General features: G+C 31.1%; 2 protein-coding genes across 2 annotated transcripts; one reads left to right on the top strand and one right to left on the bottom strand.

Moving 5' to 3' along the window:
• Positions 1-1,123: 1,123 nt before the first annotated feature.
• On the top strand, positions 1,124-2,791 carry LOC143073773 (polypeptide N-acetylgalactosaminyltransferase 13-like). Its single transcript, XM_076249528.1, has one exon. The coding sequence runs from the start codon at positions 1,124-1,126 to the stop codon at positions 2,789-2,791; it is 1,668 nt and encodes a 555-aa protein (XP_076105643.1).
• A 34,498-nt stretch (positions 2,792-37,289) lies between these two features.
• Positions 37,290-57,181, bottom strand: LOC143073269 (uncharacterized). Its single transcript, XM_076248680.1, has 12 exons — positions 57,075-57,181; positions 56,860-56,950; positions 54,872-54,965; positions 54,204-54,263; positions 53,215-53,286; positions 51,825-51,905; positions 50,326-50,365; positions 49,549-49,616; positions 48,716-48,775; positions 46,657-46,711; positions 38,343-38,428; positions 37,290-37,639 (listed from the first exon to the last, which is right to left on the bottom strand). Exons 1-11 carry the CDS (start codon positions 57,112-57,114, stop codon positions 38,349-38,351), a joined length of 741 nt encoding a protein of 246 aa, XP_076104795.1. The 5' UTR covers positions 57,115-57,181; the 3' UTR covers positions 37,290-37,639; positions 38,343-38,348.
• Positions 57,182-72,089: the final 14,908 nt, after the last annotated feature.

The following is a 72,089-nucleotide window of genomic DNA, read 5'->3' as shown; positions in this document are numbered from 1 at the left end:
CATCCAACAATGAAGGAAAAGAAAAAAATCTGTATTTGACCAATTAATGAATTCAAATATAAAATGAAAGTTTTATTTAATTTATTTGTACTACTCATTGAGAACTGTTTGGTGTTTAGTAACAACTTTCAGTTCAATTTTTGCTTTAATGTATCCAACAAAGTTGCATTGTAACCTTTGCCAATTGAGCTGAGTTGAGCGCTCACAAACATGTTTAATCCTGCCACATTCTTTAGGTGACTGTCCATAGTCTGGAGCCTACAGTCTAGTAGTTGTCGATGGTTCAGATCTGTCAATTTTTTTAATTTTTTTTTCGAATCGTAAATTGCATTGTAATAAATTAGGCCGTTAGTTTTCTCAGTTGAATTGTTTCATATCTTTCATGTTTGGGCCTTTTATAGACGACTTAAACGATATAGGTTTTTTCAATGTTGCATGCCGTACGGTTGCCCATAATTGCTTACATCCACCTCATCTTAACTTTGGTGGATAGGTCTCTTTAGATTACCTTAGCTATATTTGGCAAAACTTTGGCAAAACTTTTAGGAATTCTTGGTCCTTAATACTCTTCGACTTCTTTTTGTGCATTTTTAACTTTTTTTTTTATTCGAGCGTCATTGATGACTAAACGCGCGTCTGGCTCAAATACACAATTTCAACCCTGGTATCTATGATGAATTTATTTGGTAATAATACCACATCTCCTTATTTTTTTATAAAGGTTGCCTTTTAGTCAGCGCAGTAGCTTATCCATCGAAATAAAATTTTCTGGTGTTATTTCTTTTTGTATAATCTTCTGTATGTATGATCAGACCATCTAAGAACTTAATGATAACATCACATTTCTTTTCAATTTGATTTCATTTTTAAGATATTTATAAAAGATATACTATCGTTGAAACAAATTTAGTGCAACAGATATAGAACAAGTTGTTACAAGGAAGAGACAGCTGCGTATAAATAATACTTCATTATTGATATTATACATTAAAACCTGTTTAATTATAACAAACATTTTTTGCAAGGAAAAATGAGAGTGAAATTTAGACATATTTTAATAGCGATTGGATGCGCTATCGTTATTTGTCTGATTAATTCAACATTTATTTTAAATCAATTCAATATGTTCAATGAATACCAAACCGGAGGATATCCGTCTGCTTCAGATCTTTCAAAATTTGAAATTCTGAAATCGATAGAATTGCGTTTGAAAAAATTACAGAAAAAGGGAAAGAACGAATATACGAGTAATCCACTTATTGAACAATACGGTCAAAATGATTTGACAAGACCCGGTGAAAACGGAACACCAGTCATATTTAGTGAAAAAGACAAAAATGCTGTTGCTAAAATTATGAATGAATACCGGGTCAATATATTAGCAAGTGACAAAACACCTCTGAACCGTATGGTACCAGATTCCCGAATGAAAAGTTGCCAAAATATAAAATACGAGGATGACTTGCCTACCGCAAGTATTATCATACCATTTCATGATGAATGGCCATCAATTCTTAAACGGACTATTTATAGTATAGTGAACAGGACACCAAGACATCTTCTTCGTGAGATAATCCTTGTGGATGATAAAAGTACTTTCAAGGCACTAAATGTACCACTTGGCAGATATGTAAAAGAAATGTTCCCAAAAGGGTTGGTTAAAATCATTCGCAATCCGACCCGTCAAGGGTTAATTATATCTCGTATGAATGGATGGAGGAATTCTACAGGTGAGGTGACAGTATTTTTTGATAGTCACATGGAAGTAAATATAGACTGGTTGCAGCCGCTATTGTCAGCGATTAAAAAAGACAGACAAACGATAGCAATGGGGAACTTGGACTATATCCAAGCCGATACATTTGAATACAAGTTCTATCGACGAGATCATATAGTCCGTTATGTATTTGACTGGAGACTATATTTCTGGGAGTCACGGTTTAGACCGGATCAGTATGGACCTACAGCAGAAGCTAAGCGTCCAGGGGCTGTAATGGTCGGTTCGGCCATGGCAGTTGACAGTAAGTATTTTAGTAAAATCGGAGCTTATGATGAAGGCATGAAAATATGGGGAGGAGAAAACTTAGAATTACCCTGGAGGGTATGGATGTGTGGAGGGAAAATGGTGCATATGCCTTGTTCCAAAGTAGGACACATAGCTAGACCGCAGCCATACTCTTTTCCGTCAGGCAGACGATTAACGGAAATGTATAACTACAAACGGGCTGTTGACGTTTGGATGGACCCAGAATATAAAAAGTTTGTATACGACTTCTTCCCTGAAATGAAAAACATGGATGTAGGTGATTTATCTGAACGCTTGACACTAAAAGAAAAATTGAAGTGTAAAAATTTTACATGGTATTTGAAAAATGTAAGACCAGAATTGTTGGTTTATGATAAAAATGTGTTTGCCTGGGGATCTGCTAAAAATATGAAATATAACACATGCCTTGATAATAATGGCTACCTATTAACATATGAAGAAAACTTTTATTCCAAGAACTGTACAGGACAACTGAGAAAGCAAGGGTTCTCATGGACAAGAGATAGGTTATTAAGAACCACACTTCATTGTGTAGCTTTAACAAAGTTAGCAGAAAACACTAGACCGAAATTAGTTTGCTGTATAATCGGCCCCAAACAAACATGGGAACATAAAAAGAATCACTATATTAAACATGAACAGAGTGGACTGTGTCTTGATCAGGACGCATATGGTCTTATTATGCGTAAATGTTCTACACAAATAGAATCACAGAACTGGACTTTCACGCATTATAACATATGATGATGATGGTTAATAATGCTAATTTTAAACAAATCAAAAAAAAAAAAAAAAAAAAAAAAACGTGTAACTTCGTGTGCATACGTGTTTAAAATCTATGACTTGAAGAGATGTATCAAAAATAGTTTTTCATTTACTAGGACTAGTATTTTGGAAATGAACATTAAGAAACTGTACCACGTGTTTTACTGAAAACGAAGTATTCACATTGACCTTAGACAGTATTTTTGTAAGGGGGAACCACTGACTGACCTCTTGAGGGGCCCGCTCCAGTCACGCTTCAGTGATTCCCTATATTATCAACCATTTTTTTATCCGCCTATATTAGATACAGACGACTATCACGTCATCTAGGTATCACATATACTGAGATCATTCAGCATTATTGACCTTAGGTGAACTTGTGTATAATTGTATGTCCTTTTTTATCATAAGCCATTTTTTTAATTGATTCAGTTCTTATACATACTTGGCCCTTTTTTAAAACTTTGTGAATGAATTGAGAGGAACAATATGACTATAAATTTTTGTTATGCATAAATAATTTGTCGAGTTGAAGGCCGTACTTTAACCTAATTTACTTTTTACTTATTGTGACTTGTATGGAGAGTTATCTCATTTGAGTTCATACCACATCTTTTTATATATATTATATGATAAACACTAAATATTCCAAAGTTTAACTTTACGACATAACACCGAATAATGTTTTTATATCAAAAATTCGTTATAATTGCAAAGAAAAATGAACAGAACCGTTTCCAGAAGGTGGACAACAAGGTAAACGTCATTTTGTAAGGAAACATTCGTGACTATTAAATAAACCCGAATCTGTTTGGATTATTGACGTACTGATGCAGAAACAAGAACAAAACTTAATAGCATTAGAAAAACACCCTGACAATTACTGTCCAAAAATGGATAGAACATAGTCATTGGTTCATGTCTGTCATGTTTGTTTTTCGTAAATTGTATTGTTTAAAGAGGGACGAAAGATACCAGAGGGACAGTCAAACTCATAAATCAAAAATAAACTGACAACGCCATGGCTAAAAATGAAAAAGACAAACAGACAAACAATATTACACATGACACAACATAGAAAACTAAAGAATAAGCAACACGAACCCCACCAAAAACTAGGGGTGATCTCAGATGCTCTGGAAGGGTAAGCAGATCCTGCTCCACATGTGGCACCCGTCGTGTTGCTTATGTGATAACAAATCCGGTAAATAGTCCAATTCGGTAGGTCACATTCATGAAAGGGAAGGGGATTGTAGTTACGACATAAGGAACATATCCGATATTATTTGTGAAACGGTTATTCCATAACGGTCAACCAACTCGTGATGGCGTCCGTAAAATTTACGAAGGGATGATTTCAACTTCACCATTAGGAACTCTTGCTTTAGTAGCTCTCGTGTGAGCAGCAACCCTCTATCAAGAAAATCATGATAGGAAATGCAAGCACGGGAATATCGTATCAATTGGGAGATATATACCCCGTATGCACGTGCTGCTGGCATGTTGCTACTTAGAAATGGAAAGTTCACAATTGGAAAGCTAAAATCATCTCTTTTGTCGTAATTTTTTGTTTTCAACCGACCCTCATTGTCAATTTCTAGAGTAAGTCAAGATATGAGGCCGACTTAACTGTATCTGTAGTATCCTTTATCTTTAGTTCGATGGGATAGATGCGTTCAACATAGTCAGAAAATTTTGAATTATTTAGTGAAAGAACATCATCTATATAGCAAAAAGTAGAGTTAGAGGATATTGCTAACTTTTATCATTCTTCCTAAGAAGTTTCTGTATGAAGTCAGCCTCATAATAATAAAGAAACAAGTCGGCAAGAAGAGGGCACAATTTGTTCCCATTGGAATGCATACAATCAGTTGAAAAACACGTCCCCCGAACGAAACAAATATGTTGTCAATCAACAATTCTAATGCAACAACGTTTGTGACGTTCATTTTGATTGGATAACGTCACTTTTTTACATGACATCAATTGACAATTGATGTTATGGGACGTACGCGCAAGCGCAGACGACATATTGCAGATTTTAATTACATGTTTTAACGTTGTTTTCTGTCAGTTTCATTAGAATGGAGATAACAATAATGTATTTTAAGCTCCGACGGCATCAATTGGGGATTTGATGGTCGCAAATACCCGTTTACTGTCTCCGCTAACTCGTCGCCAGTAAACTTAATTTGCGACCATCAAATCCCCAATTGATGCCGTCGGAGCTTAAAATACAATACAGTTATCTCCTAAATCAAGCATCTTGATAATGTCAGTTTCAGAGATTTTTTTTTTGTTTGAATCAGAGTGATCCTTTACAAAGTAATATTTATCCCTCCCAAAGACAAGATACTTGGTCATAAGTTTTGTCAATTGAGTTGTTTATTATTTTTCATGTCGGGGGACTCGGAGCCTTTTATAACCTACTCTCCGGTATAGAAGTTTTTTTCATGGCCGATGGCCGTATGGCTGCTTATATTTGCTTACATTCACATACATCTCTGGTGGATATTTGTCTCATTAGAAATCAAACCACAATTCCTTATTTGTATATAAATTCAATAGGAATTCAATATGAAATATATAATGCACTTGCAATGTCAAGGATTATGTAAAAGATGTAGGATGTTAAACAATTGAAAAATAACATGTACAAATAAAGGATTATTCTTTTTCTCTCTCTTGAAAACCGCCCTTTTATTGTTAAAATCTGTAAATCATTAATGAGATATTTAGTGATTTGAAACCATTAAGGTTTCTCTTAATTTGGAATAAAGATCATTCTTGGTATTTAATTAAATTGCTTCTCTAGCGTTTTAATTAAATCTTATAACATAAAGTTTACAAAGGCATAAGTGGTGTTGATATGAAGCTTTATTACACGAACCGCGATTTACAAATCGGCAGTTGAAGCAACCATAGCAAACTTAATTGATATCAATAGGACAATGACTTCATAAGATGTGCAAATCGTTCGGGTACTATTTTCTGAGATTTGTAACTCTCACAGTTAACAAGGAGTTTAATGGTTGGTGTCTGAAAGTTTGGTGATGATGAAAGTGTTTGACGAACCTGACTGGATTTAAATCCCTCGCACGGTCGGCTCGGTGCCCGAGGATGTTTGGTGAGCTTTAAATATTTTCTGCAGTTGGTGGTCAGAAAAGGTTGAAGGTGCCATTTTGATAAGCGGCCATTTTGGTTTTGTTGAGTAGTTTTTGGTTGTTTACTATTTTGATGTTTCTTTTGAGTCTGTACTTTACAACGTCTGTTTTCAGGGCCAGGTTGGTCTGCTTAACAGCCCGCTAACCACGATGATAGAGTACTGGTTCATAGGTATAACGATGACAGGAAGCATCATCAGGACCGCTGTCGTGGGACAGTAAAATGGAGATTCATTATAGATAAGTTTGGCGTTGGTTGCCGATTATTTTAAAGAGTTCTGTAAATATAGGTTCGAGGTGCATTTAACTATACTATAGAATACATGTAGAATCTTTTACGGGCTCATGTGTAAAGAAATTCAATCCTTTTTAGCCCACCCAAATTCGTACTTGTTCCAAAAACTAAACTCAAAACAATCCTGCATTTAATGGGTCACTTTTGGTTGACGAATAATTAGAATTTTAAATAGTTTTATATATTTAAAGAAGTTCAAATTCTTCACTAGAGCTGGTATGTAATTTCTTCCTAATGCAGACCCACTCATATTAAGAAACAATAAAAAAAATGTAATAAAATAATTGTATAATTTGTCTGAACTGGTACATAACCACTTCCAAATGATAATCAAGTTGTATTTTAAAGTTATCAACGGTCTTTACAGACACACCATTTTCGGGTAAACTGTTCCAATCGTGTATAATAAATAGTGCAAAATCTTTCATGCGGTATACCGGTATCTTCAAATCCTTCCTTATATAGCTATAGACAGTATGGTGAACTGTATATATTTTTGTGTGGTTGGGTTTAATTGGCGTTGACTGAATATATAATTTTAGACGATAATGTTAATCATTCATCATGGAGAAATAACTAACTGCTTCTCTGGCAAAACAAATATTTTCCACTCGGCAGCTTTTTGTTAACATTAAAACAACTCGGCAAGTCTCGCGTTTAATTTTTTTATTTAACAGAGCACACTTGTTGAAAGAAAATACAAAACCTCAAACATTTAAAGTAATGAATCAACACCAATGAAATAAGGGTAGTATAAGATCTAAAATTGTCCTAGACTTCATGTAGACTGGGCTGGGATAACACGTGATTGAACATCAGAGAATTTACTATATCAGCATTTAATTCTAAAAGTTAAACATATGTCATATGAATTATCTTCAAATTGGCTATTATTTCATAGTATTTATGTTTAGCTGTTTTTACTTACAGTACAGACATAATTTTCTGTTCATATCCGTAAATAGATAGTGCATATCGATTGTAACATCAGTATTGTCCATTTCGTGAAGACAAACCGGTAGCTATTAACCATCATTACAAAAATAGACAAAGCACCACGTTAATTTGATAGAAAATACTTTACTGAGAGACAATAAGTGGTATCTCTTATACATGTAGGAAGATAAGTCAAAATAAAGTTCTCAAACTGGATTCTATCTACATGTCTCACTCAGTAGGAGTTCCGTGTAATTAAGATGAACGTTGTCAAAACATCAATAAAACAATCAAACACACCTACGAATAAGATGGCAGACGTAACCTGCGTTCGTTACTTTCTTGAAAATAGTAATCCATTTTTTAAGTAATAACACTTTGCGTTCAAATTTATATATATTTTCAATAATTGATAGTTTGTTTATTCGAATCATTCTATTATAAGTAAACAAAAAATGGGGGGGGGGGGGGAAGTAGATTCATTCATAAAACAAAAGAGTATAAAATCTATTATCTATACTAGTGTAAAGCAACAAAACAAAAACAAAAGTTGCCAAGGAGTTGAATTAATATTGTCAACAAACAGTAGCATAAACATTATACATGTAAGAAGAAATATCAATGGTACAGCTGAACTTTGATGAAAACTAAAACAAATAAGTCTAAAAGTTAACTCAAAAGTTTGGTCATCCTAAAAGGAAACTTAATCATTGATACGGATAAATGCATTAGGAAAAGATAAAAGGTCTATAATTCATTATTTGTTGTATGCATAATTACTTTAATGGAAAATTACTTATAAATTATTGAAGTAAAAATGTCACAATATAACGGATGTAGACAAACCGACTACACTTTGGCACCTACAAATCGGCTTATATGCTGTTTTTAATGTATTCGAAGCACGATTATCTTTACTTCCATACCAAGAAAGCTCACAAAAAATATTTGTAAAAACAAAGACGTATATAAAGGAGCGATTAATGCAAAAACAATAACATTTCAAATTTATAAGCTCTTACGTAGGTTCGCCGTTTTAGTCTCGAGTCAAGGTCATCATGTCATTTTCATTTTGATCTCCAATTGCCTTTTTCCCGATTTGATAGCATTAGGAAATTTGCAAAACACTAATTTATCTTTTCATGAAGCTAAACAATAACATATTAAATTGGGATTGGGAAACAAGTTATTGCAACTTATATTAATCCCTTTCCACTTTCTGAGTGTGAGTGCTGCCTTGTAGCGGCATTAATAAAAAGAATCCCATTAACTACATGTGGTTCTGTCCTTTTAAAAATGCGGATTATTGTTTTACTTGTAAACCATACCCTTTTTTATCTAACAGATTTATTGAAATCTTGCTCATTTTTTTGACAAATCGGCAAGATTCCTTCAGCATTTTCATTACGAAATATACCGTAAAAAATTGCCTGCAACAAAACATGAAAGATCTGTGGAAATAACTCTTTGTATTGGATTCCAACAAAACATGAAAGATCTGTGGAAATAACTCTTTGTAATGGATTCGGATGTGACATGAAAGATCTGTGGGAATAACTGTTTGTAATGGATTCCAACAAAACATGAAAGATCTGTGGAAATAACTCTTTGTAATGGATTCGGATGTGACATGAAAGATCTGTGGAAATAACTCTTTGTAATGGATTCCAACAAAACATGAAAGATCTGTGGAAATAACTCTTTGTAATGGATTCGGATGTGACATGAAAGATCTGTGGAAATAACTCTTTGTAATGGATTCGGATGTGACATGAAAGATCTGTGGAAATAACTCTTTGTAATGGATTCGGATGTGACATGACAGATCTGTGGAAATAACTCTTTGTAATGGATTCGGATGTGACATGAAAGATCTGTGGAAATAACTCTTTGTAATGGATTCGGATGTGACATGAAAGATCTGTGGAAATAACTCTTTGTAATGAATTCGGATGTGACATGAAAGATCTGTGGAAATAACTCTTTGTAATGAATTCGGATGTGACATGAAAGATCTGTGGAAATAACTCTTTGTAATGGATTCGGATGTGACATGAAAGATCTGTGTGAATAACTCTTTGTAATGGATTCGGATGTGACATGAAAGATCTGTGGAAATAACTCTTTGTAATGGATTCAGATGTGACATGAAAGATCTGTGGAAATAACTCTTTGTAATGGATTCGGATGTGACATGAAAGATCTGTGGAAAGAACTCTTTGTAATGAATTCGGATGTGACATGAAAGATCTGTGGAAATAACTCTTTGTAATGAATTCGGATGTGACATGAAAGATCTGTGGAAATAACTCTTTGTAATGGATTCCAACAAAACATGAAAGATCTGTGGAAATAACTCTTTGTAATGGATTCGGATGTGACATGAAAGATCTGTGGAAATAACTCTTTGTGATGGATTCCAACAAAACATGAAAGATCTGTGGAAATAACTCTTTGTAATGGATTCCAACAAAACATGAAAGATCTGTGGAAATAACTCTTTGTAATGGATTCGGATGTGACATGAAAGATCTGTGGAAATAACTCTTTGTAATGGATTCGTGGAAATAACTCTTTGTAATGGATGCGGATGTGGTTTAATGTAAAGTTATATTTCATATTCAAATTTTGGAAAAGTTCATCCACAAAATAAACAAATTGTGTATTATATTTTTCGAGAGCCCATCGAAACGCAATTTAAGCTGCTTCTTTCTGTACATAGTATTATTTGTTACATATTTACTAGGTATCGTGACAAACTTTTAGAGAACGGACAATTTTTAATAGCACTCAAACACCAGTATAGATTTAGAATTTGACGCTGACTGATCGATGAAGGTCATTGAAAAATAACAAATGTTATCCACACGGAAAATAAAAGCATATGTTTATGGAAATTGCTGAGTAACCAAGTCACATATTTGTTTGTGCTGAGATGCATATACAAGAGTTTCACGTCTCGCCTAGACGCTGTTGTGCTGTTGAATATCTATATAGTTAGATACAAAAAGGTCATGTCATTTGTTTCTGCATAATATTTAACTTTTTGGGATTGTGTCTCATGGGCTTATACTCCCCATCTTCTGTTATATAAATGCCAAACGTTTATTTGAAGATAATTCTTATATGATTTGCATATCAATAAATACTTGAATTGGATTGGTCAATTAGAATTTTTCTCTTACAAATGGAAGTTTTTAACGACCTTGACTGGCTATACTGCCCTTGCATGGTTGACACTTCGGACTTTTATTCAGCTTGTCAGTTAATCGCCCCGGTTTACACATCAATAACCTCTATAAAAATGTGTTTAATCCTATAATAAAAATGTATGTACCAGAAGAGTAGTTTACAGTAAACAAAACTCTGTAATAATATAAAAATTCAATCGCTAGTTTTATTTAGAAGTATAGTTTCAGACGAATTTTAGTAGACGGCCATAATTTAACTTGGATAATGGTTAAACTTGCAAAGAATATTTTATCTGCAGAATGTACAGCATTCACATGCTTTAATGAAACTCGTGAATTATATGTTACTCAACAAATTTTGCTGCACTTTAATAAATGGTTACACAAGATTAAGATATAAATCGGAAAGCAGACTTGTCTGTGTAATTGTATAGATCTATATAATGCATTAAGAAAACTTGTTATAAAATGGATTTGATTAACAAAATCTGCAATAAAACGGAAATACTAATATCTCGTACGAATTTCATAAATAGATTTTATAGCTGCTTTCTTCGAAGTTATTATTTCAATTAATGCGGCATGCATACTGATCACATAACTCTATTCAATCGGGAAGTAATCTCATAATGAAACTTTTCTTATCCTGTTTTTTTTTTTCTAAATTGATTTTTAGATTACCTGACATAAAAGGGCTTATCACTTGGTGTCCGTAGTCGTAATCTTTGACAAAAAGTTTCCCCTTTGAAATTTCTGGGCAAATTTAACCAAACCTGGCCACAATCATTATTTAGGTATTTGTTTAAAATGTGTGTCCGACGACCCCACTTGCCAAACAACATGACCACCATGGCTAAAATAGAACATGGGGGGTAAAATGCAGTGTTTGGCTTATATCTCTGAAACTACGGCTTTTAGAGGCATAAATCATTAAATGTGACATGATGTAAAATGTTAATCAGATTGAGATCTATCTGCCCTGAAATTTTCAGACGAATAAGACAACCAATGGTTGGGTTGCTACCCCTGAATAAGTAATTTTAAGGAAATTTTGCAGTCCCCCCCTCTATATTAATATAGATATAGCGATAAACTGTAAACAACAATAATGTCTATAGCAAAGTTAGATATACAAAGAAGTGAACATGACCAAAACTGTCCCCTTCATTATTGCCCTTTAAAGTCAATTTTAAAACAACTTTAGTACATTTTTTAATCTTTTACAAAAATCTTCGTCTCCGAAACTACTGAGACAATGTAACCAAACTTTGCCACAACCATCATTAGGGTATTTTTTTTTAAATGTGTGTCCGATGACCCCGCCTGCCAACCAAGATGGCCGATATGGCTAAATTAGATCATAGGGAGAAATGCAGTTTTTGGCTTATATCTCTGAAAATAAAGAAAAAGTATAATTGTTGCATTATTTCATGCATCCATTGTAAACCAAAATATCAGTTGGGCGACACGGGCTCCTTGGGGTCTTTTGCATTTCTACACTTTTCTGTTTAGAACTGTACCGTTTGCAATTGTGTTTGTAACGATAAAAAGGGATCGGTTAAGTAATTTTAAAACGATTGCAATCTAGCCAATGTTAAAAGTCATGCAAGTAAAAATGTCAGTGGCCATTTTATTACTTGAAAAATGATCAGATTTAAATCAACATGTTAATTATAGGATGTGAAGCATTCACATGAGTTAACTCAACCCGTGATCAGGGTATACAAAGTGCGAATCCAGTTAGTTCATTTTCACTTCCATACGCGAGTATTATCTTTAATACTTATTGACTCGATATGAGTGGAATATACCGTTGTTCAATTAAGTTTGCCCTGACGTGTAGTCGAGGGAAATAGTTCAGAGGTATTATTATTACTGTTATTATACTTGAAGAAACAACAAACACAAAGTTATGCAAAGGACTGAAAAACAGATGACCAAAATTCATGTCTATATTTGTAAGAGACAACGGACACATACTGATGACAATCATCTGATTGTAAATGCGCATTACAAAAACAAGCAGGCAATTGTACACAGATAGATATAGGAAGATGTGGTGCGAGTGCCAATGAGACAACTCTCCATCCAAATAACAATTTAAAAAAAGGTAAACCATTATAGGTCAATGTACGGCCTTCAACACGGAGCCTTGTCTCACACCGAACAACAAGCTATAAAGGGCCCCAAAATTACTAGTGTAAAACCATTCAAACGGGAAAACCAACGGTCTAATCTATATAAAATAAAAAAAACGAGAAACGAGAAACACGTATAAATTACATAAACAAACGACAACTACTGTACATCAGATTCCTGATTTAGGACAGGTGCAAACATTTGCAGCGGAATTAAACGTTTTAATGGATCCAAACCTTCTCCCTTTTTCTGAAACAATAGCATAACATCACAACATAGAAAAACACACGATAAAATATCAATTGGCAGGCTTAACTCAATCAAACTAGAGGCTCTAAAGAGCCTGTGTCGCTCACCTTGGTCTATGGGAATATTAAACAATGGACACAGATGGATTCATGACAAAATTGTGTTTTGGTGATGGTGATGTGTTTGTAGATCTTACTTTACTGAACATTCTTGCTGCTTACAATTATCTCTATCTATAACAGTACTTTCTGTGGAAAATGTTATTGAAAATCTTCAAATTTTAAGAAAATTGTTAAAAATTGACTATGAAGGGCAATAACTCCTTAGGGGGTCAATTGACTATTTTGGTCATACTGACTTATTTTTAGTTCTTACTTTGCTGTACATTATTGCTGTTTACAGTTTATCTCTATCTATAATGATATTCAAGATAATAACAAAAAAACAGCAAAATTTCCTCAAAATTACCAATTCAGGGGCAGCAACCTAACAACCGATTATCCGATTCATCTGAAAATTCCAGGGCAGATAGATCGTGACCTGATCAACAATTTTACTTCCTGTCAGATTTGCTCTTAATGCTTTGGTTTTTGAGCTATAAGCCTAAAACTGCATTTTACCCCCATGTTCTATTTTTAGCCATGGCGGCCATCTTGGTTTGTTGGCCGAGTTACCGGACACATTTTTTTTAACTAGATATCCCAATGATGATTATGGCTAAGTTTGGTTAAATTTTGCCCAGTAGTTTCAGAGGAGAAGATTTTTCTAAAAGATTACTAAGATTTACGAAAAATGGTTAAAATTGACTATAAAGGGCAATAACTCCTAAAGTGGTCAACTGACCATTTTGTTCATGTTAACTTATTTGTAGATCTTACTTTGCTGAACATTATTGCTGTTTACAGTTTATCTATATCTATAATAATATTCAAGATAATAACCAAAAACAGCAAAATTTCCTTAAAATTACCATTTCAGGGGTAGCAACCCAACAACGAAATGTCCGATTCATCTGAAAATTTCAGGGCAGATAGATCTTGACCTGATGAACAATATTATTCATGTCAGATTTGCTCTAAATGCTTTGGTTTTTGAGTTATAAGCCAAAAACTGCATTTTACCACTATGTTCTATTTTTAGCCATGGCGGCCATCTTGGTTGGTTGGCCGGGTCACCGGACACATTTTTAAACTAGATACCCCAATGATGATTATGGCCAAGTTTGGTTAAATTTGGCCCAGTAGTTTCAGAGGAGAAGATTTTTCTAAAAGATTACTAAGATTTACGAAAAATGGTTAAAAATTGACTATAAAGGGCAATAACTCCTAAAGTGGTCAACTGACCATTTTGGTCATGTTGACTTATTTGTAGATCTTACTTTGCTGAACATTATTGCTGTCTACAGTTTATCTCTATCTATAATGATATTCAAGATAATAACAAAAAACAGCAAAATTTCCTCAAAATTACCAATTCAGGGGCAGCAACCTAATAACCGATTATCCGATTCATCTGAAAATTCCAGGGCAGATAGATCTTGACCTGATGAACAATATTAACTCTGTCAGATTTGCTCTAAATGCTTTGGTTTTTGAGTTATAAGCCAAAAACTGCATTTTACCCCTATGTTCTATTTTTAGCCATGGAGGCCATGTTGGTTGGTTGGGCGGGGCACCGGACACTTTTTTAAACTAGATACCCCAATGATGATTATGGCCAAGTTTGGTTAAATTTGGCCCAGTAGTTTCAGAGGAGAAGATTTTTGTAAAAGTTAACGCAGGACGACGACGGACGACGACGACGGACGACGGACGACGGACGCCAAGTGATGAGAAAAGCTCACTTGGCCTTTCGGCCAGGTGAGCTAAAAACGTACATTAATACACTATAAACGAATAAATTTGATCTATATATCTGAATGCAAATGCACAGTTAATAAAATATTAGGGCAAAAAGCAAACAAACAAGTTCAAACAAAGCCATGTGTTGAAAGCTTCCTTTTCTCAAAACAACAGAATAAATTCATATCAATAATAGAACAATAATTGTCCATCGGAAAGCGATGTAAATCGCCCTGCGATTTGGTGTGTGTTCCAATGACTCAGGAATCGAAGAACGAAAGAAACTTATATCAGTCAACTCAATTACCAACAGAATCGAGATCGGACAGGGAATGAGTCAGAGACACCAAAGAGCAGAAAATAGCCCATGGCCACCTATCTGTCTTCATCGCAGAGATAAATTCATCTGAACAATTATGTTTACTACTTCAGCAAAATGGATGCCAAAATATACTCCGAAACATACAAAAGAAACCAAAATTAACAAAACAGACGACTAGAGGTTCCTGATTTGGACAGGCGCAAAAATGCGACGCGATTAAAAACCTGTTCGAAATTACATAGAATTAATGATCATGTTAAAAGGAACATATTTCTGAAAATAAAGTTAACTGCTGCTTTTAAATCTTTTAAATGTTTTGGAATATTCTTAATTTCTACATAACTGTAGTATTTGTGTATCGCTTTCAAACCTGGATTGCTAAATACTCGATATGAACCCGTCTGATCTTTTACATGCACTATGAATTGAAGTTCAATTCACTTGATATGCATTATTTCTTATTTTCTTATTATCTTATCATTCTACACCAGAGATACATGACACGGCTAAAATGGTATTCCAGAATTCGCAATTTGTATACTCTGTACATGTAGTCAATAGACGTTCCTGCACTTTTAATCAATGGATGCACAAGTTGTTAGATTTTAATTGAGTTTGAATGGAAGCAGACTTGTTTTGAAATGTTTGATTTTATCTGTATGCATACATTACGCTTACATGTCATAAAATGGTTTTTAATTGACAAAAACTTTAGTAAAACGGAAATATTTATATCGCACAAGGATTTCAGAAATTAATTGTATAGCTATTTTCTCCGAATTAATCATTTCACTTAATCGAATGCATACACAGAACTTCATTTAATTTTGTTAAAAAAAAAGGATTTAAAAATTACAGTCAGCCATTCTATTTCCCCCATATACTACAGGACTAGAAAAAAGTGGGTTTTTTTTTCAGAAAGAACATCTAACTGAAGTTTCATGGGAAACTTAATTGATTTTTACAAATACATAGGAAATCTTCATTAAATATTGTAAATAGACTCATCATAGATACCAGGACTAAATTTAGTATATTCCAAAGACGCGCGTTTCGTCTACAAAAGACTCATTAGTGACGCTCGAATCCAAAAAAGGTTAAAAAGGCCAAATAAAGTACGAAGTTGAAGAGCATTAAGGACCGAAATTCCTAAAAGTTTTGCCAAATACAGCTAAGGTAATCTATGCCTAAGGTAGAAAAGCCTTAGTATTTCAAAAAATTAAATTAAAATTTATAAAAAAATTGTAAACAGTAAATTTATAAATATAACCATATCAATGACAATTCATGTCAGCACAAAAAGTGCTGACTACTGGGCTTGTGATACTCTCGGGGAAATAAAATGGGACTTTTCCTACGATAATAGTCCTAGACTATCACACATCCCGATCATGACAACTTTATATACAATACTTTTAAATAATAGACTACGGGATCCCATTATCTTATACCTCTATGTCAATTATCCCTGCACTCTAATTATAGATTCAGTACGACTTTAGTTAGAACTAATTAAGTTTTAGTATTGGACTAATAATGTTGGATTATATGACCTCAAACACGGCCTGTGGAATAATAGAGGATTGCAATAAAGATGTTGTAGTTTACTATTTTAAGTAAAATGATTATTAATTTCGATATACATCAAGAATGAAGCACGAAGGGACAAATAAAAAAGGTGTATTCACCTGTCTTGATCGCTAGTACTTTTAAAGCAACCTTAAAGTTTAACACACAAGAATACATAACCTAAATCTTGACCGAGTGAATGACTGATATAACAAACAAATTAAGTCAAAAAGGTTAACACAAAAGTATTTCCCAAATAATTTGTAATTAGTATTTACAGTCGGTTTTTTTCACCTTTGCTGGAGCAGATGTTGCTGGCATCTTCTCAAACATAACTCAAAAGTAATAAAACTGTATTGTTTCATCAAGATGTTTAATATGTCCCTTTGCGGGATTTTCACATTATGTTTCATGAGTTAATAATTGTATTATCAATGCATTTTTTGTTATATAAATATATCTTCTTCATATTTTTTTAGTATGGTATAGAGCACGCTATGTCATGATTAAGAGTAACACCATACATCAAAATGATAATGAAAAAGATATTAATATGATCAAGTTTGAAAGGATTGTAATTTACTAGAACGAAATGAGACGAAAATAACCAACGCACTGTCACAAGCTCACATCCTGAACTTGAAACAATCAGTAAACTTTGAACTAAGTTTTGACTGTGAGGCCACCAAAGACCAAAAACTTGGCTATAAATCAGCAGAGATAAGACTGAATCATAAAAGCACATATGGATCGAGTAGGATATTAAAAAGCGTAAGATCCTATTCAGGTCACATACAATTTCAGGCTCTTTGTGCAAATATTATGCCCAATAGGTATTTACATAAAATAACAATTACCAAGTTTTCTGCATTCTGATTTTGTTAAAATCTGAACACACACACGAGCTATCATTCATGTCAACTTTAAGGATCAGTTGTTTCGTAAGAGAAGACCTTTATAACAAAAATCAAAACAAATCAAAATTGTCATAAAGGACAAAAATTTCAATCACAAGTCGATTGACATTTTCGGTGATCTCGTTTGATTGTAAAATAATAAAAACAACACGTTAAATAATTTCATACGTCCGATGCGCTTTTTGTAGAATATTGATTAAGGTAACTCTAAGGCATTTTCCGCTATTAACAACTTCTAGTTTGTGTCTGTGCAAAAAAAAAATGGTTGTTTGCAAGGTGTGACGCTTGTTAGAGATCCTCATGATAGTGCATTTATCCTGATGAAAACACATCTGCCACCTTTGTTCTCATTCTTCCAGAGCCGTGAGGTCTCTCTGGAGAGTTTCTGCATTATCAGGATTTCTAATTTCCCTGTTTACCAGGCTATTGTCCGCAATCTTACATCTGAAGATTTACAATCTGGCATGTCGTTGATCAATGTCAGGAATAGAAGAGGGTATAAAGACTTTTTGAACTCCAGATAGAACACATAAAGGAGTAAATGTATGTTCTTCTAGGACAACTGACTGAGTTCTGTTGCTCAGGAAGTCCTTTATCCAGTTCATCGTTGTTCCTTTTATCCCATCATGTGACATCTTGGAAAGTCATAGTAAATAATACGGTCGATAAAGTACAAGCTGATAAATGGACTCGTCGTATGCAGAATGACAATAAATTTCTCGATTAAGGATTATTCACCTGTCAGTAAAAGTCCCTGAATTCTGGAAAATTGCAAGATCATCGAGAGAAATAATAATCGAATATTTCATAAAAAAATACTAACTGAGTGACATTACTAAGGACATGCTTATTGTAGTTGTTGTGGAACAAAATCAATCAGTGATATGTGGTGGGAGTTCATTATTGAAAGTTTTTTTATTGCAATCATTTGGGCATTCCTTTGGGCAAGCACGTAACAACAAACAATATCGACACTGTCAGCATTCGTAAAAATTGTCATGTACACGTTTCATACTGGGTTGCTGACTATAGCAGAGTAACGAGAAGGATGATCTGGTAGTATGCCAGTCTGTTTACATACATTTATTCATTGAATCTCTTGATAGGGGAAATTAAAAATGAATGAATGAATAAATGAATAAATGAATGACCAGTGAAATATCCTGACATAAAGGTAAAGATTTAATTAGATGAGCCATGTAAGATAGTCATGTAAACCATTCAATTATTCCATAACCAAATACAGTTGATATTTTACAAGTAGTACATGAAGTCATAAAAACTTCATGTTTTGAACAATTAACCAGGAAAATACGGTTAATGAAAAACCTGGAAAATACGGATAATAAAAATCAAACATTGATCAATAAACCATGAAAATGATATCAAAGTCAGATAAAAATCAGTCAAAGGCATGTACTCCTTATAATCATTTCATTTGTACACATAGGTTACATTCATTGCAGTCAAAGCAAAAGCATCCCTTGTCTTACATTTTGTGACTTTTTATATAACATAGGACCATTAATACTTTCTTTTCAATTCTTTAATCAGAATAATATTTGCATGTTAAAAAAGATTGTGTAAAATACTGAAATAAATCAAAGAGGGACGAAAGATACCAAAGGGACAGTCAAACTCATAAATCTAAAACAAACTGACAACATAGTTTTGAATGATGCAAAACAATTCCAGAACAATAATAATCAACCAAAATATACATGTTAAATATTCATACTTCTAAACAAATCTGCATAATACATATAAGACGGAGACAACTGGTCTATTTTTTTTTTATATCAGTTAAAACTTTTGGAAATAAAATTCATTAAAAAGAACACAATAATGTGTATCGATTTCAATTATCAGTTACATTTTTTATTACTTTAACAGGGCACTGCTTAAATCAATCATGCACATCCTGTTAACAAAATAGTTCACTCTTTTTCGTTAAAAAAATCATTTGTCTCACTTGTGGATCGGCGAGGACAGTTGAAATCTCCCCCTTTGACAAAAACAAAAATAACACTATTTTAACCCTTTGTTTGAGCTGTTTTAATGGTATTTTCCGTGATTGACTTTGACTGTATTGAAAAAAACAATTGCATTCTAAAAAGATGTCATTAAGGATGTTGTTTAAAATTTTAATTCATGTTTAGATAATTGCACCTGTTTGTATTGAAATATTAATTAAAAAAATTGATTGAAAAGGGTTGTCAAGCACAATGTTCAAGGAGCTTGAAAGAGGGAGATCTCGAACTTTAGTGACTATAGCTTCAGAAGATTGGCTCTTAGGTGTGCATATGAAATCACAAATCGCTGCTTTATATTTTTAACTATATATACAGTTATTATTCTCGTACATGAACTATTTATAAAATCACAAATATGTTCTGTATTTGTTCAACATACATACCGGAATGCAAGCACGTCATCAATAAAATGTTTTTAAAAAATCTATTCTACATACATATATTATAACTGTTTAATTTTTATCATCATGTAATATATTATTATCACATTGAAGTTTCATGTACTTTTTAGAAATATTTTTTCACCATCTTAAAATGATATGTAAAATTAAAAAAAATGTGAGTCTTCTAAGAAAGACATGTGCAGCATGCAATCTTGAAATACTGCTGCAGAAAAATATGAATAAGATTAGTAACCCAATTTTAAGGAGTTGTTGACGAACACACTGATATAAGTGGAAATGATTTAGTTCGTATCTTTTAAAGGGAAACCTTACTTAGAAAAAAGGTATAAAAGGTTTCCAAAGAGTTTATTTTAATAGATTAAGCTGCTTGAAGTTAACCAGACATTCAACCTAATCATTTATGTTAATAACTTAATCAGATTCGTTAAAACTAATAATGAATGCACAGATTGGTAACTTGGTATTATACAAATATGTGATCTTTCTATATTGTAAACAACATATTCAGTTCCATGTTTTCTTAATTCAACACTTGTAAGCCCATTTTATATCATATTTGAGTCTAATGCTACATGAGTATAATTTAATAAATATTACACATAAATGACAACTTCCCTAATTTAAAAACTTATTACAACCATATGCACAATATGATAAATCTATTTTGTGATTTCAGTGGGGTATTTCAATATGAAGCCTATTTCACTTCAGCTATCTTCAAAATTATATCTAGATTACTGGAAACTCCTTATAGTTGTTCTATTGGTATGTTTCTTAATGAATATGTGTGTAAATCAACCTCCTTTCTTATCGTCACATGGTTTTTTTTATGTCACTCTAAGAATATCCTATCAATCCAAACAACTGACATACAAACAAACTTATAGATCCTAGAAGTTACAATGTATATGTGACTTGTTTTTAGTTAAATTTGAGCCCATTTTGTAATGCGTAACTAGGTATTAACAAATTGTTATATGTCAAAACTGTCAGACAAATCTTTATAGAAGTTAAGGCCCTCCATTTGTTTTCATTTTTCACTATTATCATGAAAACTATAATATTCAGAGAGAAACATTTTTTTTTGTGTAATGACTCGTATGCTTAAACTAATGATAGACAAATAAACACTTTAAATCACAATAATTATCAGCAAGTCAAAGAAACTAAACAGAATTAAAGATCAGTAATACAAGATCTACAAAATAAAGATTTTGTCATGAAGTCTATACTCGTTTACAATGTCGAAGAGTGTACTTAATGTTTGATATGTCCATAGACAAAGGTGAGTGATATAGGCTCTTTAGAGCCACTAGTTATACGTATTTTTATACGAATTTTAGTATTTATGTCTATTCCACTACATCTATCTTTAAAATTATATATATATATATATTACTGGAAACTCCCCATAGTTGTGCTATTGATATGTTTCTTAATAAATAAACTTGTTTATATTATATAAGATAGGTCTGTGGATAAATCAGCCTCTTTTATTATCGTTACATGGTTTTTTTTATGTCACTCTAAGAATATCCCATGAATCCAAATAACTGACATACAGACAAATTTAAAGGTATTTGAAGGTTTCACTGTATATTCACTTTTTAGAAGTTTTTAATTTTGTAATGAGTACTTAGTAGGGTTGTCAAATCGTACAGTTTTGACTAACCGGTTACTCGGATAATCGTTCGACCGATTAACCGATTAACCGATAGTTTTAAGTTGATGTTTTAATGCCTCACCTATAGTACCATACAAAAGTACCCTTTTTTAATACAATGAATTGAATTTAGTCGTTTGACATTATAAGACTTGTCTTTGAGGATTCCTTACAAAGTAACACCGTATCTGCTATGGTGTTAGTTGTAAAAACTTCAGATTAAAAAACTATAAACCTTCTTGATGTCGTCAAATTGAAAATGTCTGAAACCGATAATTCCTCCATTTTCTCTTGATATCTCAGAAATAATGTGAATGGTTTCAATTTGCCTGTTACTCGAATCATCATGTGTACGTTTATTGCATTCACGTTCATTTGCATTTCACAATTTTTCAGCTGGTGTTTGGTTTAAATTATGACAAAAACATCCACTATGGAGGTTGCACCTTCAGATGCAGGTCTAAGCAATATTAGTTTAAAAATAAGGTAATGAAGTAAATCGTAAAATTAAATTGGATAACTGATTTAAAGTAACTGTTTAAAACAGGTATACTAATTATGTTTACTTAAGATCTTGCCCCAAGCTGATAGACAAGTTGTCTAAGTTCTAATTAATTATATATGTTTTGTATTAACAATTATAGCAATCAATATACGGACGTGAGGGGCATCGAATTATATCCACGGAACTCTTCGTGCCCCCTAAAAATTGTTAAACAACCATAGAGGTATTTGTCTAGGATTACCAATTTGTATAGTGCTACAGAAAACAATAATCAGGAAGATTAGAAAAGTATATTTTACAATTTAACAAACGCTTAAAACCGTAAATTTAATATATCCAACCAGTCAAGTAAACCAAAACAAACAACATGGCTGACAACAACTCATATTCCGACGTGGTTTAACAACTAGCATATCATGAACATGTCAACGTTTACCCGATACATGAAGGTCTTGAGGAACTGAGGTCAGTAAAACCTGTATTCATTCTAGAAACATATTTATTTGGCAATACAGAACTGCAACAAATAGACTTTTTACATCATGAAGAAGTTTACAAAAGTATCGGTACAGAGGTACCCAGATTCTAAATGAAAGGGTTACAAAGAGTCAAGGAAATTTGGCGTATTTATCTTACACAAGAACTAGCAAGAGATCACCTCCTTACAACTGGTGTATCTATACTTGTTATTTGATTTTGCCATGTGATTATGGACTTTCCGAATTGATTTTCTTCTGAGCTCAGTATTTTTGTGATTTTACTTTTTACGTAATAAACTTTCAACAGTATACGATAAAAACCCAAGAATCCCTGTAGCTGAGCAACACCCAGAATACCTCCGAGTACGTGTGTCCAACATTCCATTATCAGCTGATGACGGTATGATTTTCTCGTTTTTTCAATCTATTGGCGTAGTCGTTACAAGCTATTTCAGAGAGAGATTGAAAATAGATGGTGCTATCACTGACTGCTAATCTGGAGACAGAATCTTTTATGTCGAACCATTGGAGGACACACTACCCAGATTCAAAAGAATTAGCAAGTACAATGCCAAAATATATTACAAAGGGCAAATCTACATAAATGCACATATTACTTGTCAAAAATGCCTGAAAAAGGGACACAAGCAAGACAAATGCCAAAACGATTAAGTTTGTAATCAATGTGGAAAAGAAAGGCATAAAGCAAAAGAATGCCAAACTCCAAGTAAACCAGCATCAGACAATGAAACTCCAAGTAAAGCAGCACCAGACAATGAGGCAAATAAAACGGATGACCAGTCTGATGCTAGTGAGAGTGAAAGTGGGGAAGGGACTGACATTGGTGATCATGTTGATCACAGTGAAACCCCACCTTCACAGTCCATATTGCAACCTACAGAAGCAATAATTGATCCTGATTAACAGGAGAAAAAATACAAGAAAAAAGAAAAACAAAGACAAAACCAAAAAACAAGCGAAAAGCTGAATCAAAGGGACCAATTGACAAATTTATTGTGAACCCTGAATCAACAACACCAGTACAAAAACAGGGGAAAAGACCAGCAACAACTCCTACAGATGAATATCACAACAGACAAACTGATTCCAGTAAATATTCAAAGACATAGGTACAAGAACAGTTACCATATACCATTTACTTTCAAAATATATTATCCATCCAACAATTCCTAATTTAATGAACACATTAATTTGTACTTGTACAAATATCTGTATAAACACCTATTTTATATATATTTATGAAAAACAATTAAAAAAATATGTGGCAGTGTATGATACAATACCATTAGATTGTATATACTCTGTACAAAACAAATATAACAAATAAATTGTATATAGATTGTATATAAAATATATAGATCATAAAACTAATTCAATTGTTTTCATATGAAATAACTAGTATACTTTTTTATGCATATGTAATAATTTGTGTTTTAATGTATCATAATATCAATATGTGCGTTATGTTGTATAATCTTGTAAACATAATAACAATAGCTCTCCACTATATGTATATAGATATGCAAATTAATTACATCGCCATTTCCACACACCTGTATACGAAATGTAAACAAATCAGTTTGATCTATATATACCTGTTTTTATGTACAGATAATTATTCTTATTTAGTTGTAGCCTCAAAAGTTTCGATTCATATATTACTTCTTCATTTTCTTAATTATTTGCATCAAAATCTCCGGGTCCTGCTCAATATCTGTATCAGTAAAGTCAAGCCCAGTAAACAAAATAGTTATAATATAATGCGGGGTGCTTTGATTTGAAATTAAGCCTGTTGCATCATGTACGCATTAATTGCATTCACCTTTCGTTTAAAGTATGACAAAGCCTTGCACATTCAGATTTAGGTCTACGCAACATTAGATCAAAAATAAGATAATGAAGTAAATCCGAAAATTTAATCGGATTACTGATTTAAAGTAACATGTATACTACTCATGTTTACTTGAGATATTGCCCCGAGCTGATAGTGTGAGCCAAAATTTATTCCTGTGAAAGAAGTTCCAGTGGAACTTATATCACAGAAAATGTGTTCTGGGAGAACTTTTTTCACACAATTTCTATAATAGAATTTGTTCCATCTCTATATAATAAGTTCCACACTTTACTTGGATGGAGAAGCGTTTTTGTACAAGTTTGAATAGCTATATATTTGATCAAGAATGAACGAGGAGATTTCAATTTGAAAATACCATAAATACTAAAGTCATCAACTAAGTTTTTTTCATTTTTTGCAAGTCCACTTATCACATAAATCTACAATAAAAATTCCTCGCATCTTCGAAAATTCTACATCAGAAATGATTGCACTAGTAGTGATAATTCATCACATCTATAGTTAAAATGGATCGCTTCCAATAATCGATATGCTATATTATGTTGCTTTTATAACACTTATTTGAACTTTAATGCTTGGGTTGCACATTAAAAAGACATATCACAATGAAAATATGTTAAAACTTACATTCAAATCAATTATTTAGGTATTTTCAAAACATACACAAATACAGTTTTCCTATGATCCTTTATTCTACAATAGACATTCTCGCATATGACAGTGAAAATGAACTAGCTGGATTCGCACTTTATATACATTGTGTTCTGTTATTATAAGCACGCGAAAGTATTTGATAACAATCTTGTAATTGTTTTTTCTACTTGTTCATTGATGTCTCCATTTCTGAAAAGTGTTTTAATAATATACAAGTAACGAAAAATAAATTCAATACTCACCAATTTAGAAAGATATACATTACATCCAACACATTTATATACTTCTATGTAAGGTTTGTTAGTCTATTAAAGTTAATCCTCGTGGATATTAATCGTTTTGCATATGTAGGTCAATATATTTTACCAGCTAACGATTCTAAATTTAGAAATAGGTGGACACCTATTAAAGTTAGTCTATATGAAATTAAAAGTATGTATGTACATGTATTTATACTTAGTCTAGCATCTCACAGAGTCAAAGCTAAAACTGTCATTAGGGATACACATATGATTGTCTTTTTATCTCTAAATTCTGTATATATTTGTATGTATATTCTGCTTTTTATATTTGTAATATATGTACCAAATACTTTTTTTAAAATCAAAACCAAGATGTCACTTAATCTATTGCATATAAGTTCTTTATTGTTAGGGGTTAAGAAAATATGAAAAAAGAATTAGACTAAAAGAATGGATAAAACAACAACAATGCAACATAATATTTTTGCAAGAAACAAATTTTCCGGACAGTTCAAAAGATAAAGAATATATGGGCAAATTATACCATACATGCCATAGTTTTTGAAGCACACAATCAAGAGGTGTTTCGATTTATATCAACCAAAAAATAAGCATGATATCATAGATAAATATGCAGATCAAGACGGAAGAATTGTTTTAAGCAACACAGAAATCGATAAAAATATATCTACTTTTGTTACCCTTTATGCCCTAAACACATGTAAAAATAGAAATATATTCTTTAAAAAAGCTTTAAGTGTCATTGAAAAATATAGTCTTGGTATAATTATCATAAGAGGTGATATGAATGAAAAGCTCAATATAAAGGATAGAAAAAGTAATAGAAAAGATGAACAAAAAATAAAAAATAAGACAAATGGACTAAAAACTCTGATAAAAAGACTAAAAGTTATAGATATATGGAGAGCAATAAATCCAAATAAAACACAATATACCTCGAGAAGAAAAAATAATGAAGTAACTAGTAGAACTGAATATTTTCTAGTTAGTCAAGATGTGAGACCAAGAGTACTCAGCACTGATATGCGACCTGCTACTATTCAATATACAGATCACTTAGCGATTTCACTTAAAATTAATCATCGTCAAGGGAACAAAGGAAAGGGATATTTCAAATTAAACAACAGTATTCTTAATGACGAATCATACAAAATAAAAATAAATACTTTAATAGACAAATATGAAAAAGTAAGAAATAAAAAAAGTCTAGCAATTGTTTGGGATCTCTTTAAAATACAAGTAAGAGAGAAAACTATAGAATATTGTCATAAAAGAGATGAAATTACAAAATTAGAACAAGAACTTAAACTTTTGAATGAAATTCATGATAACAATCTTGATGGAAAAAATAAGGTTCACTAATGGCACAATATGGCCTTAAATATCAACTATTTCATTAAACACCAAAAAGGTCACGATTTGATTCGTAAATGGGTCTATTTCAAAAGACTTAATGCTAAATAAATCAGTTCTTTTCAAAAAAGTACATAATATTCTCCAAAGTAGGCCCAGATCGTGGATGGAGGCCAAGGTTGATTATTCCAAAAACAATTAAAATTGTGGAAAAAATTGACCAAAATTGACGTAAAATACAAATAATGTATACTTCAGGGGTCATAGCTTCATAAATTTTAAAGGAAGGTGCCAATAAAATATGTTTTTGTATTGATAGTATTATCACAAGTATTTCTATGCAAAATTTGTAATTTATTGGCCCCATTTTAAAAACGTCAAAAATTTAGGGCCAATTTTAACCCTTCGTGAACCTTCTCCTTTGCCAAACATAATTGATTCAATAAATAAAACAGAAGAAACGTTACAAACTCTATATTCAGATAAAATAAAAGGGGCACAAATAAGATCACGAGTTAAATGGATAGAAGAGAGCGATAAAAATACAAAATATTTCTTGGGATTAGAAAAATCCAGACAAACATTGAAAAACATTACTGCTATAAAGGACAGTAAAAGAGAAATAACAGAAGATCAAGGCACAATATTAGAAACGGGGAGAAAATATTATGTTAATTTATATAAGTCAACTAACCCTGGTTTCAGAGAAATTGAAAATTATATTGAAAAAACTAAAATAAATTACAAACTAAGTACACAAGAAAGCAATGAAATTGATGGCAACCTGACAATAGAGGAATGTACAAAATCTGTCTTTAAAATGAAACTTATTAAAACACCGGGTATTGATCGTCTCCCAATTGAATTTTATAGAGCATTCTGGTCCAACTTACAAACGTTTGCTGTAGATGTTTTTAATCATTGCTATGAAAAAAAAAAGAATTGACAAATTCTCAGAAACTAGGATTAATTACCCTTATATACAAGAAAAATGACCCATTAAATTTATATAATTATAGACCAATTACCTTACTAAATGTAGATACCAAAACTGTAGCATATTCTCTTGCACAAAGACTTAAACCAATATTGCATAAAATCATTCATAGTGATCAAAACGGCTATGTAAAAACAGATATATTAGATTTAATATTAGACAAATCCAAGATATCATAGATTATTCGGAAAGATTCAATGTAGATGAAACAATCCTATTTTGAGACTTCACAAAGGCATTTGACTCGCTAGAATGGGAATTTATGTATTGTTCTTTAATGAAATTTGGTTTTCAGAATCTCTTTTGAGGTGGATAAATACTTTATACACAGTTATAAAGGGTTGCATATTAAACAATGACTTGATTTCAAGACCCTTCAACATTGAGCGCGGAATCCGTCAAGGGTGTCCCGCGAGTTCTATAGTTTTCGTTATTGCTGTTGAAATTGTAGTTAGTAGATTAAGACAAAATAAAAATTTTAAAGGTTTCCTAATTAAACTAGATAATAAAACCCATACCTTTAAATTCAGCCAGCTTGCAGACGACACCACTTTATTATTAAATTCAAAACAAGGAGTGTCATTCACTTTGATTATTATAGAATTTTTTGAATCATTTACTGGCCTAGAGCTTAACCGAAATAAAACAGAAGGAATATGGCTCGGCTCGGCAATTTAAAGTCCTGCAAAGATAAGGTTGAAAACAATAATTTTACACAAGAACCTATAAACGTTTTGGGAATATACTTTGGACTTAATAAAAATGAGTGTAAAAAATTAAACTTGCATCGATAATACGAAAAATCTGACAAAATACTTAAAGACTGGAATAAAAGAAATTTAACTATGTTAGGTAAGATAACTCTTGTTAAATCATTAATCTTACCGAATATTACTTATGTTGCATCTGTAACCGAAATTGATAAAAATACCAAAATTTAAAAAAATAATATATAATTTTATATGGAATAATAAACCAGAAAAAGTTAAAAGGGATATAATAAGTAAAAATTACCATGCTGACGGGCTTAAAATGATAAACATAGATAAATATCTAGAAGCGATAAATATTAGTTGGGTAAAAAAAACTCATCAATATCACCCAATTGGAAAGTCTTACCAAAATTTAATTTTGATAAATTTGGACAATAATTCCTTATTTTTAAAATGAACTTCAACCATTTTAAAATGGTCTATAAACTAAAAGAACTAATTCCACAATTTTACTTAAGAATAATCATATCATGGATAAATTCAAAATCTGAAAAAGATCTGAATCAGATCAACTATCATATAAACAAATTAGACAGCAGCTTATTTGGGGCAATAAAAATATCAAATTAAAAAGGTAAATGTCTCATTTTCAAAAAACTGGATAAACAGTAGAATTCTATTTGTAAATGACATTATTGATAATAAAGGAAAATTTAATCAAAACATGATCTTAGATAAACTATCCTGCCATGCTAACTGGTTTTCGGAATATTCTTAATTAATGAAAGCAATACCAAAACAGTGATTACAAGAGCTAACTAAAGAAAAATCAATTAAAACAAAAGTTGTTATTGACTCCGAATACAAATTTAAAGATAGAAAAGGAAAAATGGTATCATGTAAAAATATTTCTTCCAAAGACATTAAAATCTCCCTCTTAAATAGATAATATGAAAAACCAATAGGATTTCAAAAATGGGACAACATGTTTATCTTAGAAAACAACACAAGCAAAAGACAACAAATGCTGAACTATATCTTTTATTATATACAAGATAATAAATTCCAAATGTTAAGATGGAAATTTCTGCACTACAGTTTACCAACCAAACAATTACTTTACTCTTGGAAAATAACTAAATCTCCGCTATGTAATATTTGTGATGTCATCGAAGATTGTGAGCACTACGTTTTGGCATGCAAATTTCTGAAATCATTTTGGATCAAATAAAACTATTACTTGATAAACTTAAAATAGGACATCATATAATATCAATTAGATCACTTTTGTACGGATAAACAAATAACCGATACAAGTTATTACAGTATTAATGATTTTACTGTATACAAAGGATACTATGTATCCGAACAAAAAAACAAAACAAATTAATGTGTTTGAAATTTTAAAAAAGGAATTTCTTCAATATCATGAAATATTGATAAATAAAGAAGGCAAATATGAAAAATTCCATAATCTGGTTGCAGCAAAAATTAAATTAATTTCATAAATTGAATTTATAATATATCATATTATCTTATTTCTATTCAGTTGCATATATGTCATTATTACTATATATATATATACAACTCGTCTAAACATCAACCCAACAATGTTAGATCTGTAAATTTGCTTTCGCAAATTTTTTGTTTTTCCCTCGCCGGGATTCGAATCCATGCTACTGTGATATCGTGACACCAAATCGCCTGCACTGCAGCCGTCCCGCTAGACCACACGACCACCTGGGGTCTACTTTAATAAAAGCTTTCAGTGGCCGTGTGTTACCTTTCCTCGTCAGTTTTAATCTAGCGGCGTACTACAGTACATGATATATAAGGCATGGAGATGTTATTGTTACAGATCAGCTCAATTATCTATAGTAAAGGATCCTACAAATTAATGCAAGATACAGTCACAGAAAATAATTAAATTCATAATATATATTGTGCACTAACAAGTAACATTATCACTGAAATGCTATATACTAACGTTAACGAGGCCGGGATAAGGTACCTCTAACAAATGTAAAATTCAAATAAAATAGTAGAACACTTAAAAAACAAATCAATACACGAGACAATAGATTGGTCAAATTAATGACCACGACGATAGTTTTTGAAATAAAACAAAATTAGTCAATAATTTCAATACTTTGAAAATAAGATGAAAATATATATATTCATGATTACCATTAAACTATGGCATAAATATAAAACCTTATATAATAGACTTGTGTTGTCATGATGCAATCAATTTTTCAGAATTATGCGAAGGGCTTGAAGGCAAGAAAATTTGAACTAAGAATTCATACTGACATTTTTATTTCTTCTGAAAGGAACAAATATAGTCAGAATAATGAGCTCTACAAACTTTCATATGTCAAAACTGTTAGACAAATTCTTATAGGAGTAATGGAGTTGGTTTTTCTTTTTCAATTTTCCTATTATCATGCAATGTTATGTCTCGTATGTTTAAAATAATGATAGATAAATAAAACCTACAAATCACAAAAATGACTAGCAAGGCAAGATCTATTAATAAATCAAAGAAACTAAACAGACGACTAAAAGATCAGTAATACAAGATCAACAAAATAGAAATTTTTGTCATGAAGTTTATTCTCGTCTACAATGTTGAAGAGTGTACTTAATGTTTGATATGCCCATACACGAATGTGAGCGATACAGGCTCTTTCGCGCCACTAATTGTACGTAATTTTTAAACAAATCTTAGTATTTATGCCAATGACAATAATTCAACTCAGATAATGGTCAAACTTGCACTACCTATGTGTGTTTGATCATGTACATACTTTAAAGAGACTCTTGAATTTGAAATTACTTCAAATATTTTAATTCATGTTTAAATAATTAAATTTCATCTATTTGTACTGAAATATTAATCACAGAATATTGATTGAGAAAGGCTGTCAAGCACTATGTTCCACAAAAATGAGCCATAAAGAGGGAGATCTCCTACTTTAAAGACTTTCTAGCTTCAGAAGATCTAGATTGGCTGGTAAATATGCATATAAAATCAGTAATCGCTGCTAAAAATTTATAATGCATACAATTATTATTCTTGTATATGATTATTTATAAAATCATAAATCTGTTCTGCATTTGTTCAACATACATACCGGAATGCAAGCATGTCATCTATAAAAATTAAAAAGAAAAATATCTATCCTACATACATAACTGTTTAATTTTTTTCATCATGTAAAGACAATATATTATTATCATATTGAAGTGTCATGTGCATTTCGGAAATATTTTTTTTTCATCATCTTAAAATAATATGTAAAATTATAAAATGTGAGTCTTCAAAGAAAGACATGTGCAGTAGGACATCTTGAAATAATGTTGCAGACAAATCTGTGTATGATTAGTAACCTATTTGCAAGGAGCTGTTGACGAACACACTGATATTAGTTGAAATGTTTTAGTCCGTATCTTTTAAAGGGAAACCTCATTCTAAAAAAAAACCTCGTCATTTTATGTTAATAAAATTATGTTTTAACTTATTCAGATTCATTAAAACTAATAATGAATACACATTTTTGTGTGTGTTATGCTTCGTATGATTTAAATAATGATAGATAAATAAACACTTTAAATCACAAAAACGATCAGCAAGGCAAGACCTATTCATAAATCAAAGAAACTAGATAGACTAAAAGATCAGTAATACATGAAGTCTATTCTCGTCTACAATGTTGAAGAATGTACTTAATGTTTGATATGCCCATATCAAGTTGAATGATACACTCAGGCTCTTTAGAGCCACTAGTTTTTAAACGAGTTTTTAAATTAGTATTTATGTCAATGCCATAATTTAACTTAGATAATGGTCAAACTTGCACTACCTATTTGTGTTTGATCATTTACATGCTTTTAAGAGACTCTTGAATTTGAAACTAAAGTGGTAATCATCAAACATTTCTGGACTCTACAAGTTGTTATAAATAAATCGGAAAGCAGACTTGTCTTTGACCATGTTGATATGTGTTATGTATCTAAATACATGCATTTAGGTTTCATGTCATGAAATGAATTCAATTAACAAAAACTCCAATAAAACGGCAATATAAATATCGCATACGAATTTCAAAAATAGATTTTATTGCTAATTTCAGCATTTCTATTAATGCGGCATGCATATCGATATTTGATTTGAAAAAAAAAGATTTAAAAAATTACCGTCAGCCGTTTTATTTCCCCCATATACTACATGACTAGAAAAGTGTTTTTCAGAAAGAACATCTTACTGCAGTTAGCTTAGAAGCTGGGAAGCTTAATTGATTTTTACAAAGACTTAGGAAATCTTCATTACATATTGTAATAGTCAGGCTATTTAATGAGACTTTTCCTACGATAATAGTCCTAGACTATCACACATCCCGATCATGACAACTTTGTACACAATACTTTTATATTATAGACCACGGGATCCCATTATAGTATGCCTCTTTGTCAATTATCCATGCATTCTAATTGTAGATTCAGTACGACTTTATTTAGATCTAATCAAGTTTTGGTGAGGGACTAATAATGTGTGATTATCTGACTTCAAATACGGTTTGTGGAATAATAGAGGATTGCAATAAATATGTTGTAGTTTACTATTTTAAGTAAAATGGTCATTAATTTCGATATACTTCAAGAATGAAAGGAGCAAGGGGACAAATTAAAAAGGTTTATTCACCTGTCTAGATCGCTGGTACTTTTAACGCAATCTGAAAGTTCAAATCTCAAGATTCCATAACCTATTTAATTTTGACCGAAATGAAGAGAGTGACTTGTTTTACAAACTTATTATATATATATAAGTTTAAAAGATTATGAAAAATTATTTTCCAAATGATTTGTAGTTAGCTCGTTACAGTTGTTGTTGGGTTTGGTTTTTTGGTGTGTGGGGAGGGTCTTTTTTCTTCAGCTTTGCTAAAGTGGTTATTGTTGATAGCTCAGTTTATAGTTTCTCGAACGTATTTCAAGGTAGTTTCACCAATTTGGTGTATGTCCCTTGGCAGGGTTTTCACATTTTAATTCAAGAATTATCAATGCATTATTTCCTTAAATTTTCATTGTGTTTGTTATATATTCTGATTTATTTAATAATGGTATAGAGTACGCTATGTCATGATTAAGAGTAACACCATATATCAAAATGTTAATGAAAAAGATATAAATTTAAAGTCGGACTGAGTTTGATTAAATTTCAATTAACCTAAATGAAATGAGAAAAAAATACCAATGCACGATTATATAAATACATATACTTAACTTGACCCTATCAAAACTTTACACTAAGGCCAGTTGAGGTCAGCAGGAAGAAACACTAACCATTAACTATAAATAAGCCGGAACTGAATCATAAAACAATAAAACATGGAAACAGTAGAATATTTAAAGGCATTCGAAAAAGAGCAGGCTTGTGCCTCTACAAGGCAGCACTCGCACCCGCAAAGTGGAAAGGGATTACTATAAGTTGCAAAACTTGTTTCCAAATCCACTATAAATAAATATGTTTAAACTAAAGCATTAAATCCTATTTAAATCACATACAATTTCAGGGTCTTTATGCAAATGTTTGTCAATTATCAACCTTTCTGTATATTGATATTATAACATATTGATAGTTGATATATGAAATATCAAGATATAAGGCAATTATATAAGTTCATTATTATAAAAAAATTAAATCTAAACACACGCATGAATTATCATTCATATCAACTTTAATTGGTTCAGTTGTTTCAGAAGACACAAAAATCAAAACAATGGCTCAATATTGTCATATAGGACAAAAATTTCGATTAAAAGTCGAGTGACAGTTTATGGTGATCTAGCATAATTGTAAATCTTGTCTCTTTTTTGCTGTTTACATCTTCTGTCTATCTATGAATATAAGTTTTTGAGTTTACAGAAAGAAATGTCATACTTTATCAACAAGAATACACACACTGAATATCTAACTGGCTTTACAGAAAGAAATGTCATACTTTATCAACAAGAATACACACACTGAATATCTGACTGGCTTTAGAGAAAGAAATGCCATACTTTATCAACTAGCATACACACACTGAATGTCTAACTGGCTTTAGAGAAAGAAATGCCAAACTTTATCAACAAGAATACACACACTGAATGTCTAACCAGCTTTACTGGTTATCATTGAATTATATTGAAATTGTATAAGATCATGGTTTTACAACAAATATCCCAAACACTCAACATAATGAATAACCCTTGTACATGATGTCAATTGCAAGTCAGAAGAACCTTGCCAAACGAGCAAGTGCACCTTAAAATCTTTCTATACAACAAATATAGGAAACGTTATACTCGAAATATCTGCTCAAAGTGTCTGTGAATGACCACAAAATGTAACTTTCACTACTGATCTATAAAAGAGGTAGACATGGTTAAGTAAATCCTAGATGTCTGGCGAACATGTAGACTTACAAGGATTCCATACCCCATGTAGTATATGTAATCATCATACTTCACATAAATGAGAAATTTATGGGACAAAAATTGAGTTTTTTGGCCTTTGCTGACCCATGAAAATGAGATTTTCTATGTATAAACATAAGAAAAACAATACTTTCTTTTAAATGCTTTATTCAGTATAATATTTTCATGTTAAAACAGACTGTGTAGTGAACTGAAATAAAATCACATAGTTTTAAATGATGCAAAACAATTCTAGAACACTAATCAACCAAAATATACATGTAAAATATTCATATTTCTAAACAAATCTGCATAATACATACAAGACAGGGACAACAGGTCTATTTTTCATATTGAAATTTGTTGAAATAAAATTCATTTAAAAAAACATAATTATACGGATCAATTTCACACATCATTTACCCTTTTTTTGTTTTACATTACTTCAGCAGGGCACTGCTAAAAAAAATTCTGCCAAGGTATCATTTCAAGTGGAGGACTCCATCTTTTAACTTTATAAATTTGAAGTCTGTATGAGGACCTGAAAGAAAAATACCCACTCCCTTCAATCATTTTAGTTGTTTTTTAAAATGGTCTTTTCAGTGATTGACTTTCCTCGATTTGCAAAACAATCATGACTACTTGCTTAGTAAAAATAAGTCATCAAAGATATTCTTTAAATATTTAATTCAATGCTAAAATAATTTAAGTTTTATCCATATTACTGATATATTCATTTAAAATATTGGGTTTGAAAAAGGTTGTCAAGCATAATATCTCCCAAATGGAGCTTGAAAGAGGTGATCTCCAACTTAAGTTTTTTTTAAATTGCTGCAATATTTTTCTATTGTAAATACAATTATCATTCTTGTACATGAACTGTTTATAAAATCACAAATATGTTCTGCATTTGTTCAACATACATACTGGAATGCAAGCATGCGATCTATAAAACAATTATCTATTCTACATACATAACTGTTTAAAGTTTAATTTTTATCATAATGTAAAGTCAATATATTTTTTATCACATTGAATTGTCATGTACATTTTGGAAATATTTTTTCATCAGATATGTTAAATTAAAAAAATGAGTGAGTCTTCCAAGGAAGACATGTGCTGCATGCTGTTTTGAAAGAATCTTGTAGAAGACTATGTGCAAGTCTAATAACCCTTTTTCAAGGAGATATAACAAACTGATATTGGCAGAAATTGTTTAATCAATATCTTTTAAAGAGAAACCTTTATGTCACTCATATTAAAACATAAATTAGCCGGTATGCAACTTAATTTTAAGAAAATATTGTGTTTAGTGGAATTCATCAAGTTATTGTCCAGAGTTGTGGATTAACCAACTTGTATAAGCAGATATGGTTGAAGTCTGTGTTTTGGTATAGGAAAACCCCAAAAATCATTTTCAACAGCTAAAAAATAAAACACAAGTCAAGTATGAGGGGGGATAGTAGGGGTCCTGATCCCAAAATCCTACGGCTTAAAAACACGAGATCCCAAAATCCCGGATTAAAAAACATGAAATCCTGAGGTCCCAAAATTCGAAAAAAAGAATTCCTGGATCCCAAAAGGGTCAATCCCAAAATCCTGAGCTTAAAAACAACTGATCCTGGAGTCCCGATAAAGGGCCTATCCCCCTCAAGTATTTTTAAAATCTTTCTATATTCAGTTCCAAGGTCTGTTTTGACTCTACACTGCAAGCCAATTTATACTTTTCAGGCTAATGCCACATAATAATGATTTAGAAAATATGACACATAAATGATAACTTCACTTAATTAAAAAAAACTATATATCAGTCATCTGCATAATGTGTCAAAAAACAACATGCTAATTCAATGATGTGGTTTCAGTGGGGTACTACTTCAATATGAAGCCTAAATACATCCAACCTAAAAATTCTATATAGATAACTAAATAGTGATATTGACAGCTTTCTTAATGAATACACTTGTTTGTAATGTATATGATGCATTTGAAGTCTCAATAAACTTCTTCTTATCATGCACATTTGTTTTTATGTCACTCTATGAAAGCCACATGAATCAAACAACTGACATACAAACAAATTAGTAGGTCCTTAAAGGTTTTGATACAGATAAGTTTCAATGAATATGAGACTGTTTACAAGTGTAATTTGAGCCTGTTTTGATGATTTACTAGGTATAAAAAAATGGCACTTTTTTCCAAGAAAAATTAGAGCTGAGAACTTATATTGACATAATTATTTCCCCTTCTACTGTTTCTTATTCCCTATAATATATATTGACCAGTTTGAGATACAATGTATGGAACAAACAAACAAGTAACTAGGTATTTTCATCACATAATTAACATTTTGTTCGAAAAGGATCTTAGGTGAAAAATGTAAAAAAAAAATGGATATAAGTATATATCTTTTTGATTTTTTTTTGCTTGCATATTAATTTGTGCCAAAAATATGAACATCTAAGTTTTTGTTATGGTTGAATGACTTCATACACATGACATCATTCAGTAGACAAACATGTAAATATATAAACATTTTTACAAAGCTTATAAATATCATACATTTGTAAATATCTCTGTGCACTATGACCTTTCAAAAACATTAACAGCTGCACCTATAAAAAATGTTTTATATCATTGATCACATGACACACATGTGACTTATCCACATTCAATTGTGACAAAAAATAAGTTCAATATCTAGTGTTCTCAGGACCAACAGTTTAACAATGAACACAATATTTGAAATGTTGTGACTAATGGTTTCCATGGTAATGATGAAATGTATGACATACTTCTCTAGATCTGGAAAAAACAATTCACTATCAATTAAATGTATACACAAACAAGTTGAGAATATTGTAATGTTTGGTGTTTTCTTTCAAGAATGAATAAGGAAACATGCTTTGTTTCTTTTGATAGTGGCTATATATTTATATATAACTAATTGGACATTAGACTGACATACAATCACATTTAACTTCCTCAGACTTAGCCTTAGAAGGATTTGGTTATTTTTTTTTATGTCCCTTTTGTGGTAGCTCTTCATCTTTTTCTGTTCTTATACTTGAAATATTTTGCTTTGAGCGTCAATAATGAATGTAAATCCAGAAAAGAATTCCGGATGAATGAAACTTAAAATGTGTTGCTTTATTTTTAAATATTTCATCAATTCTTTTTTTCTAGTTCAATGTTATCTTGATAAAATTATTATTATTAATCTAATCTAACTTTAAGGACTATGTTCAATTTCAAATGCCTGCTTCTAACAGAAACAGTATTTTCTTTTTATTCTAATGATAATCTAAAATAAGCATATCATGAAATAAAGCATTTCTTAATTATCAATAAGATTTGTTTTATTGCTTGACAATTATGTAGGCATGGCATGGAAGATGTTTAATGAATGACAAAATATACAATCAATTTTTTTTTAATTGGTTATTAACAATATGAGAACATGAGAAACCGAATTTTCCCTAATTTTACATTTTCAAACAATACCTACCTTTTATCAACTCGTTACATCTTTTGCATCTTTTATGTGATTTTTCAGGTATTTCATCATTCCAAATGTCTTGACTTTCTTTTTGCCTAAATATGATATTAAAGATCATCACTACAGGTTACAGATTATTTTCAACTATTTTTTCTTAAAACGTTTGAATGCCTAAAATAGTTTTTTTCTAACTAGTGCATGTAATTTAATAAGCTAAACTTTCAAACTACTGGTAATTGTTGATGAAAAGCTAGCTGACTTGCTTGATATTCTGGCTGATCAAAGTCAGTATCAAAAAGAAAAATGCCATTTCTCAGTGATACTAACATAAATAAATATATTTATATATTTTTCCAAATAAAAAATCCCACAAATCATATTACAGGACAAATATTTAAGGATATATATAATTTAAATTGGGTCTGTCATTGTCTTTCTTGTCTATTCATTTTAGATACCGCAGTCAGTATTATTTTTATCTCGGTTGGTTATGCTCATCTGTGTTGTTATCTTTATGCTTTTTTGTTTATTTATGCCTTTCATTTATTAATGAATTAGAACACACCCGTGAAATCTTTGGCATTTACTGCATGGTTGAAAGTATGTAAACTGTTGTAGGATAAATTTTTGTAAAATATAATGTGACTGGCTAATTTCAGGAAAGGTATCAAAAGTCTTAGCCTGCGGGTGTCAAGTTGACAGCACAATTTTGCTTTAGCCTCCTCCTCTTTTTCCAAAGTCTGTTATTGCTTGTTTTCTGATTTTCTGTATACTATGAACATACATATACTAAAACTAAATGCATTTGCTATTTACTATCAATTCCTAGTCGACTATCCACGGCAGTCACTGATATAGTATACTCTTTAGAGAATCTTTATATAATATATCAGCAACCGTCATGGATAGTAAACCATGAAAATAATTGTCCTGCCCAAAGTACTTTTGAAAATAATGTGTTATTATAAAACAGTTCTAAACAGAAGTCTTGTTTATGACTTAAAAGTCCTTCCGATGAGGGCAACAATATCCCGACACCTTTTTCCCTGTTTTTCTCCCCAAATAACCCAAACTGAATAATCAAAAGAATGGATGACAAATGCAACTATGCATGGTACCTATAGGACACAGGGCAATGATGATTACTTATTGTGAAGGGAGAAAAGCGGCACACAGAATCTGGTCTTCTCGTTTAATAGCATAGAAGACATCATAAATCAAAGAGCTGATAGCTCTGAAGTGGAAGAAGGTGAATAAAAGGTAACTTGAATTACCATAAAAGCAGCCCCACTTACCCAGGCTGCTTTGTTCCATTATCGTTAAACTGTATTTTTTTTTCTTCAAACAAGAAAAGGTCATAAGTACATGGATTTCCCATCCGTACAATCATTTTCTATGTTCAGTTGACTATGAAAATTAGGTAAAATCTTTAATTTGGCAGTAATTAAGAAGATCATATCAAGAGGAACACATGTGTACTAAGTTTCAAGTTGATTGGATTTCAACTTCATCAAAAACTACCTCGACCATAAACTTTATAACCAGAAGCAGGACGGACGGACAGACTAGAAAACATTGCCCATAAATGGAGCATAAAAATAGTAAGACTTGTTACATACCTGCCAACTTTTGAAAGTTCCCATATGGGTTTTTACTGCACAACAATTTTAAAGGTTACAATTTTTAGCGACGTATTTTGCAAGATCTGGATTGTCTAGAAAAAGTGTCATATTTGTATGATGAACTTACATGCCTTTTCCTTAAGTCTGTTTGCATGATTCTAGTTATATATTAAATCAGTAGAATAAAATATACATGAAGCTAGCAGACCAGGGTTTATTTTCCAGATTAAGAATATTAGATGCTTGTTGAAATTTCCAATTTTGAATTATGCACAAAGATGGACCTTTAACAGGTTGGGAACAATTAACACTCCAAATGAGGGTAACCTAACTGGAAGATCATCACAACCCACTGTAAAAAATGATCACAAAATAGAATTTTTCAATAAAATGCTGAAAATAGGCTTTAAAGTATTAAAATGCATTGCAAAAAACAAATATTTCATTAAATAAATTTAAGTAGAATATTCCTATGATATTCCTTTTCATATTGGATACAAATTTTATTGAGTCTACTGCAGACACTTTGTAGTCAAAGTGTTTCAACTGAGGTACTACACAGGCGTCAAAAGGCGTCATTATGGAGTAAAGGGGGTGGCGTCAAAAAGCGTCATTATGGAGGAAAGGGTTTAAGTACTGAATGGTCAAAACATCATGTTCTTTTATCGACATAAATTTTGTCATAAATGTAACCAAATGATGTAGAAATTGTGTTTTTTCTTCAAATTTCCATCAAATTGTAATGTTTATAGTTCCATTATTGCCTCTCTATTTGAATAAAATAAAATAATAAGAAGAATCTGTTTCTTGTTTTGTTTTGTTTTGTTTTTGACAAATGATTGTTCACTGCTAGCAAATGAATCATTATATTTATATATCTTATCTGTATATATTTTTGTTCATGTCTTCATCTCCTTATCATTTGTAAATGTATAGACAAATAAGAAAGAAATAAGCTCCACATGTATACTTGCAACATCGTAAATTAATTCTAGAAACAATCTGTTGTAAACAAAATTATGATATAAACTTCAATTTAATCCTTGAAAGGAGGTCTAGATTGCTAAAATAATTTATAAATTTTAATTTTTTTATTTGTCCAAAATCATTTAAATTCATTTAATCAACATCCTTTTATGATTATTTGATTAAAATATTAATCATTTATAGTCTTTTTACAATTTACATTTTTAAAAGCAAAATAACTGAAAACAGGATAAAACAAAGGGAAGTAACAAAAAAGTATTTCAATATTCCCAATACACATCGTTTTGATAACACAACGGCAGTTAGCCGGAGGTAAACATCGTTGATTACCAGTATGTTTGACACCCAAGCTGTCAAGTGAAGCCATATAATTATACATCTTCTTTGATGTTCAGGTAAAATTTAACACAGGTGTCAATTACACCCGTACAGTAGTAAGAAATGATCAAATATGGCGTCTGAAAAATTTCATACACGGGAGTTTTTTCTCCTAAACGGGAGGTTCACATGTATGTTACGAAGGGCATCTAATTCACATGACAAAGGAAAACCATGAATAAAGACAACACTTTATATATCCTTTTTATTTATATAAAAACAAAATCTTCTTGTCTGCACGATTGCAAATTCGTAACTTCAAGGGCGAACTTGTAAACAGGGCGAGTTGTCCCGATACCAAATTCACGCATGCGTAATACAAATATCTACAGTTAAAACATCCTGTTACAAGTAAACAAATAACGTTCATGTGGATGAGATGAAATCTAATAATTTACATAAATAAAAGGGTCATATTTACGATAGTGATTGTTTTACAATCATAATTTACAAATTAAATGATTCAGATGCCTAATCATGTGTAAAAATCGGTGTCAGGAATCTAAGTTGTTTTGAAATTGTAATACACGAAATGAATGCGGCATACGGAGACTCAATGCCAATGGTCAGCCCCTTAAGTCTTCAGAAGACTTGACGTCTTCTTCCACTAAAAAATTACAAGTTTTTGTATAGGTATCTCATAACTGAATTCAATGGTCACAACTTCAAAACATCTGTACAAATTTTTCTTACTTGTAGCGAAACTCTATACAAACCAGTGATATAATGTAATAGCAAAACAATTAACTAAAAACCTATCACTGTGATATACTTACCAAATATAGGTAATAATTGTTCATCCCACTAAAAACCTATCACTGTGATATACTTACCAAACATAGGTAATAATTGTTCATCCCACTAAAAACCTATCATTGTGATATACTTACCAAATATAGGTAATAATTGTTCATCCCACTAAAAACCTATCATTGTGATATACTTACCAAATATAGGTAATAATTGTTCATCCCACTAAAAACCTATCATTGTGATATACTTACCAAATATAGGTAATAATTGTTCATCCCACTAAAAACCTATCATTGTGATATACTTACCAAATATAGGTAATAATTGTTCATCCCACTAAAAACCTATCACTGTGATATACTTACCAAATATAGGTAATAATTGTTCATCCCACTAAAAACCTATCACTGTGATATACTTACCAAATATAGGTAATAATTGTTCATCCCACTAAAAACCTATCCTTGTGATATACTTACCAAATATAGGTAATAATTGTTCATCCCACTAAAAACCTATCCTTGTGATATACTTACCAAATATAGGTAATAATTGTTCATCCCACTAAAAACCTATCCTTGTGATATACTTACCAAATATAGGTAATAATTGTTCATCCCACTAAAAACCTATCATTGTGATATACTTACCAAATATAGGTAATAATTGTTCATCCCACTAAAAACCTATCATTGTGATATACTTACCAAATATAGGTAATAATTGTTCATCCCACTAAAAACCTATCATTGTGATATACTTACCAAATATAGGTAATAATTGTTCATCCCACTAAAAACCTATCCTTGTGATATACTTACCAAATATAGGTAATAATTGTTCATCCCACTAAAAACCTATCCTTGTGATATACTTACCAAATACAGGTAATAATTGTTCATCCCACTAAAAACCTATCCTTGTGATATACTTACCAAATATAGGTAATAATTGTTCATCCCACTAAAAACCTATCCTTGTGATATACTTACCAAATACAGGTAATAATTGTTCATCCCACTAAAAACCTATCCTTGTGATATACTTACCAAATATAGGTAATAATTGTTCATCCCACTAAAAACCTATCATTGTGATATACTTACCAAATATAGGTAATAATTGTTCATCCCACTAAAAACCTATCATTGTGATATACTTACCAAATATAGGTAATAATTGTTCATCCCACTAAAAACCTATCATTGTGATATACTTACCAAATATAGGTAATAATTGTTCATCCCACTAAAAACCTATCATTGTGATATACTTACCAAATATAGGTAATAATTGTTCATCCCACTAAAAACCTATCATTGTGATATACTTACCAAATATAGGTAATAATTGTTCATCCCACTAAAAACCTATCATTGTGATATACTTACCAAATATAGGTAATAATTGTTCATCCCACTAAAAACCTATCATTGTGATATACTTACCAAATATAGGTAATAATTGTTCATCCCACTAAAAACCTATCATTGTGATATACTTACCAAATATAGGTAATAATTGTTCATCCCACTAAAAACCTATCATTGTGATATACTTACCAAATATAGGTAATAATTGTTCATCCCACTAAAAACCTATCATTGTGATATACTTACCAAATATAGGTAATAATTGTTCATCCCACTAAAAACCTATCATTGTGATATACTTACCAAATATAGGTAATAATTGTTCATCCCACTAAAAACCTATCATTGTGATATACTTACCAAATATAGGTAATAATTGTTCATCCCACTAAAAACCTATCATTGTGATATACTTACCAAATATAGGTAATAATTGTTCATCCCACTAAAAACCTATCACTGTGATATACTTACCAAATATAGGTAATAATTGTTCATCCCACTAAAAATCTATCACTGTGATATACTTACCAAATATAGGTAATAATTGTTCATCCCACTAAAAACCTATCATTGTGATATACTTACCAAATATAGGTAATAATTGTTCATCCCACTAAAAACCTACCATTGTGATATACTTACCAAATATAGGTAATAATTGTTCATCCCACTAAAAACCTATCATTGTGATATACTTACCAAATATAGGTAATAATTGTTCATCACACTAAAAACCTATCACTGTGATATACTTACCAAATATAGGTAATAATTGTTCATCCCACTAAAAACCTATCACTGTGATATACTTACCAAATATAGGTGATAATTGTTCATCCCACTAAAAACCTATCATTGTGATATACTTACCAAATATAGGTGATAATTGTTCATCCCACTAAAAACCTATTATTGTGATATACTTACCAAATATAGGTGATAATTGTTCATCCCACTAAAAACCTATCATTGTGATATACTTACCAAATATAGGTAATAATTGTTCATCACACTAAAAACCTATCACTGTGATATACTTACCAAATATAGGTAATAATTGTTCATCACACTAAAAACATATTATTGTGATATACTTACCAAATATAGGTAATAATTGTTCATCCCACTAAAAACCTATCACTGTGATATACTTACCAAATATAGGTAATAATTGTTCATCCCACTAAAAACCTATCATTGTGATATACTTACCAAATATAGGTAATAATTGTTCATCCCACTAAAAACCTATCATTGTGATATACTTACCAAATATAGGTAATAATTGTTCATCCCACTAAAAACCTATCATTGTGATATACTTACCAAATATAGGTAATAATTGTTCATCCCACTAAAAACCTATCATTGTGATATACTTACCAAATATAGGTAATAATTGTTCATCCCACTAAAAACCTATCATTGTGATATACTTACCAAATATAGGTAATAATTGTTCATCCCACTAAAAACCTATCATTGTGATATACTTACCAAATATAGGTAATAATTGTTCATCCCACTAAAAACCTATCATTGTGATATACTTACCAAATATAGGTAATAATTGTTCATCCCACTAAAAACCTATCATTGTGATATACTTACCAAATATAGGTAATAATTGTTCATCCCACTAAAAACCTATCCTTGTGATATACTTACCAAATATAGGTAATAATTGTTCATCCCACTAAAAACCTATCATTGTGATATACTTACCAAATATAGGTAATAATTGTTCATCCCACTAAAAACCTATCATTGTGATATACTTACCAAATATAGGTAATAATTGTTCATCCCACTAAAAACCTATCATTGTGATATACTTACCAAATATAGGTAATAATTGTTCATCCCACTAAAAACCTATCACTGTGATATACTTACCAAATATAGGTAATAATTGTTCATCCCACTAAAAATCTATCACTGTGATATACTTACCAAATATAGGTAATAATTGTTCATCCCACTAAAAACCTATCATTGTGATATACTTACCAAATATAGGTGATAATTGTTCATCCCACTAAAAACCTATTATTGTGATATACTTACCAAATATAGGTGATAATTGTTCATCCCACTAAAAACCTATCATTGTGATATACTTACCAAATATAGGTAATAATTGTTCATCACACTAAAAACCTATCACTGTGATATACTTACCAAATATAGGTAATAATTGTTCATCCCACTAAAAACCTATCATTGTGATATACTTACCAAATATAGGTGATAATTGTTCATCCCACTAAAAACCTATCATTGTGATATACTTACCAAATATAGGTGATAATTGTTCATCCCACTAAAAACCTATTATTGTGATATACTTACCAAATATAGGTGATAATTGTTCATCCCACTAAAAACCTATCATTGTGATATACTTACCAAATATAGGTAATAATTGTTCATCACACTAAAAACCTATCACTGTGATATACTTACCAAATATAGGTAATAATTGTTCATCACACTAAAAACATATTATTGTGATATACTTACCAAATATAGGTAATAATTGTTCATCCCACTAAAAACCTATCATTGTGATATACTTACCAAATATAGGTAATAATTGTTCATCCCACTAAAAACCTATCCTTGTGATATACTTACCAAATATAGGTAATAATTGTTCATCCCACTAAAAACCTATCATTGTGATATACTTACCAAATATAGGTAATAATTGTTCATCCCACTAAAAACCTATCATTGTGATATACTTACCAAATATAGGTAATAATTGTTCATCCCACTAAAAACCTATCATTGTGATATACTTACCAAATATAGGTAATAATTGTTCATCCCACTAAAAACCTATCATTGTGATATACTTACCAAATATAGGTGATAATTGTTCATCCCACTAAAAACCTATCATTGTGATATACTTACCAAATATAGGTAATAATTGTTCATCCCACTAAAAACCTATCACTGTGATATACTTACCAAATATAGGTAATAATTGTTCATCCCACTAAAAACATATTATTGTGATATACTTACCAAATATAGGTAATAATTGTTCATCCCACTAAAAACCTATCATTGTGATATACTTACCAAATATAGGTAATAATTGTTCATCACACTAAAAACCTATCACTGTGATATACTTACCAAATATAGGTAATAATTGTTCATCACACTAAAAACATATTATTGTGATATACTTACCAAATATAGGTAATAATTGTTCATCACAGAGCATAAACTGTCTATTTTTGGGATCCTGAAATAAAAATACATAAAATAGAGAAAGGAAATGGGGAATATGTTAAAGACTGACCAAACAGCAGACAAAAGCCAAAAGGCCACGAATGAATCTTCAACGTAGCGAGAAAAATCAAGCACCCAGAGATAGTCTTCAGCTGGCCCTTAAACAAATTGTGTATCAATGTTTGTTAATATAAATCATGAATGTGCTTTCATTACAGATAAACTATTTTCAATGTCTCAAATATATTACCGATATTAGATTGTCAATTAAAAAAAAAAAGATGTCATATGATTGCCTAAGAGACAACTCTTCACCAGAGGCTAAATGACATAGAAGTTTGCAACTATAGGTCACTGTAGGGCCTGTAACTATGAGCAAAATCCACACAGCATAGTTTCCTTTAAAAGACCCCAAAATGACAAATGTAAAACAAATGTAAAACAATACAAAGGAGGAAACTAATGTCCTAATTTATGTACAAAACAATGAACAAAAAACAACAAGAGCTGTCAAAATGACAGTAAACCGGATTCTTTAACATTTATTTGTGTTCTGGCATTTATCAATATTACAAGGACCAAAACTCCTACTAGGAAATTTTAAAAGGTTTGGTTAAACAGTTCATGAGTAAATGCACGGACACAACATTTTTTAAACTTTCAAGAACTGTAACTCCTGAACGGTAAAAGTAAAAATCGTCATTATTGAACTTGACCTCCATTTTGTTGTCAGTAACAACATATTAAAATTTTAAAAGGTTTGGTTGACTGGTTCATGAGTAAATGCACAGACACGACATTTTTTAAACTTTCAAGAACCGTAACTCCTGAACGGTAAAAGTAAAAATCGTCATTATTGAACTTGACCTCCGTTATGTTGTCAGTAACAACATATTAAAATTTTAAAAGGTTTGGTTGAACGGTTCATGAGTAAATGCACGGACACAACATTTTTTAAACTTTCAAGAACCGTAACTCCTGAATGGTAAAAGTCAAAATCGTCATTATTGAACTTGACCTCCATTTTGTTGTCAGAAAATTTTAAAAGGTTTGGTTGAACGCTTCATGAGTAAATGCACGGACAACATTTGGTTGTAGCCCGCCCGCCCGCCCGCCGTACATCCCCAAATCAATAACCGACACTTTTGACACAAAAATCAGGTTAAAAATGATATACAACTTTTATGCTGACTGGTATTTTTATTTGAAAGATGGATGCATGGATGTGCAAGAGACAAAAGTGATCACCAAATAAAAATATATGTGTGGTTCCAGTAACCCTACCGTCCCTACTTTTTCGGCTGAAAAATAGCCTACCCTAAAGATTTTATTGTCATTTTTCGTTAAGCACTGTTAAAGTCAGAATGTTGCTCTCATAGACTCAATGTAAAAAAAAACATAAATAAAAAAAAATTCCTACCTACCTACCCTAACTTTTTTTCAGATGTAACTGGAACCACAAATACTACTTTATTTGGCCTAACAAAAAACTTGACATCATTCAAAGAAAGATAATTCATTCTTCTTAAATTTTTAATATACCAGAAAACCTCTTAGGTTTGAATAATTGTAACATGTTTAATATGAACATTATATTTACAGAAAAAGACCACATCAAGGATATATCTTGTCGCCATGGTCGCTATAGTATATTATTTTTGCTAATGTGAAATTTACATTAGCATTTTTGAAAACCAGTTTTGTGTTGTGTATGCACAAATTATATGCAGGAAAAAAAAATTTAAAACTATTTTGAGTTCTCACAGGAAACTAATTTTTTCTATTATAACAATCTTAATCCTATTTATCCTGTATTCCTTATGAAGCAAAATTTATAATCATTAATATCATGGTGGTTTCTCCCTCTTAATTAAAGTGCTCCCAGTTTTCAAATCTTATAAGGAACACCAAATTATCTGACTGAGGAGTCAACTCAATGGAATGTTTAAAGCGAAATTCTACAATGCATAGGTAAACAATAGTACACCTGTGCATTGTAAAATTATCATTTACTTACTTGTAGATTTCGTTCTTTAATTATCTGCCACATTTTCTTCACAACCTCATTTCTTGCCAACTACAACAGAAAAAGTCAAATAAAGAATGTCAAAATAGATTAAGCAAATTAGTGATTCATTCTATTGTATAACATGTTCTTTTAAAATTAAAAGAAGCATGCAGACAGTAAATTGTTAAGTATTCAAAATATCAATTTAAGGAGACAAGTATATCTCAGCATATTTTCTTAAAGAGTTTAGTAAAAAATTGAAGACAATCTGTCTCTTGCACATCCATCCTTCAAATAAAAATACCAGTCAACATATATAATAAATCAACACATCATTTTCCTGGCAGTTATTAAATTAATTATTGGAAACAGCTGTTATGAAGATGGAAGGGTTCTACAAGTACAAAAAAAATGTACTATTAAAGGAGATTCTGGTTGAAGTCTGAATATCAAAGTCAATGTCTCATGACCTCATATAATCTCTCTCAGAGACATGGATTACCCAACAAACTGATGTTGTGATATACATGGTTATTTATAACATTGAATCAAATAAATGTTCATTCTGAAATTGTTATCTACAATTAAATATTTAAAATATCGTGAATTCCCAATTTTCACACAACCCTCAAACATTCAAGTGTTTAAAATCTTGTTTCAGAGACATTGTTCTGGACAAATCGCTTTACATGTAGTGAGTGTCTAAACAATTTGATGCACTACTGATGAATCTATTATAAAAAGTTAATCAAAGCTAACCATTTAAATAATTATTGACAAGTTACTTTTTAATACTTGGTCTCAGCAACCTTTATTCTAAAATAACAAATATATGCCAATACCTTATCAGCACCCATTACATCAGCTAACTCTTGAGACAACAGACATGGTCGACTATATGCTGATGTACCTAAAAATATATATATAGCAAACATAAATTAAAAGTGCTAAATTACTAAAAATACATTTGGCAGTGTACATTGAATAACCAGATATTTGTAAAAGTGTTATTTTGACTTGAATGTTTGAAGCCATGCATATAAACAGCCGAAATCAAGGAATATTGCATTACAAGGGAATAGGGCATCAAAAGAGTTGTCAAACTGATATGTATTCATAGCAATGCAACTTCATACAAAATATCATTGATCTATCAAGCTTCTGAAAAAGCAATACCTATGTCTCACTACCGAACATTAAGAGACAACAATTAAGCCCATGCCTTAACATGGAATGTAGCATCAATCAGGTGAAAACTTTTCATATTTTACAATATCTTACCCTTTATTGTTGGGTGCATGTCTTATTAATTTATTCAATATCTCTCTAAATATTGATTGATTTATTGGTGCTAAAAGCCACTTTCAACACTATTTTAAGGCAGTCAGTTTAAATTGGTGGAGAATGCCAGAGTCCCTGGGGAAAACCAACGACCTTTGGCAGGAAATCTGACAATCCTAGTCAATTAAGATTTGGGTAAAGCGCACCCACATAAGAAGGGTTTGAGGTCACAACCTATAAATATTGATGTGCAGGTCTGTAAAATTGTGCTATGAAATTATCAATAAATAATTCACTTAAATAAATATATGAAATATTTATAGTGAATCTGTTCTTACCTTTCTTTTCCCTTTTAACCGGTGTTTTTCTTTCTTTTTTCTGCAAATAGAAAGATAAGTTAGCTTCTGCTACAGTTAGTTATATTAAGCATACTTTACTACACTGCACTTGCTTATAATTGCTTACATCCACTTCATTTGAACTTGTGGATAGTGGATATTTATTTTTTATATAAATTCGAACAACTGATCAAAAGTACTTAAAACCACATATTCAAGTTAAGTACTGTTTTATAAAATTTACACATTTTCAACTTACAAATTCATGGAGTTTTTAACCTACTAGCTTACAAAGTAATAGATTAAATAAGGTTGCCCTCAATATATTTTACCAGTTCTCTGTATGGTGAAAAAAAAAATAACAAAGAAAGGCTTCCATTTGGCTGTGACAGATGCATAGTTTAAACATATTTATTTATAGTGGATTGGGAAACAAGTTTTGCAACTTATATTAATTTCTCGGGGTTTGTGTTGTTTATTCTTTAGTTTTCTATGTTGTGTCGTGTGTGCTGTTGTTTGTTTGTCTTTTTCATTTTTAGCCATGGCGTTGTCAGTTTGTTTTAGATTTATGAGTTTGACTGTCCCTTTGGTATCTTTCGTCCCTCTTTTAATCCCTTTCCACTTTGCAGGTGCGAGTGCGGCCTTGTAGAGGCATTAGCCTACTCTTTTTCGAAATCTACAAGGGTGTCTTTAATGTGCAAGAGACGGATGCATAAATATGCAGCTACGTATGTTTGAGACAGAATCATAATAATTTTGAAGAAGACATTACTTGTGATTAATCAATTTGTATTTCTGAACAAGAAAATATGTTTAAACTAAAAAATAAAAAAAATATTCATGCTTAAATGATGTTTACTTAAGATTTTGTAGTGTAAATTGTATTTGTATACCAATCTTTGTATTCCTTTTGTAGTGTAAATTGTATTTGTATACCAACCTTTGTATTCCTTTTGTAGTGTAAATTGTATTTGTATACCAACCTTTGTATTCCTTTTGTAGTGTAAATTGTATTTGTATACCAACCTTTGTATTCCTTTTGTAGTGTAAATTGTATTTGTATACCAACCTTTGTATTCCTTTTGTAGTGTAAATTGTATTTGTATACCAACCTTTGTATTCACTTTGTAGTGTAAATTGTATTTGTATACCAACCTTTGTGTTCCTTTTGTAGTGTAAATTGTATTTGTATACCAACCTTTGTATTCACTTTGTAGTGTAAATTGTATTTGTATACCAACCTTTGTATTCCTTTTGTAGTGTAAATTGTATTTGTATACCAACCTTTGTATTCACTTTGTAGTGTAAATTGTACTTGTATACCAACCTTTGTATTCCTTTTGTAGTGTAAATTGTATTTGTATACCAACCTTTGTATTCACTTTGTAGTGTAAATTGTACTTGTATACCAACCTTTGTATTCCTTTTGTAGTGTAAATTGTATTTGTATACCAACCTTTGTATTCACTTTGTAGTGTAAATTGTATTTGTATACCAACCTTTGTATTCCTTGATCTTGTTCGTCTACCACCACTGTTTAATTCTTCTTGTAATTTCTGAGCCATGGCTTCATCATCTTCCTACAAGAATTTACAATATTATAATATTTTTTATAACATGTAGATATTTCTTTTCTAAAAAAGTTCCCATTAAGCATTGTAAGTTCTTTCATAAGAATGTTCAAAGACATGTCTTCAGGGATTTAACTCGGGATAAAACATAAAATGTCACACTGGCTCAAATATTCTTTTGGAAGCCCCTTCACATATTTTTTATGTCCAACCTAGGGGCATTATGTTTTTCGGTCTGTGCATTGGTTCTTCCCTCTAAGTAACAAAATGCAATTATGGTTATCAGATGGCAATTTAATAACCAATGATTGACATAAAAAAAAAACAATATTTAATTTTACTTTGTTAAAATTTGATTATCTGAAGTAAACTGTTAAATTGGCAGTGCATCATTCTAGGTGTACAACATCAGCATACATATATCTGCCTTAGACTCTTAATCTGTGTAAAATTATGTGGTCAAAACTTTCACTTTCCTTTTTGAAAGCACATTTTCCTAATAGTGGATATTGACCTGACAATGGTAAAACATGGACCATTTTCGAGAAAAAGGTTAGATAAAGGTACCAGATGATATTTTTACCTTTTTTGAAGAAATTAGGATGCAAAGTTGGACTTCCCACCTGCGCACATGCGCAAGCGTGAACTACTGCAAACAACGTGGTTCTGATTTTTTATTTTGAACATTTTAAAATTTTTCATCAAGTCAAATTCATTGACAGATTTCTGATAATTTTAATCTTTTTTACTCAATTTATTGATGCAAACCACTGAAATGTAACAAAATAACTTTGAGTAGACTGTTAATTGTCCACTACAGATTAGTTTACCAGGGTGGCGTTCAATATGGTAGCAGCTACTTAGGGCTACATAGTTTTTTGACAACTGAACATGTAGCTAGCCTAGTCAAAAATCTATGTAGCCCTATGTAGCTGCTACGATATTGAATGCCACCCTGTCACCTGAACATGTAAATTTTAGATGTTCGACAACAAATTAGCCTTGATCAAAATAAAAAGGTGTTATAGTAGTGGTTGTTTGATAGAACTTAATCATCATGTCACGTTTATGACCAGATGTGTGGCTGTTTAAGACAAAAGGTTGGATCAAAAAGATCGCATTAACTTCCAATTGAATTATGTCAAAACGACGGTCTATGAAGACAGCCTTGATAACTAAAAGTAGATGTCAGGTTCATGCTTATCCCAGGCAGACATCGTCCAAATAATTTTAAAATGTCTAGAAATTATGACCGTTTTGGAAGCCATTGATCAAACCCCCAATATTTGTTGGGTATAGATATCTTGAGAAAACTAACCCCACCATCAGATGAATCACTCATGTTGGTTGTGACCACTTTCTCTGGAGTTTTCTTTGGTGGTGGTTTTGGCTTAAAATAGAAGAGCATAACTTATAATGAAACACAATGATAGCTAACTTGAATGATGGTAAATATGAATAATTTAATTTTGGATGTAACACGTCTTCTGATTGGCTGACGTTATTTTGTTATCAGCCCATAGACATAATTTAGTCATGTGACTGCGACGTAATCAACATTTTTTCATGGTTTTCTACGTTTCAAAATGGAATTTAGAATTAAATTATAAGAAATGCCTGTAATATTTTTCCTGTCTATTCGAAATAACATAAAAAATGTGGTGCACACTGTTAAATAACCCGCTACGCACGTTATTCAGTGTGCAACAAATTTTTAATGGTATTTCTTCATAGACAGAAAAATTTTTACAGTCATTCCTTAAATGGTTGTGAAATTTTAGACAGAATCTAAATTTCATAAATAGTCTGTTTTCCCCACCTACAATGGACTTTCCATTCTCATATTAAACTGACCCCTATATACTGAATATCAGAATTTTTTGGTTGCATTTACAAAAATGATCAGAATGAGGTTAAATATCTGGCTTGGATTAGATTAACACATCTTTTCATTTAATTTCTATTTGATTTTATGTGATACAATGTATATTCTTCTTCTAATTAAGGATATTTTGTTTCAATAGGCCCACTGGTATCACAGGAATTCTTAGATTTTTTTTTAATACATACTTTACAACTAAACACGATATAAAGTTATGGTCCCTTGAGAACCAAATGCTTATTGGTCCTTGAAACATTGTTCATCTTATACAATGTATTGAAAACATAGTCAAATTACTCAGTTCTGAGTAATTCCTGCACAAAAGTTATCTATGGAGGCAGGCATGTTATGCCATATTCAAATGTTGTTCATTTTTTGTTTACTCCAAAGCAACCATAAAAGTTTAAGAAAACAAGATAACATACCTTTGTGATTGTGGCTTTCTTTGTTGGTTTTGGTTTCTTTTTAGGAGGTTCATCCTCCAACTACAAATATATCAAGAAATAATCTGACATTGTACATTGAACACTGAACATTAAGGTAAATATAGTACATATAAATGAACATGAATGGGTAAACCACAAACTATGAATGACATAAAATACAAAGATTGAATTTCTGCCATAGACATGATAGAAATAAATGACAAGACCTGTAAATCAAGTAACATCAAAGCTGAAAATCTACCTTCATACAGTCTCTTCCAAGTTTATGCACATGTTGATCACATTAATGGTTATCTTTTGCCCTGTCTACTCTTTTTTCAACACATTTTGGAGAATGTCACTGTAAATTCTTTTTTTTTAACTTTTGGCAATTTGGAGCTTTAAATATTGCATAAAAGGCATGTGCAGTTTATTGTTTAAGACTTTATATTGACCAATTGTTATTTGTTAGGTTGCTGTCTCTTTGGAGTCTATTTACTTGATGTGCTTGAGCTTTTGATTTTGCCATTTGATTAGGGACTTTCTGTTTTGAATTTTCCTTGAAGTTCAGTAATTTTGTGATTTTACTTTTGATGCATACACCACATTACTTTTCATACATGTTGATAACTTTTAAACTTGAATATGAAGAACAGTTTTTTGTTTACCTCCTCCTCTTCAGAACTTGGATCATCCTCATTTTCTTGACTATCTTGACTCTCTTCTATAAGTTCCATCACTAACTGATCTATTACTTTTCTTCTACAAATAAATAATACTATTGGTAAACACCAAGGTTGGAACATATTGATTTATTTGTATTAGTTATTGTTTTGTTAGTTCTTGAAATAAGAAACCAACTTTTTTTTCAACTAAAAATATAATCATTTGATAATAATCAACAATCTTGGCTTTGCTATGAAAACATGTACCTTTATTGCTGTGTGTTTGTTTTTTTCTACATTGGCTAGAGGTATAGGGGAAGGCTGGGATCTCAAAAAACATATTTAACCCATCCACATTTTAGCCCCTGTCCCATGCCAGGAGCCTATATGGCCTTTGTTAGTCTTGTATAATTTATAATTATGGTTTCTTTTGTATATTTCAGTTTAGTATGACGTCCATTGCCACTGAACAAGTGCATATTTCTGTGTAGGGGCCAGCTGAAGCATGCCTCCAGGTGGGGATTTCCTAGCTAAATTAGAGACCCATTGGTTGACTTTGGCTGTTTTCTGCTCTTTGGTCAGGTTGTAAATTATGGAATTATGTCTCTTCGTCTTTGACACATTCCCAATTTCCATTCTCAATTTTATCTTCATACATATAGACATTTTTTTTTATGAGTTATACCTCTGTCAGGCCTCGACAATAACGCTTGTCCGATTGTCCGGTACCAGAGGGAAAAAAGGTCGGACAAGTAAAAGCTGTATCAAGCTTGTCCGTCGGGACAAGTACATTATTATTCTGCAGAAAATCAATTCGATTCAACTTTGATGAACAAAGTAATTATAAACAAAAACCAAGAAAACAAATATTAATTTGACATGTTACTGTATTCTGTTTATTCAAATGCAAAGCCTTTTTCTTCAACATGTTTACTTGCAATCAATAATTTTTAACTGGTTCTTTGTCAGATACTTTTTAAGGTAAAAGGTATACTATTCTCTGAAACCAGTCTTACTGATCCGAATCAATGATACGCTTGGTAGATAAGGTTTACTTTACAGGACAGTTCCTCACCTGGAAAGATTCAGCTTTAAGTTAAATAGATAGTTTGGCAGGTAGGAGATATATTTAGTAGACATAATTGATAGACAGTTTGATAAGGCAGGAGACATTTCGGAACCAAGACAAAACAGTACCTCATTTTGCTACCTTATTCTGTTCCTTATAATAAATACCATACTGATATTTTTTTTTTATTTACCATAAAATTCACAAAATCATATTTGATCATAAGTAGAAAAAAACAATACTTGCAATATGGTGACCTGTAGTTGTTAATGTCTGTGTCATTTGGTCTCTTGCAGAGAGTGTCTCATTGGCAATCAGACCTTATGATGGCTTATCTTCTTCTTTTTATTGATTGCATTTGAATAAGCTTTTTTCAACTTAAAAAAAAACAAGATACAAACCCAATGAGTGTACATTGGCCTATCAGATGGTGCCTCATGTTTAGAGTCTGATGAGACCAGCATTGATGAAAACTAGAACCTAATTCCTGTGACATGACTAGTTTCGCAGTTGTACTTGACTCATATTTTTGAAAAGTATTTCAAAAGAAATAAATCAAATTTTGTTTTCGTTTAAATTGGTTTTGCTCCTTTAATCAACTAAAAAGGTTATTTTTAATAGAAATTTTTTGGACAAGTAGCAATTTCATTCGGACAAGTAAATTTTGGTATGGACAAGTTGAAAAAAAAGTTATTGTAGAGGCCTGCTCTGTTGGAGTAAAAAATTATAAATAAAGAAAAACCCATGTATTGTTTTCAATCAGCTGATCATTGTTGATGTAGAGTTGTCTACCTTATTGAGTTACTATCCACGTGCACACAACACACTGTACACAAACGTGTCGCACACCAATTTACCTTTTATTCTACTAATAATGGTTAAGAGTAAATAATTAAAACGATATGTGTTCTTGAATACATACTTATCTGAGAGGTCTGTGTCATACTGTTCCTGCAACTGAAGTCGAACTTTCTTTGCCGACAAGCTATCAAGATCGGCATCCTTCAGTATGTCTGTAAAATTTAAATAAAAGCGTGAAATGTTTTAGACATAAAAAATAAATTAAAAGGTATTGTATTTTACTATCTTCATGCGTGCATTGTTAAGTTTATATGCTCAATGTACGAAAAAACAAACCTTTTATTGCTTTTCGAAGTTTATCTTGTGTGAGTGCCATTGTGTTCCGGTAAATACAAAGGGAGATCACTCTAATATATTTCAAGAATTTCTAGATTCGAAATTTTAGCGCCTTTTTGCGTTAATGCGGCGAAATAATGAGGGGGGCCCCCAATAATAGACACCACATTTATAAACAACTCTAATAAATATTGTGTCGGATAAGCTATATAATCTTTATACATGTATGTACCGACTCATTAAGCTGTTTCTTAAAATCATTGGCTTTTGGTCGTGTTGAACTGAGATGACTGAACTCCATTTTTTAAATTCATGTGCAAAATTTAACATTGATTAGGATGCTCTCTTTGAATTTGGTTGCCATAACATACCTAACTTTACTTTTCAAAACAATCTGCAAAAATTCATATTTCGTCATTAAGCTGTGAAGCAATCAGGTTTCAGTCAGTAATGACGTCACTTTGTTGGATAATTTTTTGAAGTCAATATGAGTTAATAGCCTGTATATTTATTTCTCATATAAAAATTTTGTATACTATAAACCAAGGTTTTTTTTAAAAGTCTAATTGTATCGTAAGTGTGTATTAGTTCCATGTATCTATGCTAATCAATGTTCTTTTTTCTTGTACTTATATGCATGAAATATTTGCCGCTAGACGTTAATCAATCAACAATCAATCAATATATTCTCTAAATACCCCTTGTAGGCCCTTTTAAAAATTGGTAATACATCCCTTTCTCTCTTTATTCTCTCTATCAAATACCGACAGAACTTTTATTAAAATATCAAAATTGCGCGTGTAAAAGATACATGTAATAGACAATCGTACGTTACGTCACCGTATCCATTTAGCAAAAATAGAAGCAAAAATCTTTGAAGTTTTCTTAGAGTTTAAACAATATTTATTTTTACGATTTGGGATAGTATGCACGTCTTACAACATAGCTAAATATGACACAAAAAGGTTCACAGTATATATCAACTAGTGAAGTATTGTTACAGACATTCATTTCTTAACGGATGAGAAGTTAAGCGGCATTAATGCAATTTGTGTACCTCTTATTACAGAATCATGAGTCGTTTTGGCTGTCGGTTCAAACTCATTTTTCTATGATTCAATACCGATTCAAAATATAATTGGTGGAACTAAATAGTAAATAATGATACATCTACAAAATAAACACATAATGGAAAATTGGAATGGATCATAAAATAACGTAGGTGAAAAAACTTAAAATAAGTACAATTTGGGTACCCCTACTTTGAAAGCTGAAGGCCGTTTGGTGACCTACAGTTGTTAACTACAGAAGGTCAGTTGTCGCATTGACAATCATACCACAGCTTTTAATTTTTATATATGCATGTGTGGTTGCGCTCTTCAGGAGACTTGAAATTCGAGAGAAATGATGCTTACAAAATTACAAACCCTGATTTTTACAACTTCACACTTTTACAATTTGATACAACGGCATTTTGTAAATGCACTGTTCACGAGTAAATATCAGGCTTGCAAGAATGCTAAATGTGTAAACAATTTAAAAAAAAAAAACAATAAAGTAACATCAAGAACATAAGTAATCGAACAAATAATTTTTACTACCGGCGCGATGTTCGTTCTTTTGAGTTTCAAGAGATGTCAAAGGGCCCTTTTATGACTGGATTAAACAATTATACTTATTATTTTCAAAATCGTTCAACGTAAAATTGCAATTTGTTATTTTTCTTTAATACGTTCAACGCGTGTGAGTTAGGTACTTGAAAGTGCCAATTTAGCTGTTATACATGCAGGGGTGCATTTTGATATTATATATATGTCTTGGTATAATGGATTAATACATGCACATTCATTTTAACTTTAATTCTAAAAATATTCATAAAATTAGTGACTTGTTGATTACTCAACATGCAAGGTGTTGGCTATGTTTACCACGGGTGACGGTTTCTGAGCGAATGAAAAATCAATAAGATAAATAAAATATTCATTCAATTTTTGAAAACTGTTTTCACCCAGTGATGCATCGCATGTAAGGTACCGATCTCAAATCTACTCCAAGCAAACAGAAGCAGACGACCAAAGAGTTCTTTTTTTCAAACCCTCCTTAGTGTATGTTCACTTGTTTTTGTCTGCTGTTCAGTTCATTTGGTTATAGTACTAATAATGAATAAAGAAAATAACCATATCATGATTGAACTAAATATGTATGTGTGCTTTCATGAACAATTCTCATAATTTATCCCAATTGTCTTTTAATATTATTTCATGACTTTTTTGGTCAAATTTATTAATTGATTGTTTGTTGTTAAAGGCACAGTGGCAAATATTTCATGCATTTTCAGGGCGGTAATTAATTACAATACCTACAATTGGTAGGTCCTGTAATACATGTAGGAGTCAACCATGAAGAAGGGCGAAAAATGTCGCTAAGGCCACTGTAAGATGAGGGTAAATTGTCGATAGGGACAAAATGTTAGTCAGTTATATATAGCCCATCTGTACAGATCCATCAAATAATTGTTGCAAGAGTTTTATACATACACAGAGCATGGCCCTCTTTTTACACGGGGCACCGAATTTTTAACGTCCCATTCGACCAGACGTGACGGTATACTTATACATCCCAGGCAGGCAAACTGGCGCCCCACTTTTTTTGACTGTCAATCGGAGGAAGACCAGAGTGACAATATTTTAATTCCCAAGTCACATTATGGGACCTGTATGTCAGAGAGTTTCATTTTAACCAAACTATATATATTATGCACTAGATTTAAATAATACACATCAGAATGTCACTTGGGCAACTTCCCTTGGTGACTCCTGCATCTGGGTGGCTATATAACTACACTTGACGACAAGATAAAAAAAATGATAACTCAAAGGTGTACTTTTAATATACATATATTTTTGGTTATTGCTGTTCCACTGTGTGCAGTTCCCTTTATATACTTCCATGCAGACACCTAAATTGGAGCATTTATTTTTTAAACGTTTGATATCAACACAACATGTCAAAATGAAATGTTGACGTGGGTTAACGCAAATTTAAAATAAGGAAGATATAGGCATTTGCGATATATAGAACAAGTACCTCAGTTGCATGTGGTTTTAATATCAGATGAGTACTTAGTGCCATGTAAGTCTTGAGTTATAAGATAATTTAGTTAATGTTCCTGCATGCATGAAGTTGCAGTTAAGCCTTTTATATCATTGACATGTATAACCTTTCTCATACACATGCAGTAGTTTAAGTGTAAGTTTAGTATTTTTTGTTATTTTAGGGGTATCATTAATGTCTGATATTTCTTTTCATTTTTACACATATAAGACTCATACCTTCGGTGTTGGATAAATCAAGGAGGCTGTATCTCTTTTTGTTTTAATAATATTCATAGTTGATGTGATATGCATGTACATTGTTGAAGCAGGACTGATCGACCATTAGTTTCCATACTTCCGGCAAAATTGAAAGGATTCGCGTTACAATTAACAACCCCGCTAATATAAAAACTAAAATAAATTTGACTGAATAGCAACGGAATAAAATAAATTGTCAAGTTATTACGCCATGTCATTTATACCTGATTTAAGATATTAGGGACCTTATTTCACTATTTAACTTCTTTCTCATTCTTTAACAGAAGTAAACAAAATTAATTTCAATTTTATTTCAAATTAATGAGATTAAGAGTGCTTCTCTCCGGTGGTCAATTTAAGGTGCTAAAATCAATACTCAAACTTTCAAGTTTTATAGGAAAATGTGTCAAAGATCAATATGGACTTGTTACATGTTAGACAATTCCCGTCCGGGTGATAATTCGGTTTTATGCCCCTAATTAAATCTTTGCATACAAAAGAAAAAACAAATTGAGCAAGAATACAGTTCTGTTTTGTCCATTATCTTCAAATCTCATGTTGTCGGCTTCTTTAATGATATCAATTTGTAAGTGATAACAGGTAGATAAAGGTGTAAACAGGTAAGTATAGTTAAAATTGGTGTAAATATAGGTTAAAGATGGGCGATAATGATGCGCCTCTGGTGTCTATTATATAGTTTTTTCGTGTGATATTAAAACGCTATTCGTGTTGACAACTAGGAGGGGTGTTCTTCCGTTTGGGTATTCGTGGGAAAGACAAGACATATTTTTTTTTGTAATTTGAATGTAATTTGATATAATTTCTTGTAATTGTTTTTTTTTTTTTTAAGAAAATGCGACCAGATTATAAACTGAAATGTGTGCATTATATACGCATGAAAGAACATTGACTTCCCTACCTAGCAATTAGTAGACAAGGACTGTGTTGATTACATGATCTTCGAATTCAATAGAAAATATTTTATAAGTACATGTACCTCCACTTGAATAACATAGAACATTCACATATATATATATAATGATATAAGATGTGGTATGGGTGCCAATGAGACAACTCTACATCCAAGACACAATTTGTAAAAGTAAACCATTAAAGGTCGAAGTACGGCCTTCCACTCGGAGCCTGATTCACACCGAACAGCAAAAGGGTCCCAAAATGACATACACATATATAATTATAAAAATAGAGAATATTGACCTGTTAAACATCATTTGATTAAATAATATAAGTGTGGTTAAGAAAAATGCGAGTTCATTAGTATATGTAATCACAATATCAGCTGTTTACAAATATACAGTTTGATAGAGAAAAGAATACGTAAATCTAAAAAAAAAAAGCCTTATCTATGTTGAGGGGGTAGGTGGTAAGAAATGCTTCCTCCTATGAAGCCTTATCTATGTTGAGGGGGTAGGTGGTAAGAAATGCTTCCTCCTATGAAGCCTTATCTATGTTGAGGGGGTAGGTGGCAAGAAATGCTTACTCCTATGAAGGACATTTACTTATTATTTTGAGGATAAAAGGTGTTTATATTTTGTATGTACGAGAAACCTTCAATTACTCAAGGGACGTTGACTTTAATATTTCCAGAGTAATTTTCTGTAAAAATGTAGGGCTCTGAAATTCGTGTCTCTCCCACACAAGGCCCATTACAGACAGGACGACTCACAAAATATCGTCACGAAGCCAAATATATTGTATGTCAATGTTATATTACATCAACTAGAATATACATATATGTTCTCTCTTATTGAAACGAAATCGTTTTCTTACAGCCAAGAACATGAAATTAAATTTACAATAGGTGTTATTCAAAACTTATTTAATGAATTAAAAATAAATGATTAAGTCGTTTCGGACTTCACCTGTCTCGGTTAACCCCAGTTTTAAATATCATATATATAAATGTAATTCATTTCGTTTTATCTTATGGTAAATGTTTAGAAAGTAAATATAGATTGTTTATCTCAATAATAGCCAGAACCTGAAATAAGTAATTATACGTATAATTTAATGAATTTCAGGATTAAAATTAAGTTTTAATGATGCTATCCATCAAGCACCTGCCTTCTTATTTCAGTTTGTAGATGAAAAATAAGTAAGACAAATTTTCAATACTTTTAGAATATTACTAATTTATATTCGAGGTATAATCAAGAGTGCAAAGCTCAGAAATGCAAATTTGTGTTTACCTATATTCAGGCAGAATACCATCTATAGAACTCTAGCTCAATTTTTTTACTGTTGAAAATCGTGTTGCTCTGCTTAAGTAGTAGACCACAATACCTACACCTTTGTAGCCAATTAAGCGCAGATATTTTATCAAAATAACATTATCGCTCTGATTTATAAGTTAGAGAGAGAAAAAAACTGTTGGAATTAAATATGTATATATTCATGTTATTTCACTATATGAAGTAAGATGCTGTCATGTCATATTTGTTTTTAGTATAATTATAAAAAAAAGAAGATGTGGTATAATTGCCAATGAGACAACTCTCTATAAGAGACCAATTCAAATGACACAGAAATTAACAACTGTGGGTCATCGTACGGCCTTCAACAATGAGCAAAGTAAATTGTTTTGGTATAAATTAGACCGTTTTATTTTCTGAATTGAATTGTTTCACATTTTTCATGTCGGTAAGCTTACAATACGGTATGGGTTTTGAAAGCCGTACGATTGCTGATTATTTCTCGCATTCCACACTTTTAAATGCATTTGAACTTTGGTGGATATAGTTGTCTCATTGGTGATATGACATCTTCTTATTTATGATTTTTACAACTATTATTATCTTCGTAAGGTGAAGATGTAGATGTGTCACATTTAATAAGATATCATACATTCTTCCGTTTATTCTTAAACGCATGTTTTGTTATGCCATTGGTTGGTCGAGATCACGAAAAAGGAGATGGCCGAGTGTGCAAAAACGTCACATCACGGGTTCGCATATCGATCCTAAGTTTTCACAGGTTGTCTTGCGTTATACGCCATTTTGATCATTTTTTTTTAAATCTGTTTTCAAGTAAAGAATGTTTTGTTGGTGCAAGAACTTTCATGAACTATGTAAGAAAAAAAAAACACCAGTAAGGTCAAAAATAGACATGATATCGGAGCAATTTAATGTTTATTTAAGACACGTGTCTGTTATTCAAGATTATAGGTCGAATTCAAAATGTCTTCTCAATTCATATTTTTGTGAATTAGGGATGCGTAATATCTGGACAGTAAAATGTATTCAAAGTAACAAAAATGTACTGAAATTAAAGATTAAAACAGTACTGATACAATACTGAAAAGATATGTACTGAATATAACAAAAAAGTCACTGTACAAATAGAAGTATAAATTTCAGCAGTACTGAATTTAGACAAAAATACATCATCAGTTTTATCATGTGGCCAGTCAGTACAGTTTTACTTGAGGGTAGAAATGTACCATAAAAGTGGGATTGTTCTTGGTATTGTATCATGCCTAAGTTAACACTCAAGAAAAGAGTTAAAAAGAAAACAAATAGGAAGATATGGCAAAAGCTTAAAACAGAGAAATATAAAAGTGGATAATTGGCTGGATATGACAACAGATAGAAAACAAGACACGAGATCCCGACACTATAAACAAACATTCATGATACCAACTTATAAATGCAAACTTGAAACACAAAACATTCTTTAAGATTATCTTTCATTATTCAACTTTTTGAATCCGAAGATCCTATATTTTAAATAGAAATTGATGATATAAGCGGAAGAAATATTCTGTAATATCATTTCCATTGGAACAAATAAAAAAATGAAAAATAGAAAACATGTAAATTAAAATTATCTAATGTTCACAAAATTGAATTTTCTTTAATTTGATTTAAATGAGTACTCGGATTGACCATTTAACAGTACCCTGAAAATCTCATTATAAAATATTCCGATTTAAAGAAAATAAACGTAACAAGAAAAAACAACGATTTAAAGAGATTTTCTTGTATAAATATTTAAACTCGTGGTTTCTATTGTTGAAGAATAAGGGACTTAAGACTGATGGGCTATTTAATATGATCCGATCAACTTTATTTACTTGTTGAAATTAACAATAAATGAGCTCCCGTATGTTTATAATACTAATTCTATTAAAGACATACTTGTGCAGTATATGCGAACATAAATTCAATTTAAATATTAAATTACTTTTATAATAAAAGGCAGTAAAAATGTCACCAGATTGGTCATAATTATTCTTCAAAGTATAATTAAAACCAACGTAACGTCAATATTTTTGTCCGAACTACGTAATATAAATAACTTTCGCATTGCACACCCTAAAACTAGTTTATGCCACTCTGAGTCGGAAGCTTTTCAGGTGGCTGCAAAAAAAGACCCACCCCTTAAAATATTGTTCAGGAAGTAGTAACTGATTATGATTCAGATATTTTAGAAATTTAACAAAATTCAACGACAATAATATTAACCAATTTTAAAATACATTGCAGAGCTCATAATTATTGAGATTTGTTTCGTTGCTGTTACTTCTGTTGCGAAATTGTCTGATACAGAGCTAGCACAAGATTTGAAAATAAGTAAGTCTGTTGAGCTGGAGGACAAAAACATTTTGTGTCCAGGGTTGATTAATTCTAGGACTACTTAGATTTGGATTATATTCAGCGACTTGATTTAGAGCAAAAATATTTCCAAGAAGCGTAAATTTGGCAATTCTGCAAAGCCTGGGACTATTATACTAGTCCCAGACAAAGCGTAGAAAATAAACACAAAAAAATCAACTATAGTCCTTTCTTATCGTGTCGTTTAATTTGTTGCTTTTTACAGGGTTCTGGATTTTTTTCTTTCGATGAAGTGAAAAATTCACTGAATGAAAAGAAGTCAGTTAGTCGTCATGGTGTTAAATGGGGGTTAAAAATTTAGGACCGTTAAAAGTTTTGTTTGGTGTCAGTAGAACACTAAAAGGGGTTTTACATTAAAATGATATGCCCAATTTTGTTTTAAAAGGGTAACAGTATATATTTCAATTTTTTCTTCTATTTCAGCTAAAGTAAAGTCTGAGTTTGTAAATTTTCCTATTCCATATTTTGACTGAGAGTGCATTCGCATGACGAACGCCTGTTGCCTCTGATTTGATTGATATAATTAATTGATTATCTTTACTCCTGCTTAATTTCTGTCTTGCTAGCCTAAATGCAGGAAGATACCATCAGTTTTACATTGTTCTAAGTGAGAAAAAAGGTTAAAACATGTAGTTTCCATTTCCAATTATGATGTAATGGGTGACTGTTTGTGTGAAAATTAGATAATTATATCACTAATAAATGAGGTGTTAACATTATTTTGCTGGATTTTTTTCAATCGAATAACTTTGATAATATCTTAGGGGGATTATCTTTATCAACTGTTTATTTCACTCTATTTACTTGCGTTTAATAAATCTTTGAAATGTCCTTGTTTAATTAGATTCCATTCAATTAATTCGTGGAAACAAAGTATCTTTTCACACTGAGGTAAATTTTGCGCAAACGTGGAAATTGTTCACGCAATTGTAAGACAAATTCGTGCAAACTAACCCACCGCTTAATACATTTTAGTAAGTTGTTTGGTCTAAAAATAAAAATTGTTGATAAAAGGAAATAACTCCAATAAGTAATAAAAACAATTCGAACCATTTCCAATAAAACTGTGAGAAATCTGTTCGATGATAGATGTCTCCTTTTGTACTTATTTATGTATCTGATTGCATAATTCGCCGAATTTCGTCTTATTTTTCTTGAAGCAGTTACTGTTCACTCAAGTATTTTTAAAAAGCACATTGCTACAAACAATATAAGATTCTCATATTTCTTATATAGAATAAAGCAAAAACTAGATATTTGAATTAGTTAAACATTATCAATTATGCAATAACATATATTTCATATTGCAAATTATAACAATTTTAACATTTTGTATACATGTTTTAAAAATTAAAATAATGAACCAACACCAAACACTTTCTTCCCAAAACCATCGAGTATGTGCGAAACTATTAAATTTGAATACGATAAGATTTTACTGGACCATCAGATACTCCAACTGTTTTTATCTTTTTTTTTAATTTTCAAAAAATTATAATGTATCTTCTCCTTCTGCCATTTTAAAAATACATTTCTAAATTTGATAAAGTACAACAATATTAATAAGTATTACTTATCTTGAGTTTTATTTTATTTTTTCTATTGGAATTGCTATACTGACAGATTGACTGTAGGATAAAAAAAATTGTGACGTGAAGGGCGGAGTTTGCATAATTTAATCCAATCAAATCAAGCCCGCATGATTTAGAAATTATAATTGAAATTACCACACTTAATCACCCATATCAATCTATTGTACATCAATAAAATAAATACTGAGATATCACTAAATGACATCATTCCAACACTTTCAATAGCTACTCTTAATTCTCCGAAAAAAAGTTGTTCAGTTTGTATTTCAATGATGAATATAGGAGCTCATCATCCGTTAGCTTTCCATCAGGGATTTTGGTCATTTCCTGGCTGTGGAGTACATCCAGCTTTCCTTCAAAGTCAGTATTCAAATCTTCACGCACACCATACTGGTAGTTTCAGCAGCAAATCTAGTGCTTTTACCATTGACGCTATACTAAATAGAGATCATGTTGAAGAAAAACAAATTCCGTCTTCAAAATCATCAGAAGTTTACACATCTAGTCATGGGAAATATAAAGATTCGGATGAGGTTCAAAGAAGACAACAGCGTCTTTTTGAAGCTTCGCATCCTTACCTCTCACCGAAAGATAAAGTCACTCCTATCAAGAAAGTTACAGAATTCTACGGTAAGAATTTTTTTTTTTCTGTTTTATTATTATTATTATTATTATCATCATTAGTATTATAAGTATTATCACACGAAGCAACACAATTGAAAATTATAAGTAGGACTTCAGCATAAGTTACATTTCTCATAACTCAGCTACAAGAAATACGATGAAATTTTGATATCCAATGAAGTAGAAATGCATGACAACGATAACAGAGTCGCCATAGATACTTTACATTTATACGAATGTAGTCACAAAACAAGCATTTCCTTGATTCGTATATAATTCGGGCATTTTTACTAGAACTCTAATCAATAACAAAGCAACTTTTTTGGATGGTTTACGGTGGTAGGGATTATCCTTTTTTATGGATTATGTTTATTTCTCAATATGGTTGTAAGGCTAATATAACTGGTAAATATTAATACAAAAGCTTTAGATAGATTCAGTCAGATAAAGGATATGATATATATACACAGGAATTTTTTAAACTATTTTCATACCAAAATCTTCAATTGCATGTTTCGAAAATTCGAAAAAATATAATAAATTATATATACTATAGGGTCTATCTCAAAGTAATATAATGTTTGAGAAGAAAAGTTCATTGGTGGCGACTACACAGTGACCATGCAGTCAACTTAAAAAAAATACATATGTTTTATATTTGCTACGTCCCAGTATATATTTTAAAACTTTGCTTTATGTTCTTATGTTCAATCCAAATATCCCATTCCACCCAAATACATAAACATTTTGAAACACTGAAATCCGATTAAACAATATGGAGTATGCGCCTTTTTTCTTCTTTTTTTTTTACAAAAATTATCAAATTAAGAATATAAATTATTGTAATGAGTGACTATATAAGATATCAGAGTTTGGCGTAAGTTAATGAGGTGTTGGTAAGAAACAAATTAACTGGTATCAAATAACCACTAACTTGATAGTAGAAAGAGAGCGTTCCCTCAAGCTGTCCGTTAACTATATGTAGTGTGAAAATAGAAAATAGTATATAAGTTTCCGATTTAATAAATGTCATGCTGATTTTCAATTTGTTTGAATTTGTATAAATTAAAAAGTGTGGGAATATTGTATACTTTGTTAAATCAAAATTGAAATGTATAGTCGACTTTATAGAGCATTGAACTTATTGTTATATAATAGGTGGCAAACGATGTTTGGATTCAGTTATAGTTCTCTACTAATTTAAATAGCCCGTATGCAGAGAAATTAAAATATTCTCTTAAATAATATTATAGTTTTGAGTTCCATGTATAGGACTGAAAACTGTCTACCTCCGTTTCAGTTCAAAGTACGCATAGTAAAGCTGTTCGAACCACGAAGGCACACACACACACGCACATTCATTTTTGAAAATTCAGTGCCGATAAGTTTTGAATTTTTAATTACATTGCATTTTCAAATTTGCATTTCCATCGCGGTTACAACATACAGAGTAGACATATTATCATATTCAGAAAGTAAAAAATCTAATATTTGGTCTTCTCCAACTCTTCAATGTATTTTAGTTAAATATTTTGAATTTTAAAGGAGAAAAGATGAATAAATATATTTGAAAATTAAAAGAAATTAAATAGGAAATCAGATGTAAAATGATAAATAAGATCTACGTTAAAAGGACACTGAAAACATAAATACTTCAAAAAAATTATTATTCATTGGTCGACGAAAATTGTTTAAAGGATATTCGCTTGTCAGATTTTCGAAATCCTCTGGTTTTATCCATTTGAATGCCTTAAAAAAATTGCCCATTGACCTCCATTTTTCTTTTTATATATCTTTTACATGTTGAATTATAAGCCATTTGTAAAAGATAGATTTTGAGAACTTTAACTTGTTAATGATAAAGTAATGAAAAAATCAAGAGAGAACATTTTTGAATCATTTTTCCTCCAAAATTTCAATGGCTAATATCTCGAAAACAAGCACATTGACCTCTATATTTTTTGATTCCTTAATTAATCCTCTTTCAATATACACTTGTGTTATGGAAATCTATTTATTTTGAAACTGAGTAGCGAACTTCCTTAAAGACCATCAATCGTCAGACCACTCTTGCTATTCATAAATAGCCTATTCATGATATACATGTATATGTCAAAGGCTAAATTTCTAAGAAAAATTCGTAAGAAAATTGCAGAACTGCCCTTTCCATATACAAAATGATTGACGAAATTAACCTCTATCAAGAAAACATTAAATATAAGAGTATAAAAAAGTAACAATAGAAGCTCACCGAAGATATCAAGCTTCTATAGAATTTCAAGACAAGACAGGACAATTTATTTCAACTTAGACACACGTATGGGGCTACAAGAGGATAATAATTATACATTAACAGTTACATATATACTTATAAATTTACTAGCAAGAAATACAATAAACAAATAAGTGATATCATACAATAAAATTGAAATATACCATATATTTGGTTAATTTGTTTGCAAAATTCTTAATTGCAACGTGGATATGAAGTTATTGTAACATGCTATGAATTATGAAAATATTTGTTTCAATATGTCTTAGAAACATGCACACGTTTGTTAGCACTGGCACGTTACAGTGTGATTATAGACCAGTAAATTTCAATTGGGAAGGATGTTTTGTGTAATATGTAGGTATATACCTTTCTCTTAAAGACTTAATTTGTTCATTGGAAAACACACAAAAATAATGATATTCGTCACCAATTGTATTTGAATCGCACTGACAGCATATACGATTTTCTCTTGTTCTTCATGTGTACGCCATACTTGCGTTATGTATACAAATCAAGACTCGTTAGTGGCTCTCGCTAGAACCAAAAGAGTTGAAAAGCTAGATCAGATACGAATTTGGAGATCACTGAAAACATATATATATAAATTTCAAAAAAGTTGTGGTCTATGCGGTTATGATTATCTTTTCCTCGGGTTAACAAATCCTTCGTGTTTGAAAAACAAATGTTATATTTTTAACTTTTGAATTGAAATTAAATTAATAAAAAAATCCCATATCCACGACTTCAATAAAAACAGAAGAAGGGAATACATCAACGAGATAGAAACCCAAACAGGCACATAAACTAAACAAGAAACCGAAAACCATTCGGAGGCCCATAGAGGGTCGTACAGTCTTAAAAACATTAGACAATCTAAAGTTCTAAGAGTTGTGATTTGAAACAACACAGGAAAACTAGGCAGGGTGAAACTGCCTATAACAAATATATATTTATCAAACTCTAATCTTCGCCAGTGAACAATAAAAAATAAAAATTGCCAATGAAACAACTCTCTACCAGAGACCAAATGACATAGAAGTTAAAAACTACAGTTCATCGTACGGCCTTCAACAATGATCAAAACACATACCGCAAAGTAAGCTAAAAAAGACCCCACGATGACAAATATTAAACAATCAAAACTGGAAAACTAACGGCCAGATTTATGTTAAAAACAATAAACAAAATCCAATTTGATATTCAGTGGTATATAAAACTCTGAGGAAAAATTTGAAATTTGAAAAAAAGCGTTTAATTGCTATTTGTGTACATTACTAACTCACTTATTCATTTGTTGTGTATTGCATGCTGTTTGTTTTTGTTTCTGTTGTGTGTTATTTTTTATTAAGAGGATCAAAAACAAGTAGCGTTAGGTCTGAAGTGTTTTTATACATGCGAACCAATACAATATACGTATACAAAGTGAATAAGATAACGATATTATGCAGAGAATGATTTAACGAGTAATGTCGGTATTCATTTGAAATAGTTATAAAAAAATGTAGGCAATAAATTATCTTTTTAATTCATCGTAAATAAATTTAAAACGCGGATTTGTTTGCAAAATGACATCCACGACATTATTGGTCTCTGCTTAGTTAATTTTGCAAAGAAACAAATCATCAGTGGTTTGGGTTCTTAGAAAAGGCTTCTTAAAAGTAAGCGAAAAACGTGTTCTTACAGAATGGAAAATAAGTTTTCTTACGTTAAAGGATGGGTTAATCAATAGCTTCATTTTGGCTGAGATGTAAAGTCCAGAGAAAGAACTGTTTTGGTGTTGGTTTCGCGTCTGTTTACTCTCTATCGAATGTCTTATCCGTGTTTTCTAGCTACAGGATATGGTTTTGCGTATTAAATATATTCTTCTAGTTGGAAATAACATTTGTTGAAGGTATTTCTGACTTAATGAATACATCTAAAAGGTCTTTGAACGTTACATAACTTTCACGTGGGAATTTTCGTTTAGTAATGATGCAAAATAAAGCAAAAGAGAACTGTATAAATATAAAGGAGAGATCAACAGAACTTCTTTTAATATACTCTATCTAGTAAATAAACGATTTTTAATATTGCTGCGATAATTATATAGTTTTAATAGAAATGTGAATACCTTTAGAGATTAATAGTTATTTAAAGTTTGTCACTTAGTTTTTTGGTTACTTCCCCGTTTTGTTCATTCTTTTCTGCGACAATTAATTTTGAAAGTTTTAAAAGGTTTGCAAACACCATTTAGAACGTTTTACAAAGTTCTGAGCAAACATCAGGTGTTTTTAGAATATTGTATTTTCGATCTCTCTAAAATGACATTAGCCTGTTCTATAAGTTAATTACACGCTACTACTATTAAATACACACAGACCTATGTTCTTTTTTCTTCATACCCATTGATTATATTTTCACAGTTTTGGAAAGAAAAACTAAAGTATATTTGACCCGGAATATTTTATCAATATTTTTTTTATATTTTCATTTAATATGAGTAAATTGTTCCCTGTCATTATCTCTGAGATAATCAAATATTGCTGGTATTTACCAAT

This window comes from Mytilus galloprovincialis, chromosome 4 (genome assembly GCF_965363235.1).
Source record: "Mytilus galloprovincialis chromosome 4, xbMytGall1.hap1.1, whole genome shotgun sequence".
Lineage (NCBI taxonomy): Eukaryota > Metazoa > Mollusca > Bivalvia > Mytilida > Mytilidae > Mytilus > Mytilus galloprovincialis.
Note: the sequence above shows the minus strand (reverse complement) of the source record. Positions and strands in the feature narration are given on the sequence as shown.

Excerpts from the sequence above, each read along its gene's own strand:
- LOC143073773 (XM_076249528.1), top strand. The coding sequence starts at position 1,124 with ATGTTCAATGAATACCAAACCGGAGGATATCCGTCTGCTTCAGATCTT.
- LOC143073269 (XM_076248680.1), bottom strand. The coding sequence starts at position 57,114 with ATGGCACTCACACAAGATAAACTTCGAAAAGCAATAAAAG. Across the intron at positions 54,966-56,859 it reads GACACAGACCTCTCAGATAA|AAGAAAAGTAATAGATCAGT; the intron begins GTATGTATTCAA and ends ATTTATTTGTAG. Across the intron at positions 53,287-54,203 it reads AGAAAGCCACAATCACAAAG|CCAAAACCACCACCAAAGAA; the intron begins GTATGTTATCTT and ends TTCTATTTTAAG.